The following is a 71,348-nucleotide window of genomic DNA, read 5'->3' on the forward strand; positions in this document are numbered from 1 at the left end:
TCTAACCTATAGCTACAGAAAGCAGATGAGTGGTTGCCTGGGCTGGGGCCTGAAAGGTAGAGATTGACTGGGAAGGAACATCACAAAGGAACATTTTAGGGTGATGGAGGTGCTCTATTCTGGATCGGAGTGGTAGCTACCCAGGTGTACAAATTTGTTAAAACACAACAAACTATAAACATAGATGCGTGAATTTTATTGTATGCAAATTATACCTTAATGAAGCTGATTAAAATGATAACAGGTAGTGTCAGTAGGAAGACGCTTGACTCTTGGTGATCACCAAGGTGCTGGAATACTGCCTGCCTCTGAAACAAAGTGCAAGGCACTGTACCTCATCAGTAAATGGGAATCACCACCTGCCTCATTGTGTGATCCCTTGTGAGGATTGGAAATGATGCAGGAAAAGAGGCCCAAAGACCATAGTAAGTGAATGGTGAAGATTGTTACCTCTAATAAACGTGAGGATGGGTGAGTTTCCTTAAGGAGCCTAAGCATCCTCTCCCCATCTACTAAGAATTCATCCACCCATGCCTCCACCCATGCCTCCATCTGTCCATTCATCCACCCATGCCTCCATCTGTCCATTCATCCGTCCATGCCTCCATCTGTCCATTCATCCATCCATGCCTCCACCCATGCCTCCATCTGTCCATTCATCCGTCCATGCCTCCATCTGTCCATTCAACCATCCATGCCTCCACCCATGCCTCCATCTATCCATTCATCCGTCCATCCACTCGTCCATCTAATACATATCTATTGAGCACTTGCTACTTGCCTAGAACTACGCTTGGCCCTGTGGATTCAGGAGCAAACAAGGAGAAATGCTATCCTTGTTGGTTTATATTTTAGTGCAAGAAAGTGATGCCAAGCCAAAAATAGACAGAAAATGAATCCATTTGTGACGAACGCTGGGAAGGAGGCTCCAGGGAACCCCAGGCCAGTGTAACAGGGTCTCAACCTAGTCAGGGTTGGGAAATGCAGCCTTGTAAAGGCACATTTGAGTCGGGCTAGAGGGTGGTCAGGAGTCGCTCAGGCATGGGGTCGGGAGGCTCCTTCCAGCAGAAGGCACGGCAGAGGCAAAGGTCTGACACAGGGAAGAAGGCGTGAAGAAGGGAGACCTCCCTTGTATGTGTGTCAGGAAGATCTGGGCTCCAAATGAGAATGGAATGGCCCCTCGGTCACTTCATCCCCCTGCAGGGCTGGGATCTGGCCGGGCGGGCAGGGTGGCTGCTCTCCATCTTTCTGTCCAGTAACTTCCCCACCCCACCCCCACCTACCACAGAAGCAGGGGGAGTCAGAGCCAGGGAGGTGCTGGGGACCTCAGGGAGGCCCAATAGGGCTACGGTTTCGGCTCAAATCTGGACCAGGTACATGGGCTGGCACGGGAATGGAGAGCTGGTGGCAGGACCCCGCCAGGCCTGGGATGCCCCGGGTAGGGAGGAAGTGTGTCTGCAGGAGAGGAGGGAGTGTGGCATGATGCCATGGTTTTCAGTTCAGCTTTACAGACAGAGCTGGGTTCGAGTTCCATCTCTTCCACTATAATGATGAGACAGTGGGAAAGTCATTTCATGTCTCTGAGCCTCCAATTCCTCCTCTGAAGAAGAGAATAATAGAAAAACAGAGAAGTTAGTAATACTGTCTCCTTGGCCAGCACAGAGAGGCAGCAGAGCATAGGCCTGTGATCTCATCACATCTGCCCTGCTGACCAGCTGTGTGACCTTAGCCAAGATCCTTAACCTCTCTGTGCCTCAGCATTCTTCTCTGTAAGATAAAGTTAGAGACCATGAGTTGTTCCCAACATCTATATCCCTCTTCTTCATCAATTGTACAAACTGTGAACTTTAGCTGGGCTAAAGATGGAATTTCCCAGCCTCCCTTGTGATTAAATTCTGGCCAATGAGATCTAAGCCAAGATTTGTATAACGTCTGCGGTAGGGATGGGGCTTTTTTCTTCTCCTGCCCTTTTTCTCCTTCTTGCTGTCTAGAATGCAGATGTGATGGCTGGAGCTGGAGCACCCATCCTGGACCATGAGCTGAATGTGGGAATTGAGGCCACGTATGGCAGAGCAGCAGATAGAAGGAGCCTGGGTTCCAGACCTGACTGTCTTCCCCTGGCTGGTAACTGAGATAGAAACAAACTTCTCTGTTGATTAAGCCAAACCACTCCAAATGCTGTAGTTTCTACCTCATGGAGGTCTTGAGAAGACGAAATGAATGAATACACATGAAAGAGTCAGGACAGAGGTTGGCACAGCATACGCTCCAGAAACTGCTGTGTCACAGATATCACCTCTCAGCAATGCGGGGAAGAGTGAAGGAGCTAGTGAGAGCCACGTGCCGGGCACATCACCTCGCAAACAGTAAGCCTCTCCATGAACGATAGCTGGTATTGTTGCTGACGTTATTTCATTATCATTGCCCAAGATACAACGTTGGGGCATGCATAGCCAGCAGTGCATCAAAGAGGAGGGCGACAGCAAGGCCTGGGCCCTGACGGAGCAGACTCTGAGCCCCTGAGGGTGGGGGCCTGTCTCAGTCCACACTGCTGCACACACCGGCCTCAGGAGGGCACCTGGCTCACTGGCTTCTGCCCTGGGACATTTTGGGTTCATCCTTCCCTCTCACTGAGTGATCCTGGGCGAGCCACGTGACCTTCTTGAACTGGGGGGGTGGTGGTGGGCGCGTGGGGGGGGTGTCTGCCTGTGGAACGTGAGATAATTTTCCTTACGTCACAGGGGTTGTGGGAGGATTACGTAAGTGAGTGGATGTGAAGGCTGAGCCCAAGACCTGGAAATCCTGGAGGACAAGCAGATTCCCTCACAGATATCACCTCCTCGGCAGAAATGCTTCTCTGAAAGTTGGCAGCCTGGATGAAGTTCCATCAGTGACAGACATTCTCAAACTGGCCCCTTTTCTTAAGTGGATCATTTTTCATTCCACATTGGGGTGAGAGGAGTATTTGGCCTGAGGGGTGCTGTACGTAGGTTCATTCATTCATTTAGACATTTCCTACGTGTGGGTCACCTAGGACCAACCTGGGCATCTTTGTGTTTGCTGTTCCCTCTGCCTGGATCACTGTTCTCCCAGTGGGTATCTTATCATTCTAGCTAGGTTCCAGTATCTGCCCTCGAAGAGGTCTTCCCTGGGCAGCCTATAAAACAAACTCTTTATCCCTTTCCCCTCTGTGGTTTCTTCATGGCACTCTTACTATCTGACATCGGGTTTTATTTATCTATTTTCTCTGTGTCTCCTTCATTAGATTGTGAGGCCCCCAGAGCATGGACTATGTCTAAGGCATTTACTTTCGTCTCCCCATTGGGTACCCGGCACAAAGGAGGTGCTCAGTAAGTATTTGTTAAGTGGATAAGTGAAGTGTTGTAGTCTCCAATTCAAACGTTTCCTGAGTATCATCGAAAGCCTATGGGCTGTGGATACGAAAATAAATCAGACATAGTCCTTGGCCTCAAGGAGCACTTGGTCTAAAGGAAAAAGAGGAAGTTGGACAGATGCCATAGCAAAACATAGCTGGGAAATTCATCTCCAGTTTCTGCAAACTGAATGGAAGGAGGGAGGAAGGCAGTTACTGTGTGCTGAGGCGCACCTGGGACAGGACCTCATTTGGCTCAATTCACACGATAGCCTGCTTCACAGAGTAAGCATTGGGAATTCAGAAAGGTGAAATGACTTGGCGAAAATCAGACTCAAGGCAGAGCTGGAAACTGGGTGGCCTGATTCTAAACTCTGAGTACCGTTTCTTCTACCATGAGGCCTTTCTTATGGAAGAGAAAAAAGTTAAGTCCAGCCTAAGGGGACAGGAAAAAAAACAATATATATACTGTTTTATATAAAATAAATTATAGGGCTTCCCTGGTGGCGCAGTGGTTGACAGTCCGCCAGCCGATGCAGGGGATGCAGGTTCGTGCCCCGGTCCGGGAGGATCCCACATGCCACGGAGCGGCTGGGCCCATGAGCCATGACCGCTGGGCCTGCGCATCCAGAGCCTGTGCTCTGACACGGAAGAAGCCACAACAGTGAGAAGCCCACATACCGCAAAAAAAAAAAAAAAAAAAAAAACTTTATAAAATATTTTATATGATATATTTTTATAGTTTAAATTTTAATAAAATTTTAAATAGAAACATAATATTTCATTGTTAATTTTTGCTCATGTAATAAATATATCCATGAGGGGTAGCCTTCAGGCATGGCTGGATCTAAGGTCTCAAACAACACCATCAAAATTGGCTCCATTCTCAGATGGCCTCTCATGTCATAGTAGCAAGATGGCTGCCTGCAATGGCAGCCCTCCCATTCCTTCCTCCCCTCCCCAAAGAACCAAGTGTTGAGGGAAGAAGAATGTCTAATCGCAGTCCTTGGGCTTGGCTAATCAAGTGCCCATTCCCATCGGCTTCCTTCCACTACAGAGGCTGTGTAGCCAAATATCCCCCTGTTCAGCCTCTTCTACAGCTGTGGGGACACATGACATACTGCTGGTCAATATGACATAAGCCAAAGCCAGCTGGCAGGAAGAGAGTTTTTGCTACTCCAATAACAAGGGCAGCAGTGGCTGGAGCTGCCTTTCCTCACTTTGTCTTGCGTTGTACATATAAAAAATTTAATTAACAGAAACCTCGATTAAAGGGAGTCGAGAGACCAGAACAGGGAGCCCTCACAGCTTGTGATGGTAGCAGAGCAACAGGAAGAAGAAAGACTCCTCTTCTCTCCTGGCAAGGACTCAGCCAATGAAAAGCCATGGACATTTTGTTTACTACAGCCCTCTCAATTCCTTCTCCTCTCTATAAAAGTGTCTTCCTTTCCTTGTCATGCAGGGACTTGCACGTGGCTCACCATGGTTGCCGACCCCAAACTGCAATTCTCTGCCGATTCTGAATAAACCCATCTTTGCGGGAGAAATACCTAGCTGTCTGTTTGCTTCAGGTCAATGAAAACAAGCCTGATGCTTGGAGCATGGACCATCTTGCAACCTCGAGGGAAAGGGCAAAAAAATTATCATGACATTAGCTCTGACATTGCTAATCAGCTGCATTCCTACCTTCAGACTTCTTCCTGAAGAGAAAAATAAGCCCTCTATTGTTTAAGCCACTGCATTAAATTCCCTGTTACTTGCAGCAGAAAGCATTCCTGACTGTTGCACCTCTCTGTCAAGTCCCCATAAAATCTCTGGGAAGGCATCACATTGGCTTCAATGGGGTCCTGTTCCTACTGCTGGACCAACCGTGGTGGCCGCAGGGATGGGATATGCCAGCTAACCACCCTGGAGGCCACCTTCACCACACAGGCTGAGAGTGGGCAGCAATGGCTCCCCCGTGGGCGAGGGGGGTGCTGTCAGCAGAGGAGGGAAATGGTGGCTGCTCTCCCTACACCCCAGGATCCAGGGAGACAACAGACTCCTTGTTCTTGGTCTGAGTTTCCGTCCATCATTTCCTGGGACAATGAGGGAGATAACAGCTCATTTATCCTGCAGATGTTTTACTGGGGAGGTGGAGGGAGGATAATGCAGGGGGAACTGTCCAGATAGGGCATCTTCCTGGGAGTAAAGGACAAGCCGTAAAGCGTGTACAGGACCAGGCTGTGACCTTCCTGAGTTCATCCTATCACATCACAATCCTTGCGACCCTGAAAGCAGAGGAAGACAGTCCTTTCCCTCCTCAGTCCTCTCCGCTTTCTCTGTAAGACTTCTGAGCCAGTCAGGCCCTGGGCCTCACCTCAAAGCGCCTGCCTCTCCAGCATGGGGGACAGAATGGCCATCCGGTGGAGGACTGCATGAGAGACAGTGGCTGGCTCCAGTGGCCCTGTGCCAGCAGCAACAGCCAGGCTGCGTTCTCTGCAAAGCCTTCCCCAACAATCCTAGAATCCCAGGTAGAAAATCTGCTCCCACCAGAGGCAGGAACCACACGGCGGTAAGCAAACCCAGGCAGGTGGCGAGGCCATATCCCCCAGCCTCCTTTGCGGGTAGCAGTGGGCGTGTCACTGAGTTCCGCTCCACCGCACGCCTTCCCCTTCCGTGGGCTTGATGCACGCAGGCCTGGAGACCTCGTGGTGGAAATGGTGGCTCACGAGATGGAAGGAGCTTGGGTCCTGGAATCATTGCTGGTGAGAGCCGCTCACTCATTGGGAGCACCCATGGTGGACTTCGGGTGAGTGAGAAATAAACCTCTATGGTGTTTGGTGCATTCTGTCTCTTGGGCTTACTAGTGTTGCCCTCCCTCATCCACTGCCTGGGGGTCCTGTAAAGTCTTGTGGGGTGGGAGATGGACGGCCAGCCATGGAGGGAACACCATGTGGGCACCAGCAAAGTCGGTGGGGCACGTGAGGAGGCCCAAGGAGCCAGCGGTGACCACATGGTTTGTGCTGAGACCAGAATCTCCTTGGGTCCTCCTCCCTTGACCACCAGACAGCAGCCCATGACGTCAAGCCTGGAGTCGGGGTGAGAGACTAATAACCCCAATAATGAGGGTTGCTGCCAGTGTTCAAGAGCATCTGCCGCTTGCCAGGCGCTGGACTCATTGCTTCATAAGCCTGATCTCATTTCATCTTCATGATGATGACCCAGCAAGGAAGGCACTGCCCCATTTTACAGATGAGAAAATGGAAGCTCATTGGACATTCCAGGACACTTTGCAAAGGGCAGCGTCTTTGGAGTGCAGCATTTTTCTGAGATAAGCTTCCTTCCCACAGCACGGCCTTTCCTTGGAGCTTGTGCCTTCACTCATTACGTGAGAGGCAATATTTTTGGAGCTGAGGACATAGCAGGCAACAAAATAGGGGGAAATCCCAGACCCCATGGAGCCGGTATCCTAATGGGGGAAACAAGCAATAAACACATAGGCAAATAGATAAACGATGAGTTCAGATAAGGATGAGTGACAGGAAGACAGGAAGTCAGGAAGATGTGGGTGGGTGAGGGGAGGAGGTAGTGCCCTGAATTTCAATGTCAGTGGAAACCTTCCTGATGCTGAGCTGAGAGCGAAAGGAGTGAGCCCCCTGAAGACCTGGGAAGGGTGTCCTGGCAGAGGGAACAGCACATGCAAAATGCAAGTGCAAAGGCCCTGAGGCTGGAATGAGCTTGTCCACCTTCAGGGAACAGAAAGGCAGTGCAGTTGGAGTGGAGTCAGCAGGAGAGGGAGGGGTTGATGAGGCTGTGGAGGGGGCTGGGATGTTTGGGTGGGCAGTGGTGGGATAGGGTAGAGGACTCCCCTGGAAGGGCTCATCTGGGTGTCAGCTCTGGGGTTGCAGGGAGGGGGTATCCAAAGGAAGAGAGAAGACAGGATCTCAGCCCAAATGTATCTCTTCTGCTCCACCTGACTTCTCTCTCTTGCTCTCTTTTTCTTGTCACATGTGGAGGCTGGATCCCTTGGGAAAACGAGGCCCGGGCTTGAATCTACAGGCCCTTGGAATGACAGGGGCACCCTCCTGCCCTCCTGGAGATCTTGACACAGAGCAGAGGACAGGGACAGACAGCCCTGAGAGTCAAGCCCTCATAGCCTCTGCCCTGCCTCTAGCTTGCTGTGTGACCTGGGGCTTGTCTCTGCCTGTCTCTGGGCCTCCCCTTTCTCCTCTGTTTGAGGAGGGGGCTGGTCTGGCTCCACACTTTTCCAGCAGTCTGTCCTTGGGCAAGCTATTTAACCCCCTGTGCCTCAGTCTCCTCATCTGTGCAATGAGGACGGCCCAGTCCCCAGGGTTATGATGAGGATTAAATGTGCAGTGACTGGTGCTCAGTAACTGCTAGGAACGACTATTATTACTATATTTTACCATTCTATTGCTATTGTTATTGTTGCATTAATACCAGTGCAGATCCTGTCTGAGGCCCCTTCCAGCTTTCAGACTGACCTGGTTGTTGCCTATACCTCCACACCTCAGCCAGTGTCAAGGAGCAGTGTTCACCTACCTCACTGATGCTCTGGGGAATGGGGCTTGACCTCCTCTCCACGAGAGGGACCCAGCCCCTCCCTTCCTTCTCCAGCCTTGCCACTCTCCTTGCCCAACTCCCTTCTGCTGGGACCCAAGATTGTTTCCACCACGAGGAGCAGTCAGGACCAAAAATCATCCCTGAGGCCTAAAGGACTATTCAGGCCAATTTCTTGAGAGCCTGGAGGGAGCGGGGGGGGAAGTGAAGATGAGCCCCAAGCCCAGCTTTGCCTCTGGGAGGTCTTAGTCAGGGCCCAGGGGACCAGGTTCCCCACATTCTCTGAGCTTCCCTACCCGACCCTGGCTGCAGTCCCGTCCTCCCATCCTTCCCTCCCCTTTCCTGAGGGGATGCTCCTTCTTGCCTCAGCCCCACTGGAGAGCAGAAACTCGGGCTAGTCTCTCGATGCCCCGCTTGATTAACATGCAGAAGGCACCTCTGTCTAAAAATGAGACTAGACCCTAATGGCTTCCAGTCTTCTTGGCTGACTGGCCCCCGGCTTCTGGCTGCCCTCACCCAGCACTGGAAGGGGCTTACCGACAAGGGAGCAGAGGCCTGAGCTGATCGCAAGCCAGGCTTCAGACTCCTGGCTCAGTGCTCAGGCTGGGTGGGAATGGAGGCTGTGAATGGAGGGTTGTGAGCAGAGGGTGTGAGTGGAAGGGGAGGTGGGCAGCCCATGGGTCACTCCCGGGCTTCAGTTTCTCCATCTGCAGAATGGGGATGATAATGTAAGATTTCATGCTTAGAACCTTACCTGACCCACTGCCAGCGTCGATGAATCCTCCATAAGACCTCAGCCCTCAGACTCCTGCTGTCCCCTCATCTTGGCCATTTCGCCACCTCCATAGACCCAGCTCTCAATCAGGCACTTGGGGCCACAGCGCAGGGAGGGGCTGCCGAGGGCCGGCCCTCTTCACAGCTCTCCCTGCTCAGCAGCCGCCAGGGGATCAGAACGCCTCCGCCCGTTTCAGTTGAGCCCCCTCTGTGTGTTAGGCACCGTGCTGCCTGCTCTCTCTTTCTCTTATTCTGAGAAAACAATGACTGATTCAGTGAAGGAAGTTCTAGAAGGGTGTAAAGCAGAGTTAAAATCCTGTCAGTCGGTCCGCTCACGGCCCCCTTCCCGCCCCCACCAACTCTGTGCCCACAGACCCCACCCCTCCGCTGTTCCCGGCGCACGCTGCCCCGAAGCCCCTTTGACCAGCGCACACAGCGGGGCTGGGACCCCTGTGTCAGGCTTTTCCACCACGGTGTCGTTTGCCGCAGTGTGGTTGGGCCGCGGTCAGTGGGGCCAGTGCCCCTGGTGGACCTCTGGGCTGCAGCCCAGATCCTTACACTTGTGAAAGGGCTGCAGGGTCAGCCCTCATTCGTGCCTCTTTATCCACACGGCGCCGTTTCTCTAAGGCAGATCCCTGGACACCAGGCTGACGTGCTCTTAACGCGTGCGGGTACCGTCAAATCCCGCCTCCCCAGCAGGCTGCTCTAGACTAGCACACTCGCTCGCCCAGCCTGTGTGTGAGGGTGACTGTCGCCCCCACCCCTCCGCCCTGGAAGGCCCCAGCCTCCCTGCCTCGCTGGCTTTCTCCTCCTCCTTCAAGGTGACTGGAGGTCCAGCATCCTCCCTTGGCTGTGCTGTGGTTTCTCGTCTCTCAGTCAGCCATCATGCGTTGAGATCAGTGTTCATCTCCATCTCAGGCGACACTGTCACAGGCACCCACAGGAATCAGAGATCAGTGGAGAAGAGGTTTGGGTGTATAGAAGTGGTGTCGGGAGCGCTTTGGAGTGGGGATTCTGCAGCCAGGTGGCCTGGGGTTCAAATCCCGGCTATGCCCATCACTGGCTGTGTGACTTTGGGCAAGTTATTCAACATCTCTGAGCTTCAGCTGGGTCATCAGAAAAGCCAAGTTAGTAGGTGCATCTAGGTCTGACGGTTGTTGTGAAGAGTTAGTACATACACGGTGCTCACAACAGTGCTGGGCACGTTAGCTGTTGATATTTGAGCACCTACCGTACAGGAACGAAACGTGGAGGGGTATCAGGAGACAAGAACAGTTACTGTTTATTGAACGCTGATGTGCCGAGTGCTCTGTATGAACTGGCTTACAGCGACAGGAACCCAAAGCTCTGAGAGGTAATGGGACATGCAGCCTGGAGCTGGAAACCCATCTCCTGCAGCTCTCAGGACCCTTGTTCAGGTCCTGGTGGGGAGGGTGGCTGGTGTGAGGGTGGCCTGGCCTGGCTGGAAAATGGGATTTCCAGGGCTGGAGCCCAGTCCAGAGCTTGAGCCTTGATGAGGAACAGATGTACACAGAGTCCGGGCCCCGCCCACACGCCGCTGCAGCCCGGGGTGGGCGGTGGTAATGGCTTCCAGATGGGCTCCGCTCCGAGCAGTACCTTAAGTGACTCGGTCTGGGTCCCTGCGGGGCAAGGCTGCAGTCCTCCTCCCTGGCTCTCAGCCCCTCTGGTCCTGGTAGATACCTGACAATGTACCTTGGTTTGGGCCAGGTGACCTCAGGAATGTTGGCCCTGGTCAGAGCCTCAGTTTCTCCTTCTGAGAAGCAGGCAATCTCCCTCAGCAATCATTCTCCATCACGTCGGCCTGGCAGGGATGTCCTGTGCTGGGAAACCTGAGGAGGAGTATGAGAGGGTTTCCCAAACTGTGAAGGGCTGTGCACCTGGGGCAGAATCTTCCAGACCGAGCACCCCTGGAAAAGTAAGGACTTTGAGTTTGGCTTTTATTTTCTATTCATACTTATTTTCTGAATGTATAATTCATACCCATAGTACAAAATCTCAAAGGTACAAAAGGAAGGGGACATAGTGAAAAGTGAGCCTCTCTCCCACCCCCGTCCTCCAGAAACCCAGACTCTCCTTCCCCAAGGCAACCCTGTCACCAATTCCTTGTGAATCTGCCCAGAGGTATTTTATGCATTTGTGAGGAAATACACGGGGTTCTTTTTTTTTACCCAGTGATGGCAGACTTCACACAGTACTCTGCACTGTCCTTTTGTTCTCTAAAACTCCCTCTAGAGGTCTTTTACACGCTCCATGAAGAGGCCCCCCTTCCTTTTGACGCCTGACCAAGGTGATAGTCAAAGTATCATGCAACTATTTAGCATGGACATTGACAAATCGGAACGGAGTCCAGCAGTGCACAGCCCCTACACCTGTACGATGTTGGTGGCTAGTGCCAGCCCTGAGTCTGCTAGTGTTTTCACTGCATGAGTGTGTCAACATGTACTCAACCAGTCTTCAAGCGATGGGCACTTAGGCTGTTTCCGATATTTTACTTTTCCAATCAGGGTTGCATTGAATATCCATTTTATACATTTGCATTCTGCATCCATATGTAAAAAAAATTATTTTAACCTATACCTCACACCATACGCAAGAATTAACTTGAAATGGGTCGTAGATCTAAATGTCAAACTTAAACCCATAAAATATCCAGACAAAAAGTAGGAGAAAATCTTTGTGAACTTGGGTTAGACAAGGATTTTTTAGACAAGACACAAAAAGCACGAATCAGAAAAAAAAAAGTTTGACTTAATCAAAATCAAAAACTTCTCTTCTAATGGCACTATTAAGAAAATGAAAATACAAGCCACGGATTGGGAGAAAATATTTGCAAAATACAGAGGAGTCTCAAAGGCAAGATGTGGGGTGAAAGAAACCAGACTTAAAAAGCTATGTACTACATGATTTCACTTCCATGACCTTCTGGAAAAGGCAAACCAAAGGGCCAGAGAACAATCCAATTAGTGTTTGCCCGGGGTGGGTGGGGGAGGGGGAGGAGATCAACTGAAAAGGGGCAGGAAAGAACTTTCTGGGGTGATGAAACAGTTCTAGACCCTGATGTGGTGGTTACATGACTATCTGCTTGTTAAAACGCAATAAACTTTACATCTCAAAGGGATGAGTTTTATTTCCTGGAATAAGTTATATTCCAACAAGACAGTAATAAATTCAATATTGAATATTTTAGTATTGAAAAATATCTAAGGAGACCATACATGTGTTTGTAAACTTAATAAGTACTTCCAAATGCCCCACAGAGATAGAGGTGGTACTGGTTTGTTTACCCTCCCAGTGTGAGTGAGGGCAGGGCTCTAAAGGGCAGTAGGGGTTGGGAAGCGGGGGTTCACTGACCGGACGAGGCTGTGTTCTGGGGCTTTAGGGCCGTGGCTGGACGCTGATCTGCTGCCACCCATGGATGGCACAGGCAGTGGCTGCTGACTCAGAGCTGAGTCAGACCCAGGCCTTACCCTCACGGGGCTCCCAGTCTAGGGGCGAGACAGACACATAGAGCAAGGAAACTCACAGGGAAGTCGGAGCAGAGCTGATGGGAGAGGCACCTGGCCTGCCTGGGGGGCTCTCAGGAAGGCTTCCAGGAGGAGGCAGAGTGAGAGCTGAAACCTCTAGGATGATGGCTTTAGCTAGGCGAAGAGGAGGGGGAAGGGGGCTGCGGGCAGAGAGCACAGCTGTGTGAAGGAGGTGAGGGGTAAGATCGGGATGGGGCCTTCAGGGCCTGGTTGGAAAGTTCTGCGGCCACCGGCTGCCTGCTCTCCCTTGCGGTCAGGTTCCTCATTTGGAGAATGGGGCCGTCACCCAGCCTCCGAAAGTGGGTAAGATGATTCAAGAGACTATGTGTAAAGTGACTGATGTACAGTTAGGGCTGCAGCAGTGACGGGGCCTGGAGGAGGGGGAGAAGGGGGAAGTCTGGTGGCCGCCTTTTGAAACTGGGTCAGAATCCAGGTGAGGGGGAAGATGTAAAGGGGTCAAGAATTAGATAAACAAGATCCTTTAAATCACCGTAAAGGCTATGAAGAAAAATTTCAAAGGTACTAAGTAGAGAATGACTTGTGGGGAGGGGCATGGTATTTAGATAAGATTATCAGGGAAGGCCTCTTTGAAGAGGTGCCATTTGAACTGAGAGACTTAGAGGAAGAGAAGGAGCCAGCCACGTGGAGATCTAGAGGGAGAGCATTCCAGGCGGAGAGGTTAGCACGTGCAAAGTCCCTGAGGCCAGAATGAGATTGGTGTGTTGAAGGAACAAAGGAAGCCAGTGTGGTTTAAGTGGGCAAGCACAAGAGGGTAGGAGACAAGGTCAGAGGGGCCATGGGGGCCAATAGGTTGGGCCTTGTGGCCACCGTGAGCTTGTTTGTACCAGCCCTGACATAGCGCAAGGGGCGCTCTGGATACTTGTTACTGGTTGACTCCTGGTCTCTTGCGTCCTCCTCTGTTCTTGTCAACGTCAATGGACATGTTGGCTGTCCCCAGATCCCTCCAGTGCCCCTCCACCCGCCCTGCTCATCCAGCAGTGAGGCCCACCCTCCCCGAACCCCCTTTTCATAGGCTCCTCGATCCTCTTGCCTGTTGTTGAGTTAACACAGCCATCGCTCCTGACCACAGTCCCCCAAGATCATCAAGGAACCAGCAAACATTCGTTGACTGAGTGGGCGATGAATGCATTGTTGCCATTGTTAGAGAGGTGGCCCAAGGGAGGGCTCCACCTTCTACTTCCTGGGCGCCTGAGCCTCAATTGTATGACCTGTAAAATGGGGGAGAATGTAGCAAACAAGTGTGTGAATAAATGCTTGTAAACCTCAGTAGTAATCACAGAATTGCAGGTTAAATGGTCAGGGATACATCCCCTCTGCCTATACCTACCCGACTGGCAAAAATTAGGAAGTCAGGAACTCCCAAGTTAGTGAGGGTGTGGGAGATGGGAGTTTCATGTTCTGCTGGCATTTGGACTGGCGCAGTACCTAGGGACAGTAAGCAGGAGAGACCCAGCCACTCGTCTTCTGCGTATAAAGCCCAGAGAGATTCTCCCGCAGGCCTAGGAGGGGACACTAAGAGGCGATGGGTCTCTCTCCTGTGCTGAGACGTGAGGAAGGGGGCAGTCAACGATAACCTACGTCTGATGCCAGGGGAAGTGAGGTGCAGGGATGCAGCTATGAAACACCAGGTGGATGACAGGTAGAAAAGAAGATAGAAATCTGTAGCCCGAGGCCATTTCTGTAAATGAAAAACCACAGAAACCACAAAACATCCCCATGTGGTTCACAAGGATTCATGAGTATTCAAGGACACAGACCGGACTCATGAGAGTGGGTGCCTGTGTGGGAGGGGAAGGGGAAGGGCAGGAGCGTCAAGAGGGAAATAAAAAAGAAAGAGAGGGGTTTGCAGGAATGGAGAACGATCAATGCAACTTCCTTGGCACCCACACTGTAAGAAAATATGAAAAAGAAGATAAAGTGGGCATGATGGAAGGATGGCCATAGCAACACCTTCCTGCAATGAGATAAAGCGGGCAGGGTACTCAGCGCGGTGCTGGCACACAGTCAAGCTTCATAGGTGTGAGCTTTCCAGCCACTGGCCCTAGAAGTCGGGGCCTTGCTTCTCTGTCTTCCTGGGAAGTGCTACCCTCTCGTGGCCAAAACAGTTATAGGACTCAGGCCGCTCCCAGGGTATCAGACAGACAAGGGTGTGGAAACAGCGAAGGAGGAGGGCATCACAAGAGGCAGGGGACTTCCAATTGGGGAAGGATGGATCAAGTGAGGCTTCCTGGAGGAGGAGCATGTATGCTGAAGGAGAGATACTATTTGGAGTCTGGGATATTGATGAGCAAATGAAAGATTGTATGGAGTTATATTATCAAAAGCTACCATCACTAAGTCCTTCTGTGTGTCAGGACTTTACATACCTGATATCATTTTATCCTCTACCACCCTGGCAGTGGGTGTTACTGCTTTTGGCTTCATTTGAAGCTGTGGAAAGGGAGACTCAGGGGGCAAAGTGACACGCCCAGGGTCCTGCAGCCTGCTAGGCACAGAGCTGGGATCCGCACCCAGGTCTGTGTAACTTGCTGGTATGTTCAATCATCCCCACTTTGGGGTGGATCAAAGAACTCAGTGAGCCCAGGCATAATTCACTCCTGAATCTTGGTATGAAAAACTCCTTAGCAGACTTTCACGCTAAGTTTGCACAAGTAATGGAAATGGAACCCTCAGAGACAGGGGGAAGCTGGTTGTGGGCTGGTGTGCAGGGGTTCGCCCCGGAAGCTGGCTCTCGCTCTTCGGCAGGCAGCTGGGGCACCCACACTTGTGGGTGAAAGGTGGGGCCTCACTCTCTGAACTCAATGATGTGTCTCCAAGACACTGTCTGAAAAATGCTTCATTTCAGAATTTATGTCAAAGCCATTTGAATTTTTATTAGGAGTACTTAATGACCAGTTTGCAAAATGTCTCCAAAGTATTTCATTTTTATTTTTTGGACTTGGTAATATATTCCCATATCTTAAAAGTCAAAAGGAACAAAAGAGAAAAGCAAGTCTCCTTTCCATGCCCTTCAACCCCAGCCCTGGTGCACGCTGCACCCTGCTGTACAACTGGCCTTTCCTGGGTGATGATGTACCTTGGGATTTGCTCCAGGCCAGCACCCCACCCGCTTCCTCAGGCTTCTCGGCTGCATGGTATTCCATCACAAACTCTGCCATTATATGGTAAACAGATCTCCTAGAGATGTTCAGGATGTTTTCAGATTTTTGTGATCACACACAGGCTGCAGGGAACAGCCGTGTACCATGTACACTTGTCACTTTGCACGTGAACGAGGCTAATTAGAGGATAAATCACTAGAAGTGGATTGCTGGGTCGGGGACACGCGCATTGTAATTTTGATAGAGGTCGTCAACTCTTCTGCAGAGGCTGGGCCATGTCCTCCTCTGAGGAAGGTAGGAGAGATCTCCAGAGGCTTGCCCACAGCCTGGCTGAGGCCCTGTGGTTTGAAATTCTGGCTCTTGACCAATCAGGTGAAAAATAGTAGTTCTGTGTAATTTTATTGTCATTTAACTTGAGTGAGGTGGACCATCTTTTCCAGTGTGTAGGTAAGAGCCATTTGGAATTCTTATTCTGGATGAATGTTTTTGCCGTAAGGGAGCAATGATGAGTGGGACATGCGTCCGTGGGTGTCTGTGCATGAATGAGGTGGCCGCCTGGTGGAGGGCCAAAGTTTGAGTTCCCATTCCACTACTTACTTTCTGAGCCTCAGATTCCTTGTCTGTAAAAAATAGGAATAATAATAAAATCTACTTCAGAGGGCTCTAGGAACCTAGGATGAATTTAAGTTTTTAAGGTTAAGTGCCTGGCACAGTTCCTGGCTCAGACTTAGTGCATAAGAAATGTTAGTTGAGTGAATAAACAAAATATATGTCATAATAAAAAATTTATTGAGTACTTACTGTGTATATAAACCCTTGCTCATATATTAACTTATTTAAACCTCACAGTGGTAACAGGAGGGATACTCTTATTTTCCCCTTTTACAGATGAGGAAACTGAGGCACAGAGAGTACAGGGTCTCGCCTGAAGGCTCATAACGTGCCTGAAGGTCAGAGATGGAGATGGGATTTGTGGCCTTGCCATCTGCCCCTCCACCCTAGGAGAAAGGTCCCACTGTCAACCCCTGCTCCTGTTGTCTATTGCTACAAAACCTCCCAACTTTAGAGGCGGAAAGCAACAACCATTTTATTGTGCTCATGAGTTCTGAGGATCAGAGTCCAGACAGGGCAGAGCAGGCCCGGCTTATCTCTGCGGGGGCCTTGGCTAGGAGGATTCTACAGCTGGGGCTGGAAAGGCCAGGGCTGGCAGACCCGCTCCGGAGATGGCTTCTTTACCGGTAGGTCTGGCTGGATGATCTATTCTGCCTTGTGGGTGGCAGGTTGAATGAAAAAGTACTTCTACAGGTGAGGCTGGGAGTCATGGACTGCAGGGTAGGGAGCCAGCAGACCCCAAGGCTGTGTCCCTGTGTTCCAGGGTCTGACAGCCTAAGAGGCTTAGAAAGTCTAGGCCCCTCTGCACCTGCTGTTTCCTCAAGCTGGGACCCTCCCCACTCATCTCATTCACACTCCCTCATTCTTCAGTTCCCAGCTTGGCTCTCTGGTGCTGGGGGTGGAGCTCCCTGATCCCCATAGGCTGTAGGCAGATTTGCTGTTCCTCCTCCTAGGGGGCCTTATCACACCATTGTATGGACTTGTCCACAGAGTGACAGCTCCAGGGACAAGGTCTGGGTCCTTATCACCAGCACCCAGCACAGTCCCAGGCACTTTATACATATTTATTGAGTGGATGAAGAGATGAGATCAATGACTTTTGAATGACTTTAACTTGAGCCTCAATTTCCTCTTCTATAAGTTGGTTTTCAGGGATGCTGTGAAGGTGGCAGGAAATAAAGGATGTGAAAATGTACGTGCATAGGCAGCAGTCAGAAAAGTGGGAGTTAGTATACCGTGAGAGAAAAGTGAGGAAAATGAGATACTGTCCCGAAAGCACTTAGTAGTGTCTGGCATTATTAGTCACCATTATCATCATTACTATTATTTTCGTTATTATAAGAATGCACATTTCCTGTGCCAGAAGGACCACATAGGATGGTTTTCATATACGTGGAAATGGAGATACATGAAGCTCCACGAGTTGGGGGCGGGGGCGCCGTGTGTCTTGGCAGGAGGACCATAATTGCCGCCATCATGGAGACTGGCTATGGGATGCTGGGCGGGGGTTCTCCGCTGAGTCGGTTTCCCTTCTGTGCAAGAAACGGCCTGGACCCTGGACCTCTGAGGTCTGACCCTCTCCGCGCTGCTGCGAACGCCAGTCATCCGAAGCCACCATCGCAAGCGGTGTTGCTCGGTTATGAGCCTGTTCCTGGTTGGGTGACGCCCTCTAGTGACAGAACGTGGGTAGGACGGGCACCGTGGTGCCCCGACAGGCAGGTGCGGAGTGAGCCCAGGTGGATGCACAGCCGGGGCGAGAGGGCCGTAGCGGGCCTAGCTGGAGTGGGCCGCCGGAGGGGTCAGGCGGGAGCTCCTAAACCTGGGCTAAGCTGTTAATTCTCTGCCACTGGGGTAGCATCCGGAGGGGCCAGAAGCCGGAACCTCCCCGTACTCTGCCTGACAGTCCTCTCTTGCTGGGTGGCCCCATCAGTTTCTGAGCTCCTCTCTGAGTTTGGCCTCTAAGAGGTGGTTACCTGGGAGGGTCTCCTTCCCAGTAAGGGGCCTAAATCCCCGGGAGAATGTGGGAGAGGCTGGGATTGGTGAGGGTTAGGAGCTGGGGGTCAGGGAAACATCTGCGATCCAAAGGTTAGAGGAGGGGCTTAGGCCCTGAAGAAACTTTATCTCCTAATTTGAAAACGTTTAGAAAGAATCTTGTCCACAGCCCCCAGTTGGGGCAGAGGACCAGGCCCCCTGAGGGGAAAGCACATGGCCAGGGGATTGCAGGACTGGAACTTTCTATTCCTATCTTTGTGTCCTAGAATTGTGGAATTTAGAACATTCAGCATCCTAGAATTTGAATCTTACCAGAAAACTCCATGTAGAATATAAACTTTGTAGAATCAGATCAATGAGCCCCAAGGTCAGAATCAAAAGTGCAGCCCCCTCAAATTTAGACCCAGTGATCTGGGACTGGAAGTCATCTGAGAGCTACCCTCTCCCCCGATCTCGTCTTGGAATGAACGTTTGCTCTGTCTGTTCCGAAATTTGTTCACAATTAGTAAGTCTGGGCGGGGCCCTGAAACCTGAATTTTTAGGAAGCACCCAGAGGATACTGTTGGGCCACCCAGGCTGGGCAATGGATTTAATCCAGTTATGCCTCCTCTTCATCCATCAAACGGGGGCAATGAGGCCCAGAAAGAGGAAATGATTTGGCCTTGGCCCCGCAGATGGCTGATGACAGGCTGGGACTTGGACCTGTGCCTCCCAGTGCTGAGGCCCCTCTCACCAGCAGCCCAGGAGGTTTAGACGACTCCGTGCAATTGTCACACCTCCTAGGTGTCCCTGACCCCTCAGACATGTCACATAGCACACAGATAGGGTCCTAGGGTCTCTCCTGTAATCTTGGGGCTGAAAGGCGCAGGGTTGCTCTCTTCTGCCTCTGGCCGAGCCCCCTTCTTACAGGAGGCCGGGAGGGGCTGAGGGCCCAATTCTCCTCTCCCCCCACGCCCCCCACCCAGTCCCCGGCACACCCTGGCCCTCTTGGCCCCGGGCATTCCAGAGAAAACCACCCCACATCATTTAGATTCAGCTACTCCAAACTCATCAGCGTCATGATTTCCTAACACCTGCTTGATGCCCAAGAAGCATTTGCGAGTTTCTTTCTTTTCCCTTTATTAAAAAAAAAAAAAAATAGTGGGGTATTGAAACAACAACAACAACAGAGCATTTCAGAGGTACAAACTTTTGCAGACGAGAAGCTGGTGGCCTGGCCAGGCAAGGGGCTCTTGCTGACTTCAAGGAGGTGAGAGGGGGACTGAGGCCTGGGAAGGGGCAGGTTCCTCTGAATCTGTTGGAGGCAGTGCTAGGGGATCCCCATGCACCAGGTGGAGGGAGGCCTGGGGGTGGGCGCTGTCTCGGGTGGGGATGTGCCACTTCACCACCTTTAGCCTCTCCTCCAGCCAGCTGACAGCCCCAATTCCCAGGCCACCCTGCGCCCCTGGGGTCTCACGCTCTCCCTGCTCTTGGCTGTTGGAAATGCCAACGTGAATTGGGAGCACCGCTTCCTGGGGAGTCAGGAGAGCAAAGGAAGAAGGAGGCACTTGACGGCAGGACGACAGGCAGTGAGGAGATCCCTCCTGCTCTCCCGGCTGGCGTGCAGGGGTCGCAGGCTGGGGTGTTGGGGTGCTGTGGGTGAGTGGGGGGATCTTCCCCTGCTCCTGATCCGACAACTTCCTTCCTCACCTCCCCAAGGGCTCCTGAGTTCCCTCTCAGCCGTGGGTGTGCTGAGCAGGGCAACCAACAGGTGGAAGACACAGGCCCTGGGTTCCCTGTGTGACCTTGGGCAAGTCCCTTCTCAGGCCTCAGTTTCCCCAGCGGTACAACAGGCAGGAGGACCCGGGGGGACAGAGTGGCCTGGATGATCTCAACATTCCTTTCAGCCTCCATGGCCTCTTCTAGGATGGGCTGGTGGTTCCTCCAGGGGTGACAGCCCCACCTGATGCAGGACATGGATGTACCGTGGGCTCAGGACGCAGAGGCCAGGGAACCGCAAGAGGGAGGGTGCTGAGGGAGCACTGATGAGTGCAGCAGGCAGCTCCCAGGAGGGTGACTGCGACACAGGAGGGCACGGGCTGGTTGACCAGCCAGAGGCCCTGTCGTGGCTCCTCCGTGGCCAGCTGGGGCAGCAGGAAGCCCTGAGACTCTTCCAGGGGGTTCCCAGGGGAGCTGGTGGCTGAGGGCTGTGGAAATGCCTCCAGGGATTGGCCAGAGCTGGAGGCACCCACAGCTCCGGGTTCCGGGGTCTCCTCTGGAGCAGAAGCGGGTCTCTCAGGACTCAGTAAGCCTGACTGGGCTGGGGCCTGGGCCCTGCTCTTAGAAACACCTTTTCTGCAAAGGGGTCAGGGAGGGTCCGGGAAAGGCCTAGAAAAAGATGTTTGCTTTCTTTAAGGAGGAGACAGAGAGCGAGGGGGTGAGGGGTGGAGTGCACAGGAGCTGGTGTCTGTCTTAGTGTGTGTGTTTTGGGGGTCGGGGGGTGGGGGACGCAGTGAAGAACAGAAGAAAAACAGGAGGAAAGAAAAAGATAAAAGGAAAGAGAGAAAGAGGAGAAAGGAGGGGAGGGAGAAGGGGAAAACACAAGTGGAAGAAATGCAGGAAATAAAAATGAAAAAAAGAGAGGAGAGGTGGGTGAGAAAGAGAAGAGAGAAGGAAGAGAAAGCAGCGGCAAGAAAGCGAGGAGCGCGCGAGACAAAGCTTGGAGCTGCCGGCGGCCTGGCTGCGGGGGCCGTGCCTAGGCGGGCGCTGGGCGGGGCCTCCCTTCCCCCCTGCCGTCCAGCTTCCGGTCCTTGCGCGGGCGCCGATCTCTCCCGCTCTTCTGGTTGGGGTTACTCTCTGCAACGAGAGAGCGGGGCGTTGTTGCTGAGGCCATCCTGACAGACGAGGGTGCCCCCCACTCCCCGCAGCAGGCTCGGAATGACATGGGGGTGCTGACCTGACAATCACTCCTTTTTGGAGTTGGGACGGCAGCATCACTTACCCCAAACCGGACACTCCCCTCAGTTCCTCGGCGCGGGGTGGGGAGGGCGCTGACCTGCTGAGCACCACCCATGCTGGGCATCTGCCCCGCCAGGCCTGGAGGTCCACTGTTGGGACCCCAGTTGGGACGTGGGGTGGCCTCGAGGGGGCGCCCATGACACGCCCACGTGCACTCACTGTGAGGTTTACAGGGCTCTTCCCTGGAGACTCAACACCTTTCACCCGGGTCCGGGCACCAACCTTCCCACTCAGCTTGGGCCCAGCTCTGCCCTCAAAACGACAACAGTAACGTCAGCACTTAGCTGATGCTCCCACTGAGTATGTCACCCTCATAACAGCTGGGAAGCAGGCGCAGGCCCACTGCCCCATCTGACGCCATCACGGGGGTCTGTGCCTCACCCAGTTCCCACCGTGGGGAGTGGATGCAAACCCCAGACCTGCCTCGGGATCCTGACCCCATTGTGCCCCACTCCCCATCCCCCGTGGAGCTGGGGTGAGTTTCTAACACCAACATCTTATCAAGTCCCATTTCTCAGGTGAGGTGACTGAGGCCCAGGGGGGGCCTCACTTAACTCAGTGGCACAGCCTGGGCTGGAGTTCTGGGCATCACTTTCAAGTGACTCCTCACTCACTTGGAGGAAAAGACCATGTTGTCTCTGTGGCCTCCCCGCACCCGCCCCAGCCCCCTTGCTCACACCGTCCTGGCCACTGGCAGGGTCATGCCACCTCCACACCTTTGCACTGGCTTTGCCCTCTGCCTGGAATGCTCTTCCCATTGTTTTTGTCATTTTTATTATCAACAGGTGAGAAGACTGAGGCATGGCTGGGAGCAGGGCCAGCCCTAAATTTCTGTTTTAAAAGTGTCTCCACATCCAGGCCGTTTTCACCCATCGTTGGCCCCATACTCTTCTCCCACAGGAGCTGTGTGCCCCCTTGCACATGAAGGAACCGGGGCTCAGGGAACCACTTCCCAAGGTCACAGGGTCAGGCAGTTAGAGAGCTGGGAGTGGCAAGGGGAGGGCAATTTTATTACCTGAGTATCAGCTGTGTGCCCACCTCCTCTGGAGTCAGGGCTCCTCCCTTGTCAGGGTCATCCCCTGAGACCTAGCTGCCCGCTTCTGGGGCCCCCTACACCCACTCCTGGGCCCTTCAGGGGCGCTGAAGCCAGGTGCCCCTCTAAGCTCCCGCTGACTGTGTCAGCCCTCAGGGGAGGACAGCATCTGGGGGATGGGGTGGGGGGCTGCCTGAGGGGCCCTTGCCAGCTGTGAAGGTGGGAAATGGGGTGAGAGGCTTTGGGTCCCCACTTCTTCCCTAGGCCTGCCTACCCACCCTCACCTGCCATCCACAAGTGTTGACTGAGCACCTACTATGTGCCAGGCCCTGTTCTAGGTGCTAGAGAGGGAGCTGGAAATAAAGCAAGGAGCTTGCTTTCACTGGAGGTCCCACTCTATCGAGGAAGACAGACATTAAACAAGCAAAGAATGTACATGACCATTTCAGGAAGATTTAAGAGCTGTGACATGATATGATGGAAAGTGGCTCCTGGTTGGGGGAAGCTCATGGAAGGCTCCCTGAGGAGGGACATTAGAGCAGATGCCGCAGGGAGCCCACAGCAGGGCTGTTGTGAGGATCAAAGGCATCATATTTACAAAGCACTTAGCACAGTGCCCAGCACGTGGTCAGCGCTTTGTGGATGTTCGCTGCTGTTGCTATTGTTGTTACTATTCTTATTGTTATTACCTGGGGGAACAGCTTTCCTCTCTCAATCCCTCCACAGCCAATCAGCCACTAGCTCTCAGATGCCATGAGAGATGTGGCCACAGTGCTACGGACACCTGTCCGTCTGTGTGGGTGCTTCCTCAGGTCTGGGGTCTCTTAGTTTCTCTGGTCCCATCTCAAACTCATCCTCTGTCCCCAGCTGCCCACTATGGCCCCGAGGTGCCTCCATCTCTGTTATCTGCGCCCCCAACCCAGACACCACAAGCCCTTCTGAAACCAGGGGTGCCCCTGGGTTTAAGTCCTGACTCCACCCCGACCCAGTGAGCCCCAGGTGACCTAGCTCCAGGGCCCTCACCCTTACCGTGGCTGTAGATTCTTCTTTGCGCACAGACCTGTGTTTGAATTCCAGGTCCACCTTTCCCTAGCTGTGTGACCCTTGAGCAAGTGGCTCAACCTCTCTGGGCCTTAATCTCCTCATCGGTAAAACTAGAATAACAATACCCACCTCATAGTGTCATTGTGCAGATTAAATGACTTAATGAATGTAGAGAATTATCACAGTGCCCTGTGCATAGTAGGTGCACAGTTAACATCAGCTAATGCCACATTATTACCACTCACTGTTTACATCTTACCCACACACTCTGTGGCCTCTCTTCTATTTAAATCAGTGGTTCTTCATAGCCACTGGGGTATTCTGGAACTCTGTGGTGATCTCGGTTGTTACAATGAAGGGGTTCCCTGGGCCATTCAGTGGAAGGGATTGGGGGGGTGCTGCGTGGGACAGTCCCCCAGGAAGAAGGCCCCATTCCAGCCAGTTCTCTAACGGCTGCTCCAGCCTCACGTAGGGAGCTCAGAGTTGAACTCTGTCTCCTGTGTGAATGCCAAGTGTTTGCGAACACTTGTCCATTACCGAATATTCTAGGGCTGCCAGCGTGGTGTCAATCGAGAAGTCAGACAGTTTTGTTGGACTTTACTAAGAGCTGGTCGCCATTTGGGAATTTGCGTCCCTGATGGCAACATAGCCGTGCATGAGGCCCTGACCGTGGATGGCTACCACTTTCACTGTGATTTGACTTCGGTCAGTACTCCCTGGTGCCTTGGGCCCCAGCGCTGCCGTAATGAAATTTCTTTTATTTCTCTTTTATAGTTAAGCACTACACTGAATCTTTTAAAAAATGACCAGTGCCAGTGGGTCACATTATCCATGACTTTGTTTCAGAGTGTAAAGAGGGCGTCCCAAGTCCTTTGACAGGAGGTGTCAGTCTGAAAGGGTCGCAAACTCCCGCTGGAAAGGGCAAGCTTGATCTTCCCAGGGGGTCTGGGACTGACCCCAGTAGGAGGACACCAGAGGGGGCAATGCTCAAGACACAGAAAGGTGTGGCTAGTGGGGGGCTTTCAGGCAGCCTTACAGGGACTCGTTGTGGGGGCTGTGTCCCAAGGCCACTCAGAGCCACCCTGGGCCCTGCCTGCTGCTGCCCCCCGTGCCTGGCCTGGTGCTCACCTCCTGGGCAGGGCCTCCGAATGGGACATTGCCTTGACTCAGATAGCACCTGGCAGGCGGCTGCCTCCTCCCGCCCGGCCCGGCCGGCCTCCCGCACGCGGGTCTCCAGGCCCCAGGCTGAGCCGCAGGTCTTCCCGTTGTGTGTGCAGGGGCTCCAGCTGCCCCAGGGGCCCAGCTCACACTCCTCTGTGAGGTGGAGAGACAGACAGACAGATGGGGTCAGCCGGCAGTGAGTGTTCCTCAGCTCAAGGGCAGGGTCTGAGCGGTTCAGTTCCCTGAAGACACCATCTCCTCATGCAAAGGAGTCACAGGCTATTACAAGCAGCAGAGGGGGACGTTTAAACAGCTATTTGTAAGAGCCTGGGATGAGAGCTGTACTAGAGCAAGCAGAGGCTGCTGCGGGCCAGAAGCCTGAGGGACCCGTTGTGTGGCTTTAAAGGGGAGGGCTTCCCTGAGGAGGTGACAAAGGAGCTGAAGGGAGAGAGGACTTCATCAGGTGGTGATGGAAGGAAGTGCATGCGGGGCAGCTGTGCACAGCCTGGGGGCCTGGCCACCCTGTGTCCGGGTCGAGGGAGCTACAGTGGGGGTGGAGTGAAGGTTCAAGGTCAGCTGGGAGGCCCTCGGGGCCAGGACCTGGATTTTGAACTTGATCGTGTGCCTTTGATCAGCTGTACGAGGTGGGAGCTACACTGGACTGTTGTGAGGAAAAATGAAGTCACGGACATAAAAGGTCTTAGTAGGGAGAAATTTTCAAAATATATGAACATATATAGTATTCTTTCCCATTTGACTCTTTGAAGAGTCCCTGAAAGGTAGGCAGAGGGTCGGGCAGCTATTAATACCCCATTTTGCAGATTAGGACACTGAGGTCTAGAGCAGGTGAGGGGCTTGCTAAGGGAACAGAGAAGGAGCTCACAAAACAACTGCAAGTGTTTAAGATCCAGTTGGGCCCAGAAACCAGCTCTCCAGACCTTAGAATGATGGTCCTTCACAGATGCATTCATTTGGGAAGCAAAGACTGAGCACCTACTGTGTGCCACATGCCGTGCTGGGTGCCGAGGTGCAGCAGGAACCAGACAGACCCTGCGAGTCTGTCTGCTGGTCTTGGGTCTGCCTCCCAGAGTTCACTGTCTAGAGCGGTCAGGCTGGAAGGCAGGGTGCTCTGACAGTGATGGGGAAAAACAGGCAGCTGTGGGAGACCAGAGGGTCCCAGCCTGGGTGACCTGGAAGGCTTCCTGGAGGAGGAGACTCCTGATCTGTGTCTTGAAGTAGGGCTGGGGAGGTCAGCCAGGCTCAGGGAGGGGCAGGAAGGAGAAGTGCTCCAGGTGAAAGGAATAACCCTAGCAAAATCCCCAGGATGACTCTGCCCTCGTGGGGAAGTTGGAGCACGGACTCAAATGGGAAATGAAAAAAAGGATAGGGGTGGAGAGGTGGCAGATGGGGACCAGACTGCCCATAGCCTGGGGACTCTACCTGAGGACCATGGGAGCCACTGAAGGGCCTTGAGCAGAAGAGAAGCCTGATCAGATTGTCATTTTGAAACAATCACTCTTGCTTCTGAAATGAGCCAGCTGGGCTAGAGGCAGTGAGACCAGAGGCAGGCAGGTAGGCAAGAGGCTGTGGCCAAGATCCCAGCAATGGGCAGAGGGTGGGGAGAAAGGGATGTGTGGGGATGGGGTGCGGAAAAGGGGGAAGGAGGGGTGGGGCAGGTTTGGGGGCTTTATTCTCCTTCATTTTCCTCAGAGTTCTTTTTACCACCTAACATCTGTATTTATTTTTGTGTGTCTTCCGTCTCCTCACTAAAATGTCACGTCTATAAGGGCAGAAGCTTTGTCTGTTTTGTTCACTGATATGTCCCCAGCAACTTTGAAAGTGCCTGGAGCGTAGAAGATGCTCTAGTAAATATTTCCTGAGTGAAAGAACGAGATTGGATTGGATGTAGGATGAGAGAGAGGAGCCCACAGTGATGCCCGGAGCTGGTTATTGATGGAGGAAGCCCAGAGGAAGCCCCAGGCTGGGGATGGGGAGGGAGGGAAGGAGGCATCCATAGAGCAGGTGAGGATGTGAGTCTGCTGCCCATGGAGAAATGCAGTTGAGGACAGTGAGTTAGGAGCCATCAGCTTTTGGAATGACCGTGAACATGTGCCCAGAGAGAATGTATAGGCAGAGATATGTGATTTAGGTGAGAACACTGGAGAATACCCTTGTGTAAGGACAGATCACAGAGGAGGGGCTCACACAGGAGTCTGAAAAGGAGTGACGGGAAAACAGAACAGTAATGACAGCTAATATGATGTGTAATAATAATGACATGCATTGAGCGTTTGCTGTGTTAGTTACTATATTAAGTGCTTTAAATTGTATTAATTTACCCCTTACAACAACCCTCCCCCATGATGTAGGTTCTATGTTCTATTGTAATTTTTTTAACATTTGGAGAAACTGAGGGACAGAGAGCTTAACTGACTTGCTCAAGGTCACTAGAGGTGAATTTTAGAGCTAGCATTTGAACCCAGGCCTTATTCCAAAATCAATGCTCTTCTTCTGTGCTCTGTGGCCTCTCTTGGCAATAATATTGATGTAGATGTTGGTAGTAATAGTAATCATAATAGTGGTGCTTATGATGGGTCTAGTGTATTGAAGGGTTCATATGTGTACCTGACATGGTGTTGGGCTTCCCATCACCATGTGACATTCTCCTATGATTTCTTCCAGGTCTCCTGACACCCCTCACCAGCCCCTGCTCCAGGGAGGGAGGGGACAGGGCAGGGTGGGGATGCCCCCACTCACCCTGGCACTCCCATGTGCTCTGCTGGGCCGCGGTGCCCGGCGGGCAGGTGGACAGACACTTTCCCTTGTACAGGTAAAACCGCCTCTTGCACTGGATGCAGAAGTCCTGGCTGAAGCAGCTCTCACATGTGGCCCCACATTCTGTAATACAGCCAGGGCCACCCTTGGTGAGATGGCTGCCCAGGGAGGGGACCCTCTGGGACTGCCTGGGACTGGGGAGGGCCTCTGAGTAGCCCAAGCTCTGTAGCCCTGGGGTCTGGATTCAGTGTGTCCTTTGAAGCCCAGACTTGTCCAGGGTCAAACTGGGCTGCATTCAAGAACTCTTGTTCTCATTTGAACTGAGGCTCAGTGGGGGCAGGTGACATGTCCAAGGTAACGTGTTTATTTTGATTTCCTGTCTCATTTTAGCTGAGGCTCAGAGAGGGCAAGTAACTTGCCTAAAGTCACACAGTAAATCTGGACTGGGAGTGAGGACTCCCCACTCCATTTCCATCAAAGCTCAGAGATGGTCATGATTTGTCCAGGTCACAGTGAAAATTAGAGTTAGGAGTTAGGGCTCCTTTTCCCATTGAGCTAGGCCCAGAGAGAGTGAGTAGCATGCCAAAGGCCACAAAGCCAAACTAGGGTAGAAGTGAAGGTCCCCTGTCCCATTAGTGTTGAGCCCAGAGAGGGCACTGACTTGCTTAGGGCTTCACAGCCAGCCTGAAAGCAAGCAAGTGTCTCAGAGTCTGGGCTCAGGCATATACTACTTCCCCTGGGGCTGCATTGGGCTAGAGGTAGGATGTGGGCCAGAGATGCTTAGGAGCACAGTGCTAGCACAGGACAAGGGAGGGGCCACATACTTTTGCACCTGTTGACCTCCTGGCCGCGGACGCCGAAGTAGCCGGGGGGACAGTCATGCACACACTTGCCGTACTGGCGGATACCTTCCCGGTGGATGAACAGGAAGAGCCTCTGCTGGCAGGTGGAGCAGCCATTCTCCTCTGAGCAGATGACACAGCCTGTGCAGTTGCCCCCCAGACCAGTGCCCACTGCCAGCCAGACCAGGGTGGAGGGTGGGGAAAGGAAGAGAGAGATAGTCAAACCATATGCGTGAGCAGCTCAGACTGTCTCATTGGTATAGCAATTGAGCACATGGCCACCCAGATGACTGCATTTCCCATGCAACTAGATGTGGTCATGCGACCAAAATCTGGTGTGTTATAAGGTAAAGCAGTGTGTGCAACTTCTAGAGAGCTTAAAGGGCAGGGGCATACCCTTTGTCATCCCCTCATCCTTCCTGTTGGGTGGAAGGTGAACATGATGGCTGGAGCGTGAGCATCTATTTTGGATCATGAGGCAGAGACCATGTGTTAAGGATACTGGAGAAATAAGATAAAAAGATCCTGGGTCCTCGAGGAAGGTAGAAGTGCTGCATCAGCCCTCTTCTGCCTGTGCAGACTGTTACATGAGAGAAAAATCAGTATCTATTTTGTTCATACCACCGTTATTTGGAGTCCTCTGTCACTCACAGACAAACTTGATCTTCACTAACATAGTGTGTATGTTTGACTGGATGTGGGGTTCACATGCCTGTGGAGGAGCCCCTCACCCTCCTGCTGCCTTTCGGAACAATACCCCGTTCCTCACTGCCACCATTGTCAAAGGCTCCCCAAATCATCAAGTATAGCAAGTGGAGGAAAGGAACTTTTTGTTGTTCCAGAATTGGCAACCAGGGCTCAAAACTGCGAAGAAAGAGGTGGAAAATACCCTGGAAAGAGAGCTTCTCCGAGGCTTATAGGGAGTCTCTGCTGTCTGACCGCCACCTGATCAAGCTGACCACCTAGAGAGGGGGACTCAGGGAACTTAGGAGCTGTCAGCCTGGGGAAGGCGGAGCGCTGTGGCTTTCCCGCTGTTCCCAACCCCCAAACCAAGAGGGAGGAGAGGCAAGGGTACCCCTCACAGAGGCGGATGCCTGCAAAAAGGGGTGACCAGCACCTCACGCCTTGGTTGAACATGAACCTGTGTGGCAGCCCTGCAGGTCTGCCCCGTCCAATATCTCTTTGAGCAGAGAAAAGAGACCAGGAGAGAGAAGGGCCAAGTTGGGAGGGGGAGGCAGCAGAAGAGCCTGCACATTCTTCATGGCAAGCAAGGGGGTTCGCAGCAGCAAGGGCCCCCTAGGAGTAGCCAGGCTCAAGTGCCGTGGCTGCTGCCTCCCCAAGAAGGCTGGTTGCTGGCGGGTGCCCCAGCAAGAGGCAGCAGGGCAGACCATTGAGGGAAGATGGTATTTGGGGAGAGTCAGAAAGTGACCAGGTGTCATTAAGGGACAGAAGAGGACCAGGCAGCTTCTTAGACACAGCGATTAGGGAAACATGAAGCTGTTTCATGTATGTTAATACTCCATCAAGGTCAGCCTGTTTAATAAACTACTTATACACTTTGGCCCACCCGAGCCCATGGCCACCTAGTAGGGGACATTCTTGACTCTCCAGCCTCACCCCCACCCCCTTCCTATTGGTGCCCCATCTTCCTTTCAGAGGAATTCCCTGTTGTGAGAGGCCCTGGAGAAGGGCAAATCCTGGTGCCTGCCCCCAGGAACAGAATCCATTGAGGCCTGACCCTTCAAGTCGATAGTGAGTGGGCATTGACCAAAACCTGGCCAATCAGATATGCCTGGTAGTAGGGCTGAAGCCCACATTAGTGACTGTAATAGCAACGCAGATGGTGACAAAGCAAAACTCTTACTAACCACTGTCTCTTGGAAGAGCTTAGGGGTCACTCAGCACAACCCATGCCACGTCACTGGGGACGCTGAAGCCAGAGGAGGTGCAGCCTTCCCCAAGGTCAGGTAGCCAAACAGCAAAGAAATTCCAATTAGAGCTACAGCACTATTTGTGGAGTGATATTTCAACATGCTGCAGAAAAAAGAACCCAACAAGGACCCTCCCCTGACCTCAGAGGGTGCGGTGTGTGTGTGTGTGTGTGTGTGTGTGTGTGTGTGTGTGTGTGTGTGTGTGTGTGTGTGTGTGTGTGTGTGTGTGTGTGTGTGCGCGCGCGCGCACGCGCACAGGTGATGGGTCTCAACTAGCATCATTCATCACCGGGGTCTTGTAGAGTTGTCTCTGCCTCCTGCTGCATCCTTGGTCCCGGCAGTTGGTAGGGTGCCCTCTAGTGCCTCTATGTTGTAATGGCACCTCTGACTTTTTCATTCTGATGGCCTCACTCAGGCTTGTCATCATATCTCTAACTCACTACAAAGAGCAGTACTGTTCCTCCCACTTCCCCAAGGCCGCGGGTATAGAGACCTGAATGCTAATTTTATGAATAATGAGTGACGACAGCTACAGTTTGTACAATGCTGCTTTAGAAAGATCCAAACTTGATGGTTCTTAAACTTGACTGTGCGTAAGAATCCCCAGGGAGGCTTGTAAAGTATATAGGCCCAGGGATGTGCATTTAAACAAGACCAAAATAGATGTAATTGGCATTGTGGAAGTGTCTTCCCTGCTCACAATCTCCTTTCCCTGAGAACCAGACATGGCAAATATTCTTGTACTGCATGACCCTGTCCCCTGGCCAGTGGTGGACAGGCTGTACCAGGGCCCGACAGTTCATCCAGGCTGGGACAATTAGACCATCTCTCTTGAGAATTTTGACTGTGGGCCAACAGACAATGGTCTAGGATGGCCTCTTGCCCTAAGGACGTTTGTAGGAGGGCAGGGCGGCCTGTGCGAGAAGCTTTGGTGAGCACTGGTAACTGTGGCACCTTTCTTTGCTAACAGAGGCCCCATCTTTGACTTTCAGGTTCAGGTGCAACCATCTCTGTCCAGATGCATTTAACCTGGGATTCGGCAACCAGAGAACCAGGTCCCCTTGACTGCAGTGACTGGTTCAGACACAGGCACATGTTTCAGCTAGAGCTAGTCTTAGGATTGCGTGTATGTGTGTGTGTGTGTGTGTGTGTGTGTGTGTGTGTGTGTGTGTTTGCACTCTGTTTGGATTTGAGAAGGTGTAGACCACAGCTGGTGGGCAACGCATGAGGGGCGAGTGTCCCGAGAATGGAGGCCACACAAGAGATTGTCTGTGCACCTGGATCCATCCCTAGGAGGGTCCATAAAATCTCTTCTTTTCTAAAGCCATTTTGAGTAGGGTTTTCTGTCACGTGCAGCCAAAGACTCCTGACCACACAGAGAGAGAGAGAGAAAAAAATAAATCAGATGCAGGGAGAGAAAAAAAAGCAACCAGAAACTTCATGGGCCCTAGATGGTCAGAGTTTCTGACCATCTTCCAAGCCCAGGTTCCAGTCCCTCAAGGCTTGGCTCACCCCATAGCTCCAAAGAAAGTCACTAGTTCACTTGAGCTAGCTCTCCTCCTGTCAAATTGCAATCAAAATGATGTATCTCAGGCTTCCCTGCTGGCGCAGTGGTTGAGAGTCCGCCTGCCAATGCAGGGGACACGGGTTCGTGCCCCGGTCCGGGAAGATCCCGCATGCCGCGGAGCGGCTGGGCCCGTGAGCCATGGCCCCTGAGCCTGCACGTCCGGAGCCTGTGCTCTGCAACGGGAGAGGTCACAGCAGTGAGAGGCCCGCGTACTGCAAAAAAAAAAAAAAAAAAAGGTGTATCTCACCAGATAGGTGGAGCCCAACAGATCATGGTGGAGCAGCTCTGCTTCAGCAAGGCCAAGGGACCTGAAGCACTGCCCACCCAGCCTGACCATGGCACGCCAAGGGACCCTGGGATTGTAGGGAGCACAGTTTGAAAACCCCTGGCTCCTTCTACACCTCACCTGCATGCTGGCCTTCTTTGCTGCCCTCTAGCAGCTCTGATACACGTTTCTAAATGAAGTATTTGAGCTCTGATTTGCAAGTTCCCCGAGCTTTCTTGGGGCATCAGAGGGGATGGCACCCCCTGTGATTTCCCTTAATCAGTATCTCCCATAATCAAGAACATCCTCCCCTGGTCAAAGTGTCAGTTGTACCAAAAAGGATGGCCTTGTGTTGCTCCAGCAGCTGGAGGGGCTTGGAATGACATCTGAGTCATACTGTCCTTCCCCAAGCACCCAGGGGACAAGCTGAGACTTGGATGTCCATGTTACGGAGAATGACAGTGGGGTTGGCAGTTTACAAAGGGATGCAGGCTTATAACAACTCTGTACGTGCATTAGCCCAAGGTTGAGTGATCCATCCATCCATTCATTCAACGGTTACTGAGCCCCTACTTTCTGTGAGGTCCAGTGCTGGGGGCTCGATGGTTATGAAATGTGGCAGCAGCTGTGTGATCACGGGCAAAGTACTTTTAACTCTCTGGGCCTCAGTTATTCTAGCTGTAAAACGGGGGATAATGCTTAACTTGCAGTGTTGTTGTGATGAAAGGAGATGGTACATGGAAAACTCTTAGCTTAAAGCCTGGCAGCAGACTTCTGATAAATTGGATATCTTGTTATTATATTGTTTTCTGCCCTCAAATACCTAAGGACATGTATTATGGTCCAGGTGCCCAGGTTCAAATCCTGGCTCCACCACCCACTGACTGACCTTGGATAAGTACCTTCATCAATGTGGGCCTCAGTTTCTCCACCTGAAAAACTGTGGCAACGACCCCTACTCCCACACATTTTGTTATGAGGTGTGTGCAAGCAGCTAGTGCCTGGCATGTCGTAGGTCCTTCTCCGTAAATATAAATTCCTTTCCTGTTCCCTCACTGTCACGATACATGGTGGGATTTGGACCCTCCTCCCCTTTCACTGGTGAGAAAACGGAGGCCACAGGCATTGGTGGAGGACAGCCACCAACCACCATCTCCAGGGAGATGGTCTTTCATCCTCAGGACGGTGAAGGGCTCAGGGAAGAGAGAGAGGAGGCAGATTTGGTCTTGGGTGAAGGGCAGGTTTTTCTTTCTGTTGGGATCAGGGAATGACCTGTGTTCTTTGAAACGAGAGTTCCCAACCTCAGAGTCATCCACATCCTGAAAATGACCCCAAGCCCCTTGTTTTTTTTTTTTTTTTGTGGTACGCGGGCCTCTCACTGTTGTGGCCTCTCCCGTTGCGGAGCACAGGCTCTGGATGCGCAGGCTCAGCGGCCATGGCTCACGGGTCCAGCCGCTCCGCAGCATGTGGGATCTTCCCGGACTGGGGCACGAACCCGTGTTCCCTGCATCGGCAGGCGGACTCTCAACCACTGCGCCACCAGGGAAGCCCTCCAAGCCCCTTGTTTCGATAGGAGTCAATGGTTCAGTGTTTGCAAGTGATCTCTACATTTTTTCATTTAGGGATTTGAGTGGATTCAGGGTCATCTCTGCATTATCACATCTCCCACCCACCTTCACTCTGCAGTGCTTTCCTTGAGGGGGTCAAAAGGCACAGGGAGACATCTTGGACCCTGAAAATTACCTGTTTTCCCCAGACAGGCTCATCTCAGCAGCCCACAGTGAGTCTGTCAATGAAAAATCCTCAATACCCAAGCCAAGAACTCCAGCACACACTTAAAAAAACCAAAAAAAAAGATTTGCCAACATTAAAAAAAATCAGATTTCACATAAGAAGCTGGAATTTGGACTTCTCTGGAAAAGGTATGAATACCTGCTAACACCGGGCCTGCATTCCTGCAGGGCAACATTTGGTTGGAGTTCCATAGATGGGGCATGTGCTCTCTATGGAACACCCACTCCCTATTGCTACCCCTGACACTGAGGGCAAAGGTCAGCTGCCATGTGTTATCCCCCTCGAGCTGCTGTTTATCTTGTACCTGCTTCATTCGTTCACATTAGAAGGCAATGTAGAGCAGGGGGTCCCAAACTTGGGCACGTATCAAATTCACCTAGAGGGCTTGTTAAAAACACAGATTGCTGGGCCTTCCCCCAGAGCTGCTGATCCAGTAAGTCTGGGGTTGGGCAGCGGGGAGGCTGAGAATTTGCACTGCTAACCGGTTCCCACTTTAAAGTGGAGTTGGGTTAAGAGCCAGACTGCTCGAGTTCAAATCCCAGCTCTACCCTTTATCCTTGCCCATGTGACCTAAGCTAGTGCCTTAATCTCTCTGTGCTTCAGTTTTCCCATCTGTAAAATAGAAATCACACTGGCCAACCTTACAGAACCTTGAGGACCTGAGCAGGCTTGACACTTAACGAGGGTCTCAGTAATGTTACTGTCGCCACCTGCCACACCTCCATTGGTGTTTGTGATCTTGGACTTGCTTTGGCAATCAGTGCAGAACTTTTAATTTGATGTCAACATTTTTGGGGGAGAGTTTCTTCATAATTGGAATGTGCCCAGGGAAGTGTGTTTTGCATGAGAACATTGTGTGTCATGGTGGACTAAAGGATTTGACACAGCTGTCCTGAAGGACTCCCTGTGGGTAAGGAAGATGGGGAAGAAGAAAAAGAGACCGCTGCTCCCTGCCCCAAGGCAGTGCAACCTGAGGAGGGCCAGGCCCTGCCCTGGGCCCTGCTATGTCCTTGAGAAGGATCCAGAACCATGTAGGGGGGCCCCATGCAGAGAGTGATGGGCAGTGCCTTCTCGGATCCCTGCCTGGCAGTGTGGGATGCATGTCACCGATAACCAGAGGAAATAAACAACGTCTGGGCTCCCGTCCGCCTGCTCAGACCGCCACATATGGGAGGCAGTCACTGCCACTGGAGGCTGGCTCAGAGGCCCCAGGCACATTCCTGCCTCTGGGGCAGATTGCACCATCGTCAGCAAGGCACGGGCCCTAGAGATGACTCCAGGTTTGGAGACTCCTGCAGGTGTGGGGACATTGAGACGATCTCAGCTTTGCAGCATGACAAAACACCATTTTCTGGCCGGGTGATCTTAGGGAAGTGGCTTCACTATTCTAAACCTCAGTCTCCTCTTCTGCAAAATGGGGACAATGGTAGTAGCAAGCACCTCCCAGGCACTTGTGAGCTCGTCCATGCAAAGTACTTAGCACAGCTCATGGCTGATGAATGAGCATTACGTCATAACTTGCTTCATGGGAGATACACGAGAGGCACCCCGAGGTGCTCACTTGAGGGCTGGGGCCCAGCCTGGCTCATTCTCCTTCAAATTTCCAGTCTTGCCCATTGTAGGTGCCCACTATTTCTTAAAAGAAAGAATAATGCATGAATGAATGAATGATGGCTTAATAAAAGTTCTCAAAAACTGTTCTCAGGGAGGCTGCAGTCTAGTTGGGAGAACTAGGCTCATACATTGCAAAGAAAGCTGATGATGTCTGCCCAGCAGAGCTCAGAGCCAGCGGCTGGGCACAGACTGCAGTCATCAGGGATGATTTTCTGGAGAGGCAGATGTGGGGACGAGAGCAGGGCTAGTCTGTGTGGGAGAAAGAAAGGTTTTTAAGAGAGGTGAGTACATGACAGTATATAAGTTGGTGGCAGGGAGGGAGCTTGGGCAAGGAGCAGACAGTGAATCCTTGCTAAGGTGTCTGCATGACACCAAGGGGTTAATGCGTAGGACCCTCAGAATATAGTAACAATAGGCACACATCCAAAATGGAAACTTGTAATCCTTTCCCCTCCTTCCCCACAAACCTGCCTCTCCTGTCCATCTGGGTGAATGGCTACTCCACTCATGGTCAGAAATCTTGGAGTCACCCTGCCTCTTTTCTTTCCTTCCTGCCCCACATGGAATCTATCAGAAATTGGTCTGCACCAACACGTTTTCCCCCTTCCCTCCCAATCATCGCTTGCCCTGCTCCAGTCATGCTGGCCTCATCCTTGCCGTTCCTCAAACATGCCAAGACCACTCCCTCCTCAAGGCCTTTGCACTTGCCCCTCCCTCTGCCTGGAATGCCCTCCCCACATACATCCTCAGGGCTTACTCCACTTCAGGTCTCTGCTGGAACGTCCCCTTCTCTGTGAGACCTCCCTGACCACCTCGCCTGAAGTAGCACCCATCCCTGCATCCTTGTCTCACCCTGCTTTGTTTTTCTTTGGCATTTATCCCCACCTGATATGTGATGTGTTTGTTTGAATTTTTGGTGTCTCTTTCCCACCACTGAAAGGTGAGCTCCAGGAGGGCAGGGATAAACCACAGCACACTCCACAGACTCTTTAGCACCATGCTTTGCTCACTTAAATTACCCTGGCGAATGTTGCACATCACTGACTCATGCTTTTTTATAGCTGCTTACCATTCCATATAGAGATGCTGCAAAATTAATTTAGGTATACTTATTATATCTATTTCAGAGAGGAGGAAACTGAGGTCCAGGGCAGGGCTGCTGCTTGCCTGAGGTCACTTAGTAAGAGGACCCAGGCAGTGTGGCTGCAGAACCTGAAGGCTTCATCTCGAGGCCACACGGCCTCCCAGCTGCCAGTGTATCCCAGCACCTCCTTTAATCCTCCACACAGAATAACAGGTCCCCTTGCTAAGGCCTTGCTAGGTTCCCAGTGCTGTGCTAAGGCTACTGCCTCCTTCAATGTCCATTTGACCTTGACTGAGACAGGAAATTAGCCAAACAGTGGCAGTACATGTGTTCGCAGGACAGACCCTGCCTCTTCTGCATCTCTCATTCATTTTCTCCTCATCCCGTACTCATCTCCCCTCATTTCCATGATGTGGGGCAGATCAGTACCTGCGTGTTCAATCAGGGGTGACATGCCTATTTCCCCGTCCTTCAGGTCCCCTCTAAGCTCTCTACAAGTGATTCTCTTGCCACCTACCTAGGCCTGGGGAGGTGGGGAAGTGCCCTGCCCCAGCCCCTGCTTGAAATCCACATAGAATCCTTTTCAGACATCGACTTCTATGGGCTGGGGAGGTGGGGAGATGGAGGCTGGAAGTGGAGCCAGGGTTCATACCCACATCTGCTGTTTCCCAGCCAGTGGTGATCCTGAGATTTAAATCCACATCAGAATCACTTGGGGCTGCTTATTAAAAGCAGAGACACCTCCATCCCTCGATATATGCTGTTGGTTTAACGTGTACACTGGTGTGCCTGGGGTCATATGTGTATGAACTCGCGTGATTTTCAGAAACCACTCTGTGAGGTCAGCCAGGGCGTCCCAAACTCTAAGGAGCACACAGAGTGCCCAGGGACCTTGGGTTCAAGTGTAGATTTTGATGCTAAAGGTCTGGGCTGGGGCCTGAGATTCTGCTTTTGTACGATGCTCCTGGGGGATGCTGATCGTGCTGGTCCCCAGACCTCATTTTAAGAAGCAAGACGGGGCTTCCCTGGTGGCGCAGTGGTTGAGAGTCCGCCTGCGGATGCAGGGGATACGAGTTCGTGCCCCGGTCCGGGAAGATCCCACATGCCGCGGAGCGGCTGGGCCCGTGAGCCATGGCCACTGAGCCTGCGCGTCCGGAGCCTGTTGCTCCGCAACGGGAGGGGCCACAGCAGTGAGAGGCCCGCGTACCCCCCACCCCCAAAAAAGAAGCAAGACGGCAGGTGCTGTTATTACTTCTTACTTTACTGAGGAGCAAACTAAGGCTCAAAGGCCAACAACTATAAGTCACAGAGTTAGACAGAGCCCCCAAACTCTACTGTGTCACAGTGCCTGTCCCTGCTGGCGTGACGATGGATGAGAGGTTGGGCTGATATTTGGAAGGGGCAACTTGGCCCCTCTTACCACTCATAGGAGGGATATTTTCCCAAGTGGCCCAAGTTGAGGACAGTCCCTGCCAAGCCCAGCATGTCAAGAAGAGGGGCTGGGTTCGTGTGCCCTGAGCATGTGTGTGTCTCTGAGACAGTGGCAGGTGTGTGTGGACAGATGAGACCCATACCAAAAGGATTCTAGTGCCTGGAGGTTGAAGCATGGAGAAGGCCTTGGCTGTGCTACCACTGCCCAGCCCTCCTGCTGGGCGGGGGAGGGTGGACAGTCCAGAGCGGGCTGCTTGTGCCTGGAATACCTCCCCGCATCAACCCAAATATCTGCTTCCTTAACCCTTAACGACCCACCCTGGATCCACAAGATATGGTCTGCCTTCATTAGCTATTCATTAAGGGAGGTCACACTTGTGTTCCTGATGGGAGCACTGAGGGCCCTGAGCAGCCCAAAGCAGCTGCCAGAGACCTTCAGAAAATCTTCGCTGCTTTAAAAAAGAATTGTTGGCAGACAGCAGAAGCAAGAAGAACTACAATCCTGCAGCCTGTGGAACAAAAACCACATTCACAGAAAGACAGACAGGATGAAAAGGCAGAGGGCTATATACCAGATGAAGGAACAAGATAAAGCCCCAGAAAAACAACTAAATGAAGTGGAGATAGGCAACCTTCCAGAAAAAGAATTCAGAATAATGATAGTGAAGATGATCCAGGACCTCGGAAAAAGAATGGAGGCAAAGATCGAGAAGATGCAAGAAATGTTTAACAAAGACCTAGAAGAATTAAAGAACAAACAGAGATGAACAATACAATAACTGAAATGAAAACTACACTGGAAGGAATCAATAGTAGAATAACTGAGGCAGAAGAACGGATAAGTGACCTGGAAGACAGAATGGTGGAATTCACTGCTGCAGAAATGGATAAAGAGAAAAGAATGAAAAGAAATGAAGACAGCCTAAGAGACCTCTGGGACAATATTAAATGCAACATTCGCATTATAGGGGTCCCAGAAGGAGAAGAGAGAGAGAAAGGACCAGAGAAAATGTTTGAAGAGATTATAGTCGAAAACTTCCCTAACATGGGAAAGGAAATAGCCACCCAAGTCCAGGAAGCGCAGCGAGTCCCATACAGGATAAACCCAAGGAGAAACACACCGAGACACATAGTAATCAAATTGGCAAAAATTAAAGAAAAAGAAAAATTATTGGAAGCAGCAAGGGAAAAATGACAAATAACATACAAGGGAACTCCCATAAGGTTAACAGCTGATTTCTCAGCAGAAACTCTACAAGCCAGAAGGGAGTGGCATGATATACTTAAAGTGATGAAAGGGAAGAACCTACAACCAAGATTATTCTACCCAGCAAGGATCTCATTCAGATTTGATGGAGAAATCAAAAGCTTTACAAACAAGCAAAAGCTAAGAGAATTCAGCATTAACAAACCAGCTCTACAAAAAAATGCTAAAGGAACTTCACTAAGTGGGAAACACAAGAGAAGAAAAGAACCTACAAAAACAAACCCCTAACAATTAAGAAAATTGTAATAGGAACATACATATTGATAATTACCTTAAATGAGAATAGATTAAATGCTCCAAACAAAAGACACAGGCTCCCTGAATGGATACAAAAACAAGACCCATATATATACTGTCTACAAGAGACCCACTTCAGACCTAGGGACACAAACACACTGAAAGTGAGGAGATGGAAAAAGATATTCCCTGTAAATGGAAATCAAAAGAAAGCTGGAGTAGCAATACTCATATCAGATAAAATAGACTTTAAATTAAAGAATGTTACAAGAAACAAGGAAGGACACTATATAATGATCAAGGGATCAATCCAAGAAGAAGATATAACAATTATAAATGTATACGCACCCAACATAGGAGCACCTCAATACATAAGGCAACTGCTAACAGCTGTAAAAGAGGAAATCAACAGTAACACAACAATAGTGGGGGACTTTAACACCTCACTTACACCAATGGACATATCATCCAAAATGAAAATAAATAAGGAAACAGAAGCTTTAAATGACACAATAGACCAGATAGATTTAATCGATATTTATAGGACATTCCATCCAAAACCAGCAGATTACACTTTCTTCTCAAGTGCGCAGGGAACATTCTCCAGGATAGATCACATCTTAGGTCACAAATCAAGCCTCAGTAAATTTAAGAAAATTGAAATCATATCAAGCATCTTTTCTGACCACAACACTATGAGATTAGAAATGAATTACTGGGGGAAAAATGTAAAAAACAGAAACACATGGAGGCTAAACACTATGTTACTACATAACCAAGAGATCACTGAAGAAATCAAAGAGGAAATCAAAAAATACCTAGAGACAAATGACAATGAAAACACGACAATCCAAAACCTATGGGACGCAGCAAAAGCAGTTCTAAGAGGGAAGTTTATAGCTATACAAGCCTACATCAAGAAACAACTCAAATAAACAATCTCACCTTACACCTAAAGGAACTAGAGAAAGAAGAACAAACAAAACCCAAAGTTAGCAGAAGGAAAGAAATCATAAAGATCAGAGCAGAAAAAAATGAAATAGAAACAAAGAAAACAATAGCAAAGATCATTAAAACTAAAAGCTGGTTCTTTGAGAAGATATACAAAATTGATAAACCATTAGCAAGACTCATCAAGAAAAACAGGGAGAGGACTCAAATCAATAAAATTAGAAATGAAAAAGGAGAAGGTACAACAGACACTGCAGAAATACAAAGCATCCTAAGAGACTACTACCAGCAACTCTATGCCAATCAAATGGACAACCTGGAAGAAATGGACAAATTCTTAGAAAGGTATAACCTTCCAAAACTGAACCAAGAAGAAATAGAAAATATTAACATACCAATCACAAGTAATGAAATTGAAACTGTGAATAAAAATCTTCCAACAAACAAAAGTCCAGGACCAGATGGCTTCACAGGTAAATTCTCTCAAACATTTAGAGAATAGCTAACACCCATCCTTCTCAAACTCTTCCAAAACATTGTGGAGGAAGGAACACTCCCAAACTCATTCTATGAGGCCACCATCACCCTGATACCAAAACCAGACAAAGATACTACAAAAAAAGAAAATTACAGACCAATATCACTGATGAATATAGATGCAAAAATCCTTAACAAAATACTAGCACACAGAATCCAACAGCACATGAAAAGGATCATACACCATGATCAAGTGGGATTTATCCCAGGGATGCAAGGATTCTTCAATGTACGCAAATCAATCAATGTGATACATCATATTAACAAATTGAAGAATAAAAACCATGTGATCATCTCAATAGATGTAGAAAAAGCTTTTGACAAAATTCAACACCCATTTATGATAAAAACTCTGCAGAAAGTGGGCACAGAGGGAACCTACCTCAACATAATAAAGGCCATATATGACACACCCACAGAAAACATCATTCTCAGTTGTGAAAAACTGAAGAAAGCATTTCCTCTAAGATCAGGAGCAAGACAAGGATGTCCACTCTCACTGCTATTATTCAACATAGTTTTGAAAGTCCTAGCCACAGCAATCAGAGAAGAAAAAGAAATAAAAGGAATACAAATTGGAAAAGAACAAGTAAAACTGTCACTGTTTGCAGATGACATGATACTATACATAGAGAATCCTAAAGATGCCACCAGAAAACTACTAGAGCTAATCAATGAATTTGGTAAAGTTGCAGGATACAAAATTAATGCACAGAAATCTCTTGCATTTCTATACACTAATGATGAAAAATCTGAAAGAGAAATTAAGGAAACACTCCCATTTACCATTGCAACAAAAAGAATAAACTACCTAGGAATAAATCTACCTAGGGAGACGAAAGACCTGTATGCAGAAAACTATAAGACACTGATGAAAGAAATTAAAGATGATACCAACAGATGGAGAGATATACCATGTTCTTGGATTGGAAGAATCAATATTGTGAGAATGACTATAGTACCCAAAGCAATCTACAGATTCTATGCAACCCCTATCAAATTACCAATGGCAGTTTTTACAGAACTATAACAAATCATCTTAAAATTTGTATGGAGACACAAAAGATCCTGAATAGCCAAAGCAGTCTTGAGCAAAAAAAATGGAACTGGAGGAATCAGACTCCCTGACTTCAGACTATACTACAAAGCTATAGTAATCAAGACAATATGGTACTGGCACAAAAACAGAAATATAGATCAATGGAAGAAGATAGAAAGCCCAGAGGTAAACCCACGCACCTATGGTCAACTAATCTATGACAAAGGAGGCAAAGATATACAATGGAGAAAAGACAGTCTCTTCAACAAGTGGTGCTGGGAAAACTGGACAGCTAAATGTAAAAGAATGAAATTAGAACACTCCCTAACACCATGCACAAAAATAAGCTCAAAATGGATTCGAGACCTAAATGTAAGACCGGACACTATAAAACTCTTAGAGGAAAACATAGGAAGAACACTCTTTGACATAAATCACAGCAAGATCTTTTTTGATCCACCTCCTAGAGTAATGGAAATAAAAACAAAAATAAACAAATGGGACCTAATGAAACTTCAAAGCTTTTGCACAGCAAAGGAAACCATAAACAAGACGAAAAGACAACCCTCAGAATGGGAGAAAATATTTGCAAGCGAAACGAATCAATGGACAAAGGATTAATCTCCAAAATATATAAACAGTCATGCAGCTCAATATTAAAAAAACAAACAACCCAATCCAAAAATGGGCAGAAGACCTAAATAGACATTTCTCCAAAGAAGACATACAGATGGCCAAGAAGCACATGAAAAGCTGCTCAACATCACTAATTATTAGAAAAATGCAAATCAAAACTACAGTGAGGTACCACATCACACCAGTTAGAATGGGCTTCATCAGAAAATCTACAGACAACAAATGCTGGAGAGGGTGTGGAGAAAAGGGAGCCCTCTTGCACTGTTGGTGAGAATGTAAACTGATACAGCCACTATGGAGAACAGTATGGAGGTTCCTTAAAAAACTAAAAATAGAACTACCATACGACCCAGCAATCCCACTACTGGGCATATATCCAGAGAAAACCACAATTCAAAAAGACACATGTACCCCCAATGTTCATTGCAGCACCATTTACAATAGCCACGTCATGGGAGCAACCTAAATGCCCATCAACAGACGAATGGATAAAGAAGATGTGGTACATATATAGAGTGGAATATTACTCAGCCATAAAAAGGAACGAAATTGCGTCATTTGTTGAGATGTGGATGGATCTAGAGACTGTCATACAGAGTGAAGTAAGTCAGAAAGAGAAAAACAAGTATCGTATATTAACGCATATATGTGGAACCTAGAAAAATGGTACAGATGAACCGGTTTGCAGAGCAGAAATTGAGACACGGATGTAGAGAACAAACGTATGGACACCAAGGAGGGAAAGCCGCGGGGGTGGTGGTGGTGGTGGTGTGATGAACTGGGCGATTGGGAGTGACATGTATACACTGATGTGTATAAAATTGATGACTAATAAAAACCTGCTGTATAAAAAAATAAATAAAATAAAATTCAAAAAAAAATAAAAAAGAACTGTTACTGGATTCCTCATCATTCGGCAAGCTGCACAGTGGGTGAGGGGGCGGGTAGGAGCAGCGGCTGAGACCAGGACCAGGGGAGGCAGTCACACACCCCCAGCTGGCTTCCCCGGCATCCACGCCCCCAGAGCTCAGCACGCCATTATCCATGAACAGAATTGTCACGAATCTGCCCGGAGTGCGAACCTGTCGCAAAATCCATCTATCTGTGGAATTGTCACAAAACTCTCTTGCGTGTGAAAGTGTCAAGTATGTGAAATTGCGTAAGGAATTGTCTTGCAATTGTCCTACACGTAAAACTGTCATGAAGTGTTGGGTACGTGCAGTTGCTATTCTGAAAAAATACGGAGAGGACAGTTCCTTTTCTTTTTGCGTTAGAAGAATAGGTTTGCTGTGTGCGTGACCTTGAACAAGTTGCAGAAATACTCTGTGCCTCAGTTTCTTCTTCTAGTGACTTTTACAGGGCTATTTTGCAGATAAAATGCATTATGCTCAAAACAGTGCCTGGCACATAGTAGGTGCTCAAGAGACCCTGCTACACCACACACACACACACACACACACACACACACACACACACACACACGGAATCTCTCTGAGGCAGGTGTTTCTGACTTGTTCATGTCTGTAGCACCGGTACCTGGTACACAGTGGGTGCTCAGTGAGAACTTGTGGGCTGGGGAGTGGACTCAGACAGGTTTTGGCTTTGCCTATGGTGGGGCTGTCTGGCCGTGTGGCGTCGGACAGGTCTCTTGCTTCTCTGATTCTCTCTCTGAGCCTGCCTTGGGTGCTATAAAGTGCCCCAAGAGCTGTGTATAAAGCACCTGGCAATACTGGGGACAGGAAACACTAGCTGCTAATTCCCTTTCCCTCTGTGGGGAGTTCACGGTTCCTGGGCGCTCTATGGCTGTGGAGGCCTCCCGTGGCTCTTTGGGAGGCGGTGAAAGCTTCAGCTTCGGCCGAGGGGGAGGATGCTGCAGCAGTCAGGACCTGGTGGGACATGTCCAGCCAATCTGGAGACCTGATGCCACAGGCCGGGGGTAGGGGGGATGGTGCCCACTAATCCAGTCCAGGAGCCCCCCACGAGCCGTGGGGAGGATGAGTGCCAGGATTCCAGGGAAGGTGGGGGAACTTCCTAAGAGGAACTGAGAGCACAGGATTCCTAACATGCACACGACTGAGAGGTACCAGGTCTCGCAGTTTGCTCCACAAATGACCCCTTCACCCCACCATGCTGAAGACCCGCAATGAACGGAGCTCGGGGCTAGGAGCCAGGACCGTGCTTCCCGTCTCGGCTGGGACTCAGGCTCACTGTGTGACCTTGGCAGCCTCAGTGTCCCCAGCAGAAAAACAAGGGATTGGTCTTGACAGAGGACTTTCTAACTTTTTTCAGCCAAGGAAGCTTTCTTTTTCCCGAGATAGGATGTGATCTGGGAGTTCGGTTAATAGGGCAGCTAAGAGTTGAGCTGCTTTGGCTGAGGCTTGCATAGGGTGAGGGGGAGGATCTTGAGCCAGTCCTCTTGGCTTTGTCTGCTCACCTCAGGGGGCATCCCCTAAGGGCATGGATAATCTCTAACAACTTTCAGACCCCGAAGTCCCTCAGCACCAATGGCAGGAGAGGCAGTACAGCATGGTGTAGCAAGCAGACAGCCTGGGTCTAAATCACAAACTAAGCCTCAGTTTTCCCATCTGTAAAATGGGCATAATCATTGTCCTCATGCATTGCTGAGAAGGTTCAGTACGTTGGTGTGTCTGACATGCTCAGAACAGGGTTTGGCAGATGGTAGGTGCACGACAATGGGGTAGCTGTGAGCAGTGTGGAGCTCTTACAAGGCCAGACTCTGTTGCAACAACCCTACAAGGTATTATTATCTCCTCTTACAGACAAGGAAGTTAAGGCACAGAGAAGGTAAGTAATTTGCTAAGGATCACATAGTGGCAAGCTGGGATTTAAAGCCAGGGAATCTTAGTAACTGGTAGCTATTATTAAGTACTGCGGAGAACCTAGCCCCTAGAATATGTCCCATGTAAACACCCTCATTGCCTCTTACAATTAAGCCCTAAGGAAGCTTTGGATATACTATCAGCTCCCAGTGCAGAGAAAACCTGGGGCTCTGCCGCCAGTGAGTATCAGGGAATGGGGCTGGGCCTCAGCACTGGACCCTCTCGGTGTTCCAGGGACAGCCCCAGCCCCTCTCATCCAGCACCCGGGGTAACTGGAGGTTCCGAGCGGTGACAAAGAGTTGGGAATCCAGTTTGAACCTCCAGACATGGGGTGAACATCTTTAGGGACCCTATTCTGAGTCTGGTCTCTCCCCACAGGCTCCCTCCCCCTTTCAAAACCTTGTAGAAGGGAGAGAGCACCAGATATGGACTCTTTTCCCAGTTCTGTGGGTCCTCAGCCAAGTCCCTCCCTGTCTTTGGGCCTCAGTTTCTCCATCTGTCAAATGGATGGTTAAACTCAGTGTTTCTAAGGGCCCAATAGCCATCCATCCACCCATCCATCCATCCATTCAGTAGGTGTTTCTTGAATGCCTACAATATACCAGGCCCTTGTCTAGACTCCAGTGAAAACAAGAAACAAAAACTTTTTTCTTTTATTTGATTTATTGGACAAAGTTAAAAGACAAATCACAGACCTGTGGAAACATTTTAGAAAGATGAGCAAAATGATACTAGATCAGGAAGGGAAATTTCCCAGGCACCTTGTCTTGTTCACCCACGCCTCCCAGTGCCATGCACAGTGCCGGGGTACACTGGGTGCTCTGTAAATGTCCATTGGGTGAACGAAGGAACAAGATGTATCTGGCTGCTCCAAAACCCGTGACTAAGGGTGGAAACAAAGTCTGAGTCCTCCCCTCCCCTTACCCCTGTGTTCTAAAGAAAGCTGCCTCGTGAGTATGGAATTGGAGCCAGACACCCCCTTCAGAACTTAGCAAGGGGGAGGCCAGATATCTTTGCACCCTCCATCCTCTCCCCCTCCACTGCCTACCAGCTGGTGTAAACCGACGTCTGAAGAGGATCCAGGAAGGATTGTCTAGCAGGGGCTGCGGCGGGGCACGGCACTTCCCCAATTCCCTAAAGCCAGGTGGGGTGGCAAGAGAATCACTCACAGTTTGGAGGGAACCCGATAAGACATGGAAATGGGCATTTCATCCCCTGACTGGACACACACTTGCTGATCCTTCCCATGTCTATTGGGGGAGGGGGGAGAATGAATGAGAGATGCAGAAGGGGAGGGCCAATTCTCTGTCCGGATCACGTGGACACTGAAGGAGGCTGTTGAACTTGATCCAAAATTTCCAACCCAAAGGTGCTGTAGGGGTACCATGGGGTACCCATATGAGGGAGCTGGGAATATGCGAAGAGGTCGAGGCCATGCTCCTCCCCTAATAAGTCACAGCCGTGCCACAGGTAGGGCACCTGCCACACACGGAGGGTGTGGAGGGAGGCATAGGAACGTTTAGACCCATCCGCTTCCTTGTGCTCACTGGTGATGCGGCCCTGAGTTTTCTCACTGCTGGGACTTGTGAGGCCACAGCAGCACCAGAGAAGTAAGACACAGCTGTCCCTGTCCCCATCCCTCTTCTGCTCCCCGGCACACAGGGGAGGAACGGAGGGAGGACGACACATCTCCCCACAGGGCAGATCAGTGGAGTCAGGAGCCACGTCAGTGATGGGGAAGGAGACAGCGTTGAATTAGACCTGTGTTTTTAAAAATTTAGCACCAAACTGAGCTTTTTAATACCAGAAACTCTGAGATCTACCCAAAGTTATTAAGGATTGGGTTTTAGAGATATAACAGAATTAGAGACAGAGAGAGAAAAAAAGCAAATGTCATGTTTGTGATCCTCTGTTACATGTCCACTCTGATCATTATGCCTCACAAAAGAAGGCCAAGGATTACCATCCTTAATATACAAAGAGCTCTTAGAAATCAAGAAGAAGAAAAACAGCAACGACCCAAGGTTGTGAAATGGGCAAAAATATTACAAGTAATTCAAAAAAGAAAGACAAATGGACCAGTAACCTCAGGAAGAGCTACTATATTGCACTAATAATTTTCAAAATGATGTTTAGAATAAGAACAAAATATTACTTGTGACCTACCAGAAAGGCAAACTAAAAGACTGACAACATCCAGTGCTTACTTTTAAAAAGGATTTGGGCAGTGTCTATTAAAGTTTGAACTCTGTAGTATACGGATAGTAGTATTATTTTACAAATGGTGCCCTGAGGCTCAGAGAGGGGCAGGCACTTGTTCAGAGCCACACAGTGGGTCACTGGAAGGCAGGGCTGGAACCCTGGTCTCTGGATGGGTGCCTTTGGCTTTTTATCTCCAGCCAGCTGGCTCTCCCTGTCTGGCCTTGTGAACAGCCTGGTCCCTGGCCTCTGACTGGGGCGGCCAGGCCTGCTATACCCACTGCTGCACCTGCTTTGGGACTGAGGATGGCTGGGCTCTTGCTGTTCCAGGTGACACAACTATCGTCACCCCTTCCCCACAATAGATGAGGCTCCCAATCAGTCTTGCTCAGCAGTGAGGCATAAAGAGTAGAGGTGGGAACCTAAGGCTTGGGATCAGACAACCCCGCCTTCAAATCCCAGCTCCACACTTCACTCCCTGGGCCCGTTATTGAACCTCGGTTTGCTCATATGTAAGAGAGAGGCAATCACCCACTCACTGGAAAGCTTGTTCCTTTCACAAATGTGCTCGAGGGCCTACTATGTGCCAAGAACTGTTGTAGGCACTGGGGATACATCAGTGGACAAGACAGCCCTTCCCCTCAGGGAGTTTGCACCCTAAAGGAGAGAGAGGTCATTTGAGATAGTGACAGTGAGTGAATGACAGTAAACAGAGTGAGGAGAGGAGAGGAGGGTCCCGGCCACAAGACAGGACTCGCTGAGACATATAAGGAAAGCGTTCTTGGCAGAGGGACCAGCAGGTACAAAGGTCCAGGGGTTTAGCATGCAAGAGAGCAGTGAGGCCAGAGTACAGGGACTGGTCGGAAAGGCAAATCAGCCCAGACCTGGGTGGTAAGCTCAGAAGGAGTGTGGAAGGCGCTGGGTTTTCCTGGAAGCAAGATGAGAAGGCCCTGTGTGGTGTAGGCCAAGGAGTGTCTGCCATCTTGAAAGCTCCCTCTGGGGCTGAGCACAATGAACAGTAGGGGGCAGGAGCTGGGAGCCCAGGGCGGAGGCCTGTGACCACCTAGGGGGTCTGGACCAGGCTGCTGGCTGTGAGCAGCAGATGGACAAGTCTTGCTTGTGGGGTATTATGAGAATTAAAAGGTAAGTGGCCTAGCCCATGGTGCAGCAGGTAGCTGGTGTGAGCAGACCTCAGCTACCCGTCCTCAGCAATCAGGGGACCTAACCCAAGAATCCCATGACTGTGTCTGCCCCGCAGCCTCTTCCAGAGATGCCTGAATCACTTCTGCTCCTCCCTGCCACTGGCTCGGGTTGTGCCTCTTTGACCTGCTGTGTCCTCTCGACTTTCGCAGGCCACCAGGACAAGGTCTCATTCAAGGTTCCCTCTGGTTGCTTTAAGCCGCCTTGCTGTTCAGTGGCTCCCTAAACCAGCTGTATACCGCCGCCCCCAAGCTGGACTGAAACCCGAGGCCCTGTCTGGATGGTTCCCTAAGTCATTCTCGAAGGTGAGAATAAGTGGTGAGTCACAGTGACATCTGCCCGGGCCAGGTCCCCAGACCAACTGCCCGGGAAATGGGAGATGGGAGGGAGGCAGCGCTGGGCAAGCGGGAGTCCAGGTCACACACATTTGGGTATGAATCCCAGCTCTGCCACCTTGACTCTGGGAAGTCTCTTTCACCTCTCTGAGCCCCACACTTCAGCTGCAAAAGAGAATGATGCTATCGAAGGGGTGCCCGGAGGATAAAGGGAGGTAATAACCTGCAGAGCCCCTGGCTCTGTGCCCAGCTCATATGCCAAGGACATCAAATGGGAGCCAACTTTGTCCTTATGCTCTGCCCTGGGTTCTGCTCACCAATTCCTGGCACAGTGAAAAACAGCTCTGGTTACGGAGCCCCAGCTTGGCTTCCAACCCAGACTGTATGGGGGCTGTGGAAACCTGGGCAAGTGGCTTCACCTATCCGGATTCTGCTTTCCTCTTCTGTTAAATGGGTCCTATCTTTGAAGGTTGTGGGTAACTAATGCACACAAAAATCACCCGGCACATAGTAGGTGCTCAAGAAATGGTGTGATGCCAGTAGGGAGGAGCTGAATGGAAGAAGGGGACACAGGCACAGTATGTGGTGGGGCTCTACCTTGGAAACCTCTCGTGGTCCTGGGGCACTGTCTCCACCACACCGAAACCCAGCCAGCTGGAGGGACCTAGGCTTGCAGGGCCTGGAAATTCTACAACCACTGTCAGTGGATCCCAGTTTCCTCATGTGCAAAATGGGAACCGTAATCCTTCTTGCCCAGTTAGAACCAGGATTAAGGGCTGGAACCAAGATGAGCAGCCACAGCCAGAGGTGCTGGTCTCTGTGAGCTCCTGTAGATCCTCTGAGGGACCAGGTCTGCAGATGGGCAGAACCAGGCTGATGCCGTCTGCAGCATGCAGGATCCTGAGCTACCAGGTCCTGTGTTAAATCACTGCAAACCCATCACAGCCCTGCAAAGCTGGGTTACATTTACACATTTTCATGGATGAGAAAACTAGGGCTCAGAGATGTTAGGGTTAGGGTTAGGGTTAAGGTTAGTGGTTAACCCAAGAACCCACAGTGAAGAGTCAGGTGGGATGCAAACCAGAGTCCTAGCTCCTAACTGCTGGGAGCCATGCCTCCCTGATGGCCTCTCAGCCCCTCCCTGCTGCCTAATGCCCAGTGGCTCTCCAAAGGCAGAGGAGTGCCACTGAAAGTCATACGTCTCTCAGGGCCAAAGAGGGGCCCCGAGCTGTGTGCAGGGTCAGACAGGAGGAGAAGAGGGGAGGCTGCAGGAACAACCCAGTGGTCTTAAGTCTGAAACCATGGAGCCCTTAGCAGCATCCCCAGACCTTCAATAAAGTCTGTTACCCAGAAATGTCCTGAGTGCTCTGTTTTTTTCTTTTTCTTTTAATGGGGGAGGTGTGGTTGGAGGGAGGGTTATTGATGTAGGGGAATAAGATGGTCTACACACTGAAGCTATTCAGCCAAAGCAGCCCTGGGGGAACGGCAGCCATTGTGAGGATGCTCTGCTCTCAGGGAGGACGTCAAGCCAACGTCCCCTGTCCCAGGGGCGGGGGTCTCCAGCTGACACCTCTGCTATTCACTCTATTGGAACTGCCACCTTCATCAGTCTGGGGCCCTCAAGGACAGGGGCCAGCTGAGAGCAAGTGTTCAGCAGACGTGTGCTGGCTGAAATGCGATGACTCAGGGGACATCCAGGAATGAGGGTGGACAGAGAAGCGTCACCTGAATTTGAGTTCCAGGAATGTACTCAGGAAGGGCTGAGGGCTGCTGCATCAGGACTGTCAACACTTGTCAGGGAAGAATCACTTGCGGGAAGGGTGATCCGCTCAAGGGATACAGAATCGGGGGCTCACACCCTTCTCATGAGACCATCTTATGAGGACTTTCTGTAAAATCAAAAAGCTCAGAACATACGGCAGAAGCAACGCCCTCCTACCTAAAAACCTTCAAGGGATTGATCACATGAACCGTATAAGTAACAATTTCTGCTCTCCAAAGGACATACAAAGTCAGCAGCTGGGTATCAGATCGAAGAAACATATCTTCATGTCAAAACCAACAGGGGATTAATATGTAGGTAATACAAAGAAGTCCTATAAACTGACAAGAAAAATTCAGGAAACCCAATAAAAAAGTGGGCACATAAAAATACAACAAAAATTTTAAAATGAAAAAAACCCAAAAAGTAAAATTAAAAGATTTAAAATAAAGAGTAACTAAAATTGGGCTTCCCTGGTGGCGCAGTGGTTGAGAGTCCGCCTGTCGATGCAGGGGACACGGGTTCGTGCCCCGGTCCGGGAAGATCCCACATGCCGCGGAGAGACTGGGCCCGTGAGCCATGGCCGCTGAGCCTGCGCGTCCAGAACCTGTGCTCTGCAATGGGAGAGGCCACAACAGTGAGAGGCCCGCGTACCGCAAAACAAACAAAAAAGACAAAACTAAAATTAATAAAAAATTTAAAATAAAATGGCATTTTAAAACTAAATGATAAAATAAAAACACTTAGAAAAATAAAATGTAAGAATAAAATAAAAATACATTTTAAAGTAAATTTAAATAAATTACATTAAAATTAATAAAAATTGAAACTTTAAAAATAAAATTTTTAAATAAAATAAAAATGAAAAAATTTTAAATAAGTGAAATAAATTTTGAGTAAAATTAAAAATTGTCAATGTGTAACCATTTAAAAAATAAGGAAAGAGAAATAAAATAATACAAGAGTACACTCAGCTCGGCTGATGCTGATAATGTGCTATGAATTAAGTCTGATTGACTCAGATGCCTGTCAGAAGCGGGGCAAGAGGGGAGGAGGAAGGAAAATCGGGTCTGAAAGACAGCATTTGACTGGGTTTTTCCAGCCTGCCATATGGGCAGAGGGCAGGATGTCAGGCCCCATCATGGCCTCATCCGCAAACAGCCATCACATCATTTATACACTTATAATGTGCCAGCAACACACACACACACACACACACACACATCCTTCCATCCTCACTGCTGTTCTCTGAGGTTCCCTTTCACAGAGGAGTGAACAGAGGCTCAGAGAGGGTGAGTCACTGTGCCATAGACACAGAGCACCTAGGACCTCCCTATCCTCTGAATCTGGGCTCCCCAAAATAACCTTCTTTTGGAGAGTTAGGTCTACAGAGGACTTTCAGACACAGGCGGGGGCACGTCTGACATCAGGCTAGAATGTCCTGGATGCTAGAAGGAGCCAACCTTCCTATGACGCATTACTGTGATCACCATTTATTAGCATCTACTGTCTCCCGGGTGGGTTATATGCACAATTTTGACCTTCAAGGCAATCCTATGATGTAGATGCTATTATCGTCCCCATTGTATCGACAGACAACAATGAGATTCAGGAGTGAAATATTTTCACCCAATCACGGCAGTAGCAGAGCTGGGAGGTGAGCCCAGGCCTGTCACAGCCCAAATCCCACACCCACTGCCTGGCACTGGACACTCTTCATAGTCACTAACTGAGCACTCACTATGTGCTAGGGATGCGTTTCATGCCCCATTTTGCAAATTAGCCAGCTGAGGCCCAGAGGGGAGAGGTGACCTGCTCAAGGTCACTCAGCTGGTGAGCAGTAGAGGCCGTGGCCTTCGTGACAGCCAGCCAGCCTCCCACTGCTCATCTGGCACTTGCTAGAGACAGCTGTGCCTGCCTGCCAACACCAGAGCAGGCTGCAGAAGGGCAGTTGTGACATTCCTTTCTGGGTGTCTCCACCCCTGCGGATGTGGGTACTGCAGTCAGGCTGCAGGGAAAGGGAGTGGTTTCTCTATGTAGTCTGGGTCCCCCAGGCTTGAGAATGCCTTTCTTCTGAGCTGCTGAAACAGAACCCCCCACCCACAGCAGCATAGAGGAGTCCCCACCACGGGACACAGAGCAGGGGCCCTATGAGTCACACGGCATTACAAGAAACCATCCCAGGGGCAGGCAGTAGTGGCCTAGCCTGAGGCAGCAGTGCTCAAGATGAGTGAGCTTCACCCAGGCAATGGGAACAAACCATTCCCTTCGGGACCCTGGAGGAATCCCCAGGGGTGGGGCCGAGGGCTCATGTGTCCCGAGTGGCGCCGACTGCTGCACAGGGTTGAGAAAAGGAGGTTCTGGCTATGGAGACCTGGGGGGCACATTCCAACCTCTCCCCATCCTGGCTGTGTGACCCTGGCAAGTCGATTGCCCCCTCTATGCTTGGACGGCCTCTGGAGAATAAAAGGATCAAATCACCTCGTGGGCTATCACCTGGATGAATTGGGAGGAGGCCAGGCAGGACGGCTATGCACCCGACCTTTGGAATCAATTGTCTGGGTTTAAATCCTGACTTTGCCAAACTTACTTGCCAAGCTACTGGGAACATATGAAATCGCTAATATTTGGCTGTTTTCAACCTACAGAAATGGCAGTTTCACATACTTCAACTAATGCTCCTCTCTTCCTAATTCAGTTTCCTCTTCTGTAAAATGTGGATAATAACAGTCCCTTTGCAAGTTGATCTGAGGACTAAATAAGGGTGGGAGGCAACTGAGCTCAGTAGTTGGAGCTTGGCTCTGGGACTAGGAAGGATTTGAACTTGGCTGTGTGTCCTGGGGAAAGTCACTTAACCCCTCTGTGCCTCGGTTTTCTCATATGTAAAACAGGGATAATAAAAGTACCCACATCACAGGTTTATTAGGAGAATTTAGTCAGTTTATATGCATAGTACCTGACATTGACAAATAAAATAAAACAACACAGGTAACATCTGGCATAGAGTAAATGCTCAACCATAAAACTAAATCAAAAGGAGACTTTTCTAAACCTTTGGTGCCAGTGAAAATTAAGTACTTTAAAAAAAACAAATAAATGTTTTTAGGAACATATATGTGTGTGGATATATACGTGAGGCGTATGCTCCTGGGTGTCCACAGGGTCTGGGGCCGATCTACGTCCTGACAGTGTCCACAGCCTGGGGCTCTGATGGAAGGACTGCCCTCCAGGCCATGGTGGCTCTGTGTGGGGCCCAGGCCTCCACCAGGTCCCTCTTATGGAACCACACAGCCAGGCCACAGATCCCATGTGGCACTCAGGTAACTCTGGAGGCCCTTACGAGGCTCCTGGACCACAGGCTGGCCTCTGGTTAAGAAACCTCTGCAGACAGCCTTCAAGCTGTGAAAGCCCTCTTGGTTCCGTCCTCTCATCTAGCATTTCTTCTAGGCTTGGGAGAAAGGCAAAGCAGACTGAGTATGGCCAAGTCACACAGGGGAAACTGAGGCTCTGAGAGGCTCTAAACCAGATTCCAGGCCCTGGAGTAAGCTGCCTTCCTCTGCCTATCCAAGGCCACCCTCACCACCCCCGTTCGCCTTCCTGCATCCTCACCTCCACTCCTGGCTAGATGATCCTGGGCGAGGTACTTCCTCACTTGAGGCTCCATTTTTACAAGCGTGGGGTCTCAAAGGTCTCAACTGGCCTTTTCAGTCCTAACATTCCATTATTCTACGTGCTCCAGAACTCCAGAGAGAAAATGAAAGTTGAACTGCTCTGCAAACAATAAAGTGCTATATAAATGACAGGATGGTTAATGGCAGCATTAGATGGACTTTCTGGAGCAGTCTATAGTAGGCGGGATTTGCTCCTGTGGTTCTGGAATCAGGAACACTGGCTACGTGACCTTGGACGAGCCAGTTTCTCTCTCTGAACCAGCCTGCTTCTTCTGTAAAGGAAGAGAGGCAACCACATCCACCTGGCAGGGTTGGGGGAGGGTCGGTGAGAAAGGAGCATGTAATGTCCGGTGCTCACTGGCTGCTTGAGGGTGTCTAATGCAGGAGGGATACTTAGGCCCTCAATGGGTCCTACGGCTAAAATCTACCTTGGGAAAAGAAAACACCTTGGGAAGGACGTGGCTGCCAGATCCTGGGCCTTTAGAAACAAGCATAAGAAACAGAGGTTTGCAAAATGTGTCGAGGTAGTTGCTACTTATAAAGGCAGTTCGGTGTCCTGTTTGGGGCTCCAGAGCCAGACTCTCTGGGTTCACACGCCTATGGCTGTGTGACGCATGGGGCCTTCGTCTCCCCATCTGCAATACTGGGATCCCCTGGAACCCGCCTCTCGGAGCTGTCAGGAGCACTGCATTGGGCTCGGCCAAAAGTTCCGCACTTTTGGGGGAATGGTAAAAATTACATTTTTACATCAGTACACACACAGTACACGGAGTACACACACATTCATTCACACACTCCCACACACACCCACATCCATGTGCACACACATGCACCCACTCATACATTCACATACATATGTAAGCCGAAACCCATTTCCCAAAATGATAATTAATCTTAACACTTGCAATGCACTCTGATATCTTCTAAAAAGGGGGATGGCAAACTATGGCCCATGGGCTAACTTTGGGCTATGGCCTCTTTTTGTATGGCCTGTAGGCTAAGAATGGTTTAATATATATATATTTTTTAAATAAATCTTCTTTTATTTATTTATGTATTTATTTATTTTTTTGCGGTACGCGGGCCTCTCACTGTTGTGGCCTCTCCCGTTGCGGAGCACAGGCTCTGGACGCGCAGGCTCGGCGGCCATGGCTCACGGGCCCAGCCGCTCCACGGCACGTGGGATCTTCCCAGACCGGGGCACGAACCCGCGTCCCCTGCATCGGCAGGCGGACTCTCAACCACTGCGCCACCAGGGAAGCCCTGGTTTAATATTTTTAAAGGCTTGTAAAAAACAAACGAAACAGGAAGAATATATCCCATGAAGTCTAGAATAGTAACTATCTGGCCTCTTGCGAAACCAGTTTGCCGACCCCTCTATACTGTTCTGTTCTGTTTTATCCATTCTACTCCCTCTCGGCATTCTAAACGCTAGCTGCATTTACTAAATTTATCTCCCTCATCTGCTGATGGAAAAACTCTGCATCGACGTGAGCTTCAGTTTTTTCACTAGATGAAAGGATGGAAAAATGGATGAAGAGACAGTGGACTGACAGATGGACTAGAGGAGGCAGGGGAACAAAGGGAAGAAGGTCCCCTTATCCTGTGACACCTCAGCCAAGTAACGTCCCACCTCTGAGTCTCAGATTCCTCAGCTGAGACCAGGACTGCCGCTGACCAGTCTCTCTAGGCTGTGCTGAGGGATCCTGTCCATGTCAGTTTTTCTGATGGATCCATTCCTGACATCCCTAGGAGATGCTGGGCTCTGGCCTGTCTGCCATCGGACCTCCACCCCCTCTGCCACACAGCCCCTTCGGCCCTTCCCATCCGGCCAGACCCTCCCCTCCTCCTGCCAGCTCCTCCCCAGCTCCTATGCGGCTGCCACCTCTGCAGCCCTCTGATGGGGCTCTTCTCAGATGCCTCCTCCTCGCAGCCCCTGGCAAGTCTCTAGCAGAATTCATTTATTTTTCTATGCACAGGCTTTGGAGCCTCCAAAACTCTGGGTCCACGTACCAGCTCAGCTTCCGGGAGGTCCTGGGCAGGTCCCTGCCCCTTTTGGAGCCTCAGACCCCTTGTCTAGGAAATAGGTGTAACACAGGTAGCGCCATAGTCAGTCAGATGTCGAAACACACATACATACAGAGCCCCCGGCACGTGGCTGGCCCCAAGTGGCCTCAAGGGTCTCCTCTGGTGGCTGGGCAGGGGTGGGGTGGTCTGTGGGATACACCTTGTTCTGGGCCCAGCCATGGCCCTGGCCCGGAGACTAGAAACCTGGGTCGTCCCCGATCGCCACCCCTGCCTCAGGTACTTGCTTGCCGTGTCTCAGCTTCTCTGTCTGTGTACAGGGGACGGTGCTGCTGGCCTGGCCATCCGCATAGGGCTTTTCAGTTTACAGAGAATTATTATATTCAGTCCCCCTAACAGGACTCTGGAGTGGGCGCTGCCACAGTCCTTTTACAGATAAAGAAAAAGAGGCTCAGAGAGGGGAGAAGGGCAGAGGTGAGATTCAACCTGCATGAAACTCCCCTCCCCCAGCCCAGGGAGCATCCAGCTCTGCTGTAAAATGGGAGGGGGGAGTGGCTGAGTCCTCATGAAGCACCTACTCTATGCCTTTGGACACCTTCCCTCTGGGGCTGTGGTGAAGCGTCCCAAACGCCAAAGACGTAGGTACAACTGTTCCCATTTCACAGATGTGGAACCAATGCAGAAGGTACACGGACTGCCCCAAATCACACATCCAGGGAAGGAGAGGGCCCTGAATTTCAGAGCTCCTCCCTCTGCCCTTTGCTGCCTCAGGTCTAGAAGGATCTAAAGGCACCATGTGAATGTGGGTGACAATTGCCTCCACCGAGCCCCCTCCCCAGAAGGCCTTGGACGCTGGGAAAGTCAGTCATGGCCTGTCCTCTCCTCATTGCCTAAATGAAGCTCCGTATTGAGGTAGGGGTACAGACCAGGGCCCCCTCACCCTGCCCGACTGTCCTATTGCAGGGACACCCCAGCACGTTTCAAGAGAAACGTCCTCATCTGGTTCTGATTCATTTATACTTAATAAATCAACATGTTGTTTTGTAAGAGTCACTTGAGATCCAAGAACCGTTCTCAAGCCTTTTCTTTTAGTCTTTCTTGTCTTGGAAACAGAAAAATTAGGTTTCATCAAAAAACAGTGATGCTGGAGCTTGAGGAAGCATGGGTCTGTGGGAACCAGGCCCCGAGTGTGACAGCTCAGCCTGGGCGGCTGCTGGGCCCAGCGAGTGTTCCTCTTGACCTTGAAGAGGAGGCCAAAGGCTGGGCCAAGCACTCGGGCACGCAGGGGAGGTAGGAGAGGGCCAGGGAAGGGCATCTCTCCACACTGGCAGCTCCTCAAGGACAGGCCCCAGGTCTGTTCACCTTGGCACTCCCAAAGTTCCCAGCACAGAGCCCGGCGCACGGTCTGCCCTGTAATGCTTGTTGAATGAACAAGGGGAAGAGGGAGAGAGAAAGGAAGGGAGGAAGGGAGAGAAGGAAGGAAGGAAGGGGGAAGGGAGGGAGAAAAAAGAAAAGAAAAGGAAAGGAAAGGAAGGAAAAGACACTGCCAATACATAGGTGCCTTCAGAACACATTCTCCTGCCGCAGTTAGACCAGAATGTCAAACCTGGTAAGACCCTCAGGGGTCTCATGTGCAATTCTCCAAGCAGCTGTCTTAGGAAAATGGTCTCTAATCTGTAACTGGTTTGGGAAAGGTCCCACTTTCTACCCTCAGCCTCTTCACTATGAATCCTCTGATAAGTCCCACAGTTAAGAAATCTGCTAAAGCCAGCATCTCTCATACCTATTTGGCCAGGACTCCTTTGACCACCTTGCAGAAGATGCTACAGGAAGCCTTCTGCTACCCCTCCCCCACCTCCACCCCAGTGCCAATGGGGAAACCAAGGCTGTGGGCAGCGGGCAGGTGGTGGTGGGGAATCCACTTACCCAAAGGGGTTGGCGGTTGGACTGAAATCCAAGGCTATCTCCATTGCACCTGACTGATAAATGGAGCCACAAGCCTCTTTCTGAAGATGCGGCGCTGGACATGCATGTGTCCCAGACGCAAGAGATCACCTGCCGTGGGGAGGGGTGCCAAGAGCCCCCTCACCAAATGGGTAAGGTGCAGCCATGCCCGACCTCACTGAGCAACTGGGGATGGGGGGAGGGACTGGAAGTTTTCTTTTTCTTTATTCTTTGTGTGTGTGTGTCTTTTAGAACTGACTGAGAAGCATCTTAAAGATCTTCTAAACCAGCTCCTCTTCAGATGGGGAAAGTGAGGCTCTGAGAAGAGAAGACCAACACAGCTCAGGAGATATCTTCTCAGCGTCATGTCAGACGGATTGAGATTCAAGCCTGCTTTGCTACTAACCCTCTGTGCAACGCTGGACAAATCAATTTTCCTCTCTGAATCTCTGTTTCCTTGTCTAGGAAATAAGCATCCCCCCAGCCCCACTAGGCTGTTATGAGAGGCAAAGGACGCAATGGACAGGAAAGGAGAATGACTATTGTACTTGACTACTCATGTAACATACACACTAACTCATCCAGTCTTACCCACATCTGCCCTGTGAGTTGGATACTGAAGATTATTATTTCTATTTTAAAGAGGAGTCGCTGAGGAGACAGTTTTTATTTATCTATTTTTTTTGGTCTTTTTAAGAACTGAGAAAGATCTTAGAGAGCTTCTAAAAGACCGTCAGATGGGTAAACTGAGGCTCAGAGAGGCAAAGTGACTTCCCCAAGGTCACTCAGCTGGTAACTGGGGAAGCAGGGATTTGAACAAGGCAGGCTGACTCCAGAGCCCATGACCGTAACTACTATACAAGGGCCATTCACAGAACAGTGTCCCCATGAGGTCCCAGATGCCCCCCAGCTCATGTGAAGCCCACCCACCTCTCCTCTCCCTGGATCCCTCTGTCCAGTCACACCTGGAGCCGGAGTCCTTCACACCACAGTCTCTCTGTCCCACCCAATCCCACCCCCAATTCTCCCACAGCCTCTCTCTGCCTCCTGTTTCACTCCAGGAGTGACTGTGTCCATTTAGGGCTTTTTCACTCAGGTGGACTAGAATCCCCCAGAGGGAAGACCCTCGTTCTCTTTCGCACGTATACAAGCTCAGACCTCACACCAGAGCTGCAAAGAAAGAAGACACAGGGTCTTCATTCACCTGCTGGTCAACTTAGCAAGGTTACTTAGCCTGTCTGAGCCTTGGCACCTGGATTTTAGAATGGGATAAGCCCTACGTCATGAGGATGTAGTGGGGATTCCCTCCATGAGTAGAAAACCCTGGGCACAGTGGCTGGCTGTTGATTCTCAGACTGCCACCCGGAGGCCAAAGGGCTGCCGGCTCAGGTATGGGACTCGCTCACCTTCCTCGGTCCCCCAGGCTCTTCCAACCCTGGCTCTGCAGGGACAGCCTCAAATCCACCTCCTGAGGATGTTTTGACTCCTTCAGGGAGGGGCTGTGGCACAGGACCCCCGAGGTGAGAGTGCAAGGAGCCCCTGGCTTTGTGCCCCAGGTACATTTATGGTCTGAACCTTGGTACATCCTCCTAGTGGCCCTAGGAGGTCAAGATGGAAAAACTGAGGGTCTTAGAGGGGCTGGACGTCTTCCAGGTCATCCCAGAATAAATGTCTTCAAGCTCAGGTCTCTCCGAGCTCATGCAGCTCATGCCCTCACCAGAGGGGAACCCACCAAAAATTACTGGCTTCTTGAAAGTGATGTGGGGGATCAGGGTCTATAATGGGGCTGAGACCGGGGCATCTGGACTCCCAGCTCAGGACCCTTTATGTCACCTCCTGGCTCAGTATGGATGCTTGGGATGATTTCTGAGCCACTAACTCTGTCCCTTAGGCCCTGCAACCTCTAGCCTGCCACCTGAGGCTTCCTGTCTCTGCAAAAGTCACTCCCCCCACCCCTCGCCCAGCAATGCTGTGATTATAGGGAGCGGGGCAATGAGAGAGCCCTGGCAGCTCCTTCCCTCCCTGGAGAGCCTTTTGGTCCAGCTTGCCCCACGGGTGCCCTGGGGCCTCAGTTTCCCCATCTGTAAAGTGGGATTGACAGCAGTCTGGAAGAGTTAACAGCCCCGGGCGTCGGGCAGCAGGCAGATGCCCCTAAGGGCGACCCCCCTGACTATCCCGCGGCGTCTTCCCGGCCACCCTGCCGGCTGCCCCTCCTACCTTGCTTCTTCCTTCGGTTCAGGGGGAGCATGTCCACGGCGTGGGCGACGAGCAGCAACAGGCAGAGTGGCGCCCGCATCTGGGCAGCCTGGTCTGGGCGGGGGCGCGGGGCTCCCTGGGAGGCCCGACGGCCCAGCAGCTACCGGCGGCGGCGGCACAGCGGGCGCGGGGGCTGCTCGGGGCGCGCCGGGAGCATCCGCGAGTGCGGGGTCGGTCCCGCCGCCAGGGACCCGCAGTCAGCCCAGGGGCCGACCTCCAGGTCTAGTGAGGGCGTCGGCGGGGCTGGGAGGGGCGGGCGGGGAGGAGCCAGCGAGGCGGGGGCGGTGCATTAACCCGCTTGGAGAAGGCGCGCGGTGGGGTTGGAGGGGGTCGCCCGGCCAGGTCGGTCTGTCACGCCGTGCGCGCTCTGGCGTCGTTCCCGCGCCCGGCACTGTCCCGTGGCATACACAGGTACGGTCCTCCACGCCACACACAGAGGTACAGACGCGCGGACGCCAGGTGATCCCCTCCTCTCAGCATCTCCCTCCACCCCACTCTCCGCCTCGGATTTTCTTTTTCCGCTTTGTCTGTTTCCTCTTTCTCCTAAGCCCCGAAGTGACCAGCACCTGATAAATTAGCCAGTGAAGGGGCCCAGGACCTGAACTGTGTTTCCTCCAGCCTTGTCTACAGGATGGGAGCAGCTGGTACAATTTTAACGCTTTCAGAGACAAATCCCTCCTTCTCCCCAACAAACGGTGCACTCCTGCCTCCGGCCACCTTGCCCACTAAAAACAGTAAGAGTAAGAATAATACTGCCTATCACTTTGAGGCCTATGTGCTTGGTGGTGTTCTAAGCACTTTACACATAATATAATCTTCAAAATAACCCAGCGAGGTTCTATTCTGATTAGCTCCACTTTACAGGGGAGGAAAGGGAAGCTCAGAGTGGCCAAGTGACTTGCCTAAGGTCACAGAGCAAGTCAGTGGTTTGTCTGGGTCCAGTGTCCACCCTTTTAGCCACTGCTTGGGGCACAGAGGAACTTACCCTTGACAGTCTCTTGCTGACTAATTATCCTTCCTTTATCCTGTGTGTGTAGTTTGATTTAAAAAAAAAAGGGAGGTAAATGCCGGCATCTCCTTCTCCAGCCCCTTGACCTCATCCTTAGTAAGGTCCCCAGTATAATGAGGACATTTGAGGACATGTCGGGGGAGGGAAACACAGAGAGTGAGGCAGCTCTGCCCTGGCTGTTCTTCTGTAGGGCTCCACGAATACTGACAAACAACATCCTAGGGGTCTTGGTGGAATGTCAGAGCCACCCCCCCCAAAATGGCTCCATTCCACAGATGGGGCTACTGAGACCTCGGGATTGGAGGTGCCTAGCTCAGGCAGCCCAGCAAGTCTAAGGCAGAGGTGGGATGGGCACCCAGGTGTCCCAGCATGGTCCCCATCCACCAGACCCTACAAAGCCCTCTTGTTCTGACTTCTTTGATCTCTGTCTTCCCCTCTACCCCACCTTTCACCCCTTTAATCCCAGATCTCAACTCCTTGCAGTATTTCACAGACACCTCCAAGCCTCTCACACCCCTGAGCCTTTCATGAGTGGCCTCTCCATGGAATGTAGGTCTACATCCCATTCCCATCCCCGCTGACTCATTCAGGACCCAGTCCTGAATATGCCCCTCATCCAGAAAGCCTTCCCTGATTCTCAGGCCAGGTCCAGTGTCTCCTCTGGGCTCCCACAGTCTCTTTATTACAGCTTGTATCACAGCAGGTGGTAACTATGGATTTGTCTGTCCCTTCCTCTGAACTGTCAACTCTTTAAGGCCAGAGATGAGGTCATATTGGGATGCCTGGAGCCTAGCTCATGCTGGACACAGAGCAGGTATGCAACATGTTTGTAGAATGAATGAATGAATGAGTTCTCCAGATGCAGGAGTCTCCCAGCTTATACAGGGAATTTGGGTACTTGGAGAAATGAGGTGACCCTAGAAGTTCAAACTTTAAGAAGTTTGAAAGTCAGCCCCTACCCAGCCACCACCGGTCCTGAAGTCTCCAGAGTCTAGAGCAGGCCATCCCCCAGGTGAGCAGGGCTGGGGAAGGGCAGGGTGCATAGGAGTCTGGCAGAGGCTGGGGCCACTTAGTAGCCACAGAGCTCTGCAGCCTGTAGCCTCTCGCCTCTTCTCCCCTCCACTCCCTCTGCTCCACCTACACCGCCCCGCCCCGCCCCCCCCCCCCCCCCCCCCCCCCGCCTTCTTCTGCTTCTCAAACTCTGCCGTGTGTCCCCAGCACGGCTTTTTGCTGTTACCTCTGCTTGGAAAATTCTTCCTCACATATCCTCAGGGCCTGTCTCCTCTCAAGGTTACCTCCTCTGAGGGGCCCTCTCTGATCACTCCAGAGAAAATGGATGCCTGGGCCCTTTATCCCCTGGTCCTGCTTTATTGTCCATAGCACCGAGCACCACCAGGTCTGTTCATGTTTGTAATTTGCCTGTTTGTAATTTGCCTGTTTGTGAATTCTGTTTTATCCTTGTGCCTGACACATAAAGTGCTAAATAAATATCTGTGGAATGAATAAAAGAATGAATGAATGTTCACTCATCCCTTCATTCATTGTGGGACGTCAACTACCTCCTATTCTCTCTCAGGGCCTCAGTTTCCCCATTCATTCAGTGGTACGGATGGGATTTTGTGTTCTCCAAGGGCCCTTCCAATCCTTTCAGAATTTGGTATTTCCAGGGTTCTGAGAGCCAGAACTCAGGCCCCCACCCAACCCTGAGCTGCTCAGAGGGTCTTGGGTTCTCTGTAGCTGTAGAGGGCTGTCTGGGAATCCCAGCCTGCCATCCAGTCGCCTTCCCCCAACATAGGTACACAGGGAGGACATCAAGACCGGTGGTGCTGGGGGCAGAATAGGAGGTGTACACACCAGGGGCCATCAGTTAAGGAACTACCGGACACCGTCACAAATAAATGAAGATGGGTATGATGGCTGCAATGCATTATGCTCACAGTGTGGGCTCCTGATCAGCAGATCCTTCTCTGTGGGACAGCCAGGACCGAGGTTCCTTCCAGCTTGTGCTCTGCTCTCTGGTACATGGCTTAAAGCTCACTGAGGAAGGGGCAGGGCATGGAGGACCACATATTGGAGGCGAAGATCATGTCCCCCCGCATCTCACTGGCCAGAGCTCAGTCATGTGCCACATCTGTCTGCAAAGGTGGCTGGGAAATATAGTCTAGCCATGTGCTCAGGGGGAAAACAAACATTTGGTGAACATCTGGCCAGTCTGCCACTCTGGCCCCATTGATGTAGTAGCTCCTGGCTGTGTCAGTTCTGGCCCCTACAAGCTCTTCTTCCTAAGCAGCCAAGAGGACCTGGCTTTTCTTCCAGGTGAAGTGCAAACTCCTCCTCAGAGCTACAGGGGCTGCTGGATGGCCCCTGCTAGAGTGACCAACTTTCCTGGTTTGCCAGGGATTGAAGAGTTTCCTGGGATGTAATGTTATCTCATGTATAGTTTCATGTAGCCACTACCACATCAAGATGCTTAACTGGACCATCACAAGACTTGCTCTCTCGTGCTTTCCTTTAGGATCCCACCCACTCCCTCCCCTCCACCCTAAACCCTAACAACCACTATTCTGTTCTCCATTTCTATAATGATGTTGTTACTCTTATGTTATATAATAGAATCATGCAGTGTGTGTCCTTTTGAGACTTTCTTCACTTAGCATAATTTCCTTGAGATTTGTCCAAGTTATTGCATGTATTAATAGTTGCTTTTCATTGCTGAGTAGTATTCCATGATATGGATGTATTATAGTTTGTTTAACCATTCATCCACCAAAAGGCATTTGAATAATTTCAGGGTTTTGGTTATTAAATCTAAAGCAACTGTGGACGTTTGTATACAAGTTTCTGTGTATCCTCTTCGGCAAAAACGTCTGTGCATGTCTTTCTGCACATTTTTAATTAGATTTTTTTATTGTTGCATTTTAAGACTTCTTTATTCTATATGTTATTTGCTAATATTTTCTCCTAGTCCATAATTTGTCCTTTCATTCTCTTACCAGTGTCTTTCATAGAGCAGAGGTTTTACTTTTGATGAGGTCCACTTTATCAATCTTTCCTTTTATGGATCATGATTTTGGTGTAAAATCTAAGAACATTTGCCTGGTCCCAAGTCTCAAATATTTTCTTCTAGAAGTTATATTGTTTTACATTTAAGTCGATGATCTATTTCAAATTAATTTTTGTATAAAGGGTGAGGTGTAAGTCAGGTTCTTTTTTTGCCTGTGGATGTCCAGTTACTCCAGTATTATTTGTTGAAAACACTGTATTACCTCTATTGAATTGCTTTTGCTCTTCTGTCAAAAATTAACTGGGTATATTTGTATGGATCTATTTCTAGGTTATCCATTTTGTTCCATGAACTATGCGTTGTTCTGGCTGCCAGTACCACATTGTCTTGATTATGGTAGTTTCATAAGAAATCTTGAAATTGGGAAGACTGATCCTACCCATTTTATTCTTTTTCAAAACTGTTTTAGCTATTCTAGTTCCTTTGCCTTTCAATATAAATTCTATAGTAATTTTGTCTATGTCTCCAAAAAATCTTGTTGGGAATTTGATCAGAATTGCATTAAGTATGTATATGTATTTGGGGAGAATTGACATCTTGACTATGTTGCATCTTCCAATCCATGAACATGATATGTCTCTCCATTTATTAAGATCTTCTTTGATTTTTAAAAGAATCAATGTTTGGTCATTTTCAGCATATGCCTATGTTTTATTAGATTTACACCTAAGTATTTCTTTTCCTTTTTTTAAAAGCAATTGTGAATGGTACTGTAGTTTTAGTTTTGCTGCCTCACGTGTTCATTCCTAGTATATAGAAATGCAACTGATTTTTTAAAAACTGAAGTATAGTTGAGTTACAATGTTGTGTTAGTTTCTGATGTACAGCAAAGTGATTCAGTTACATATATGTATTCTTTTTCATATTCTTTTTTATTATAGGTTATTACAAGATATTGAATTTAGTTCCCTGTGCTATACAGTAGGACCTTGTTGTTTATCTGTTTTATATATATATAAAGGCTAATCTGCTAATCCCAAACTCCTAATTTATCCCTCCCACCCCCATTTCCCCTTTGGTAACCTTTGGTTAACCTGTGGTAACCATTTCCCCTTTGGTAACCTTTGGTTAACCTTTGGTAACCATAAGTTTTGTTTTCTATGTCTGTGAGTCTGATTCTGTTTTGTAAATAAGTTCATTTGTATCATATTTTAGATTTCACATATAAGTGATATCATATGATGTTTCTCTTTCTCTGTCTGACTTACTTCACTTAGTATGATAAAATCTAGGTCCATCCATGTTGCTGCAAATGGCATTATTTCATTCTTTTTTATGGCAAATTCAGATTATATATATATATATATCACATATTCTTTATCCATTCATCTGTTGATGGACATTTAGGTTGTTTCCATGTCTTGGATATTGTAAATAGTGCTGCTATGAACATTGGGGTGCATGTATCTTTTCGAATTAGAGTTTTCTCTGGACATATGCCCAGAAGTGGAACTGCTGGGTCATATGGTAACTCTATTTTCAGTTTTTTAAGGAACCTCCATACTGTTTTCCATAGTGGCTGCACCAACTTACATTCCCACCAACAGTGTAGGAGGGTTCTCTTTTCTCCACACTCTCTCCAGCATTTATTGTTTGTAGACTTTTTAGTGATGGCCATTCTGACTGGTGTGAGGTGATACCTCATTGTAGTTTTGATTTGCATGTCTTATTAATTACTTATTAATTAATAAGTATTTATTAATACTTATTAATTCTAGGCGTCATGTCACTTGCAAATAAAATAAAAGTTATTATTTCTTTCTCTCTGATTTATGTTCCTTTTATTTCCTTTTCCTACCTTATTGCATTGGCTGGAACTTCCAGCACTGGCTGAACAAGAGTGATCCTTGCTAACATTGCCAATGCTAAACCATGATGATTCTGATGTTGGAATTATCTGATAAGGATTTTAAAGCAGCCATCAAAAAAAAAAATCCTTTGAGAAGAAATTATACAGTCTTTTGAAAAAAATGGAAGGAGAAAATCTCAACAAAGAAATAGCAGTTACAAAAAAGAACCCAAAAGAAATTATAAAACTGAAAAATACAGTAATTGAAACAAAAACTTTGCTAATAGACTCAATAGCAGAGTGGAGATACCCAGTGATGGACAAATACCCCCACTCCCTCCTTCAGTAAGTGAGAGAGCCTGAGGCACGTTCTATGCTGTCTCCCAGAACTCTCCAGCACGGTTGAGCTCCAATTGTGCCCAGTGGTAACTGTCTTGATGAGCCATCCTTCATGGGTTGCCTTTCGGTCCTGTTTCACTCCTTATTCTCATTCTTGTGTTTCTCAAGATCAATTCCCAGATAAACTTCCTGAACTCCAATCTGTGTCTCAGGGTCTGCTTCTCAGCAACCCCAAACCAAGACAGTATTTTACTAATTCTGTCCTGACTGCTTCTGAGGTAGTGCAGGTAAAAGCAATGCCTAATCCAGAGTAAATCTTCACTAATAATTTCCATTGTCTATACCTCAGTTTCATCATCTGTAAAAGAGAGGCATTGAACCCCCCACCTTCCTCCACCGGACTTCGTCTTGTTCTCCTCTTAAATCACAACCTCTGCAACCCCTGTCTTCCTTCTTCACTTTGTCTGGTTTTTCCCAAGGGAAGGCAAGCAGCCTTGGCCCTGGGATGCTCAGGCAAACAAAGGAGCTGCTTCAAGTCAGCCACCCCTCCCTCACCAACCCCAGTGGAATCACAGCCTCTATGGTAGGCTGGGTTGTTGTTTTTAATACCAGTGTGAAATAAATTGAAAAATTACCCATAAAATACAGGTTTTCAGCAGCTGGCCCGAAATTTCTTTCCATAAACAAACAAGTTTAAAGAGATGCCTTAATGCCGCCCACCAACTCCTCCCCCCAGCCTTTTATGTCCCTGTGTAGGAGTGGGGTCTGCTGGCTCAGCCTCCTGGGCACAGGCAGGCTGCTGGGGCCATGGGTCATCCTTAGACCTTTTGCTGACCTGCATCTCTTACCCCTGTCTGTTCCATGAAGAATCCCCCGGACTCATCCCCCACCCTAGTTCCTATACACAGCATAGACTTGGGAGCCAAACTGCCTGGGTTTGAACCAGAGATTTCCTGTGTATTAAGTGTGACTTTAAGCAAATTACTTATTTCTGCCTCAGTTTCCTCCTCTGAAAATAGGGATGATATTAATACCTACTTCTTAGGGTTGTTTGAGGATTAGATTAAATATACATGAAGCTCTTAAAACAGTGCCTGGCACAAGGCCATGCTGGTAACTGTTAGCTATTATTAGTTTTAAAGACAGAAGAGAAAGTGGGATAGAAGATGGAGTAGGAGGCTTAGTGACATTTAGATTTTTCCACAATAAGCCTTGTTTGGGGTTTCCTCTGGGGTGTTTATATAAACATCTGCCCAGTGCCCTACAGTTTGCAAAGCTTGCTGACATCTACTATTTCATCTGGCCTGACATTTAACTATGGAAGGATTCAGGACACGGGTTATGGTTAGCCCAGGTTACAGAAGAGGAAAGTGAGGCCTCGTAGGTGGACTGACTCACCCAAGGTCTCAGGAAGTGATAGACTCCTATTTGGTCGTTCAGGGACCCAAGATAAATCCTGATCCTGGTCGTAACATTGAACCCTGATTCTCTCATCATAGACTGAGCCTTGGTCCTTCATCACACACCGATACTTGACCCTGATCTTAGACTGAATCATAATCCTGGTCCCAGGTGGGGCTTTGACCCCATTCTTTTTTTATATAAATTTATTTATTTTATTTGTTTATTTTTGGCTGCATTGGGTCTTCGATGCTGCGCACGCGCTTTTCTCTAGTTGTGGCGAGCGGGGGCTACTCCTCGTTGCGGTGCACGGGCTTCTCATTGCAGTGGTTTCTCTTGTTGAGGAGCACGGGCTCTAGGCACACGGGCTTCAGTAGTTGTGGCTCGCAGGCTCAGTAGCTGTGGCGCATGGGCTTAGCTGCTCCGTGGCATGTGGGATCTTCCTGGATCAGGGCTTGAACCCGTGTCCCCTGCATTGACAGGTGGATTCTTAACCACTGTGCCACCAGGGAAGTCCTGACCCCATTCTTGATCATGGACTGAGTCCCAGACTAAGCTACCATCTTGGATTTGGTCAGAACCTTGAATGTTGTTTCACAGTAGACCCTGACTCCAGCCTCCGACTGAGCCTGATCCTGTGACACGCTGAGCCCTGATCCTTCTTATAGACTGAGTCATACCCCGGGCCCCACACTGACTTATGATCTTGGTTTCATACTGACCCCCTGCTTTGGTCCCAGGCAGAGCCCCCAGTGGGGTCTCTAACCTGGGACTCCAGATCTAGCCTCATCCTGGATCTGCTGTATGAATCCAATTTCCCATCTTCCCCAGGCTTCAGTCCATCCCCCAGAAAAGGGTGGAAAAGAAAACTGCTCTCAGCACCCTTTGGAGAAGGTGCAGGCATCAGAGCAGGATTTACAACCTATTACTGGAGGCAAGATCCCCATATCCTCTCCTGTGTTTGCAAACCCTGTAAACCCCACCTGGGGGCAGCCTCAAAGACCCAAGTCCTCCTGATGCCAGAACTCTGAGGAGTTCTATTGTTTGGGTGGTTTTCAGTTCTGATTATTTAATACAGTCGTTCCTGGTTTTACACTCACAGCCTTTGTCTGCTAGGATAGGGTTTTTCTTGTTCCTGCGGTTGAAGTTGTAACACGTTTTCAAACAAAGGGAAGATGTTTCAAACAATAGTGAAAATATTTCTAAAACATGTTCACAATCAAGTTGATCTCTCAGTAATTGGCTGGGGGAGAGAAGGGAAGGACAAAGAGAAGTTTTGCATAGTTGGGGGCAGCAGGTCTCTGGTGGGCTGGGGGCAGGGGTGCTGGGACCAGCCTTGGCTCTGGGAAGATGAGGGAGAACTGAGTGCAAAAAGGTGGAGGAAAAAGCCAAGGTTCAGGCCTCTGAACTTTCCCACTCTGGAGGAGCTGAGAGCCAGAGCCTCTTACTTTCTGTGCACCCTTAAATCTGAGCCTCACTTTTCTCATCTATGAAATGGAGATAATACATGCCCAGGGAGGACTCTGGAGACCAACAGATAACTGCAGAGCACCCAGACAAGTGCTGACCCTGGGAGGGTGCAAATTATAGCAGGTGGTGCCATCAGTATTATTTATATCCATTGTTTGTCAGCTGAGAGGCGGTAGAGCTTGGTGACACATGGAGGCTGGCATCCAACTGCCTGGGTTCAAGTCCTGATTCTATTACTTACTACTCATGTAACCTTGGGCAAATTGCTGAACTCCTCTGTGCCTCAGTTTCCTCATCTGTAAAGTGGAGATGGTAATCAAGTTATTGTGAGGATTAAATGAGTTAATACCTGCAAAGCACTTAGAACTGTGCCTGGCACATCGTAAGTGCCTAATAAGTGTTAGCTATTACTATTTGTTCAAAAAATATTTCATGCAGCCCTATTATGTGCCGCTTTTAGGGATAGAAAAAATACTTCACATGAAGTGCAGTGAGGGACACTGGGCCCCCAAGTTTTCTTGACCCCTATCCCCTGTCTCGATTCCAACCTTTAGGAGTCGGATAATTGATTGATTGATTGATTCATTCATTACCTAACACCAACTGTGTGCCAGGGAGCGGTGAGAGTTAAAGACACAAGGTCCTCATGGCCTGGTGGGGAGCAGAGAGGGAAAGCAGGCAATTACAACAAAATTGGATAAATTCTAAAGCGCAGGCATGTTGCAGGGGTGGTGGAGACCCCGGGAAGGTGCTGGAAGGAGGCCTGCAAGAGCTGATATCTGAACTGAGTCTTAAACGGCTCCCAGAAGTTAAACATTCATTTATTCAACAAATATTTACTGAGCACTGGTCCACACGCTGAGGACTCAACCAACAACACGACAGGTCCAGATCCCGCCCTCCTGGGGCTTACAGTCCAGCAGGGGTGAAGGCGAGTGCTGTGAAGAAAACGAGTGGCGTGAGGAGGCAGAGAGCGACAAGGGGTAGTCAGAGAGAGCTTCTCTGAGAGGTGACACTGGCCGGAGACCTGAATGAAGTGAGGGAGCGAGTTGTGTGGAGATCTGGGGAGAACATTCCAGGCAGAGGGAACAGCAGATGCAAAGGGTCGGAGGTGGGAATGAACTTGGGGTCAAGGCAGTGAAGGGAAGTAGAGTGACTAGGATGGAGGGAGCGAGGGGGTGTGCAGGAAGGGGAGCGGAGCAGTGGCAAGGGTGGTGGGATTCGGGCAGGCGTGGCCTTGTCTGAGTGTATTCCCAAGGAGATGGGGAGGGGGTGGGTGGCTGGGGGTGGGTGGGAAGAGAGGAAGTAGGAGCTGCTGCCCTCGAGGAGGACTGGGGAGGGACAAGATCAGACAGTGGCCTTAGAAAGGCTGGAGTTCTGGGTCCTTCCACACTCTGTCCTTAGTTCTCATAATGATCCATTTCACAGGTGGGGAAATGGAGGCCCCAGAGAGTCACACGGAGAGAACACAGATCTGGCTGCCTCTAGCTTCCGAGCCCTGGTTCCCAGAGCTCCCCACTGTCTTCTCTGGTGTCTGACTCCCAGCCCTAAGGGTCCTCAGGACCCACAGCCTCCCCCAGCCTACAGAGTCCTCAGCCACCTCCTTCTCAGCCAGCTCAGCCAAAATTGGGCTGAGGAGGAAACCTTCTGATCTTCCTCAGCCCCTTAATCCCAGTCCCTACCTGGGCCTCAATGGTCCCCCACCAATCCCTCATGACTTCTGACCAGTTCAGCTCCTGAGAATTCTTGGCAAAGGCATCCAGTCCCAAGTCTCTCCGTCCTGCCATTTCTCCGGCTCTGTCAGTGCGTGCCCTGCCCATGTCATTGGGTGCCCTGCCCATTCCATTTGGTGTTCATC

The 71,348-nt window shown here is 50.1% G+C and overlaps 1 protein-coding gene across 1 annotated transcript; it reads right to left on the reverse strand.

Moving 5' to 3' along the window:
* Nucleotides 1-20,715: 20,715 nt before the first annotated feature.
* RSPO4 (R-spondin 4) lies at nt 20,716-60,458 on the reverse strand. The gene is made up of 5 exons (XM_032606079.1): nt 60,380-60,458; nt 27,816-28,004; nt 26,974-27,114; nt 24,184-24,369; nt 20,716-20,816 (listed from the first exon to the last, which is right to left on the reverse strand). Exons 1-5 carry the CDS (start codon nt 60,456-60,458, stop codon nt 20,716-20,718), a joined length of 696 nt encoding a protein of 231 aa, XP_032461970.1.
* Nucleotides 60,459-71,348: the final 10,890 nt, after the last annotated feature.

Source organism: Phocoena sinus, chromosome 15 (genome assembly GCF_008692025.1).
Source record: "Phocoena sinus isolate mPhoSin1 chromosome 15, mPhoSin1.pri, whole genome shotgun sequence".
In the NCBI taxonomy this organism is placed as follows: Eukaryota; Metazoa; Chordata; class Mammalia; order Artiodactyla; family Phocoenidae; genus Phocoena; species Phocoena sinus.

Coding starts and splice junctions, on each gene's coding strand:
- RSPO4 (XM_032606079.1), bottom strand. CDS start 60,458: ATGCGGGCGCCACTCTGCCTGTTGCTGCTCGTCGCCCACGCCGTGGAC. Junction 24,370..26,973: donor GAGCACATGGGAGTGCCAGG/GTGAGTGGGGGC, acceptor TCCACCTCACAG/AGGAGTGTGAGCTGGGCCCC. Junction 20,817..24,183: donor TCGGAGGCCCTGCCCAGGAG/GTGAGCACCAGG, acceptor CTCTCGTTGCAG/AGAGTAACCCCAACCAGAAG.